The following is a 72,089-nucleotide window of genomic DNA, read 5'->3' on the forward strand; positions in this document are numbered from 1 at the left end:
TCAGGAGGGAAGCGAGAAAAAATGTTCGATACCTTGAAAATGAAGGGCGGGGTTTCAAGAGGGAGTTAAAACAAATGTTCTTGTATGTTATTGAAAAAAATTGTTTGCTGTTTATTACAGTTATACAAAAACATGATTTGTCCAACGAGGATGAATGGTCGGTACCTCAAGTATTTGTATAGTAAATCTCACAATAAAAATCGTATTATTGATTGGAGAAGTTTGAGAGTTCAAAGATGTCACGATTACGCAGACTATACAGTGTTACAATAGGCGAAAAAGGAAGAAGATCCAAGTGACCATATTTCTCTTCCCCAGTCACACATGGGGTGATTTTTGAAATGCACAGTCTGGACTGGTACTACATGTAAAATAAACCTTGTCCAAGACATGATGAAAATGAATATTTTGTCCTACAAAATGCGGGACTTTGCAAAAAGTAAAATCACAAAAATACTGAACTCCGTGGAAAATTCAAAAAGGAAAGTCCATAATCAAGTGGCAAAATCAAAAGCTCAAACACATCAAACGAATGGATAACAACTGTCATGTTCCTAACTTGGTACAGACTTTTTCTAATGTAGAAAATGGTGGATTGAACCTGGTTTTATAGCTAGCAAACAACAGTTGTGAACAAAAAGTGAAAATAATTTCGCGCTCAAATAAATGAGCCGTACTATCAACCGGTATATCGTCCAGAACACGCATGAAATATTTGCCACCGGACATTATGCAACCAACAATCAATCAATCAACAAGGTGTTCTATCAGAAAAAAATCCCCACCCATTGAAAATCAAATGGTCCACCAGGGCTTTTAACTTCAATCATGTTTTTACGGCGCAATTTTTTAGTTTCTGTCATGTAGATAGGTACATAACTTAATTCATAAAAACATTATTATCAATTTTATCCAGTATATGTATCATCCTTAAATATTTACAATACAATCCTCGTTCTTTATATCTAGTTTGATGAACACGTTTAATCCCGCTGCAAATGTTTGCACCTGTCCTTAGTCAGGAATCTGATTACAGTAGTTGTCGTCCGTTTATGTAGTTCATACGTGTTTCTCGTTTCTCGTTTCTCGTTTCTCGTTTATATAGATTAGACCGTTGGTTTTTCCGTTTGAATGGTTTTAAATTAGTGTTGTGTGGGGCCCTTTATAGCTTGGTGTTCGGTGTGAGCCAATGATCCGTGTTGAAGGCCGTACCTTGACCTATAATGGTTAACTTTTATAAATTGTAACTTGGATGGAGAGTTGTCTCATTGGCACTCAAACCACATCTTCCTATATCTATTTAACCAGGTTTTAAGCCACCATTTCCTACATAAGGAAATGCCTGTTAGGAATATGACAGTTGTTTTTCATCGTTTGATGTGTTTGGGACTTTCCAATTAGAAGGCTATCATGTAGTCAAAACCTGTTGTAAACTACATGTAAACATTAAATAATGTGTATCAATGGGAACGTAATACAGTTTGCATTAAGTGTAGAGTACACATACACCACCCTGAGTTCTGCTCAATGTGAACACGGCCTTTGACCCATGTCGGAACGGTCATCGTAAACATGGTAAAGGCAGAAGAATATAAGAAAAGTACGAGACTAATTTTATGACATACCTGTTTAATGTTTTGTCCAGTAAATATAAATGCATGTTCTCAAAGATCTGTTATTCGTATTTCTATTTCTGATTGCACTTATATCAATACACATATTGTCAAATGAGGCGGAGCTAAACCCTAATAAGTTGTTATGTTATAATCAACATCACGTATATGACTACACATATTGTCAAAAGAGGCCGAGCTAAATCCTAATAAATTGTTATAATCATCATCACTGATGAATGAATCACAAAAAAAAAACCAGCAATTCGCTTATTTTTAGTTTTTCAAGGATATTTCTCTGGTTTGTTTTAATAAGTTGATGATGTCAGTCCTATGTAAATCATTTTCAGACTTGAGCTCAGATAGTCATGTCATAACAACTCATTTAACGCTTCACCGTCATAATGTCCAGGAAAGCATCTGGACCCATCTTCAATAATGATACTATTTATAACCCCTATTTCTGAAACATGATGAAACAACACTCTTTTAATGTAATGCAATGTGTTTAGAGAACAAATAATTTCAATTACCTTCTTCTTTGAGGAGGGTTGAAAACTTGTTCATAACAGACGCTGATCGAAGATCAACAGTGATATATGTAGGTTTGTATGCCACGTTTTGCTACGTGAAATACCAGCTTCCTAAACATTGGGCATGCAGATTTTAAACAAGTACTTTCTATAACTTGTGTTAGCATCTCCACACATATTCATTCCTTCGGTTGGTTGATTTTGTTTCTGGTTGTAATTAAACGAGAAACTACGAGAACAATATTCTGACGTTTAAACTCTAGGAATCAAGATTCGAAGTAAGTAAAGATGCCAGTCTGAGATTTATAGCGTGTAAGCAGATACTTGAGACTGATCAGTGCCATTACAAAAATAATATTAATGTAGGTTCAAATCGAGTTAAAAGTGTCGCGAATATCAAACATATTTCAAGTGAGGAAATGCAAGGAATAAGTAATAACATAATAATAAACGCTAAAAAGGCATTGCCAGTAGCAATATTTCTGTCAACTTATATTGAAGTTACTTGTATATTCTTAAAATAAGAAGGAAATGCGATAGAATAGCTAACTATTAGCCAGACACTATAAGCGGTAGATTTGTTTTCTGTCCCAAAAGTATGTTTGAATCAAAGTGTTTGGGTGGAAATAGTGGACACTTTGTTTTACGATGACACACACAAAATAATAACGAGATAGATACACCATAGTTAGATTCCAATAACGCTATGTAACATTGGAATAAAAATGTATGAAAAGTATATACACTGAGGAAATAGGAAAGTAAATTACCGATGTTCGAATCTCGTAAATCGGATAAGAATAGACAAATCAAGGTAACAACCAAAAAATGAGGGAATAGATGAAATCCGAAAGCAGCAAGACCGGATGTGTCGACGGGGTCTGCGTCTCCAGCTCTGTCTAAATCACCCGCCATGCAATTTAGGTCTACGCACAAATTACAGATCACACGACTATACTGGTATCTAAAGATCTAAGTAAACTCATCACAGATACCAGGATTCAAATTGTATGACTATGACAATGATTAGACCACGACATTACGTCGTTAGTGTCACCAGCGATTTTAAACACAGTAACATGGTATCCTTCAACCAATGTGTGGTAGTGACCGCACTACTTCTGCAATGTCGAATTCTGTTGTTCTTCGTAATAACTCTGTTTGATAAATGTTTGTGTTAGAAGGACATCCCCTGTTAACGAAGTCTGCATAGTGTGAACATGCCTGAAATAAACGTATTAACTGTGATATGTATAACAAATAAGACCACGTTTATTTACAGATAAATGGTGAAAAGATCTGGATAAGGATTTGATTTTGATTTTTGGTGTTTTAACGCCACTTTTAAGCACCGCTTTTGGGCTATTTCGTGGCGGCCAGTTTATTTTGGTGGAGGAAGCCGGAGTTCCTGGAGAAAACCACCGACCTTCGATAGGAAAATCTGGATAAGAAAACTAGGTACAGGAATGCCATATGGTTGCAATGATAACATCAAAGGAGTTGGAAATTTGTCAAGTCCAGCCTGCAGTGATGTAAATGTAATGCGCTTATTTAATACTACTTTGAGATACCAGTGTAGTCATGGGCAAAAACATAAACATCGGCCCAATGTAAAGAAGTCCTCCAGATCTAGATCGCCCTCTCAGAGCTTTGGTGACCTTTTTTCATATCTTTTTCATCCGCTAGGGTTACCTTACATTACAACTATTCTTTATTCACTGACTGTTAATTTTCCACAATGTTTAAGAGATTATGTACATGACAACTGATGCATTTTCTCCAGTTTACAGACTGGACAGTATAATTTGTGATGTAGCTCATTTCCGTCTTTTTAAACCAGTAAGATCGGAACCTTTACATGATGAAAAGAGGACTTTTCTTCCAGTTAAATTTACGAATAAAGGAATTGATGCAATCAACATCAGCAACGTTTTTCATCACATCTAAAGTTTAACTTTATTTTCAAAATCAATCTGTTTTTATTATATCCTATAATTACAATAAAACCATTTCACCTAAAGTATTTAACTATAAGCAAGTATTGCAGGACTTTGATTTAAAACAGTACCTAAACAAACATCTGACATGTGACTATTCCCAGCCGCCTTATAGTTACAACCCCTCTGGCCACGTTATTAAAGGGATCTAAACATAATTCAACATAAACATCTCCGAAAAGTAATATCTCATGATTCTAAGTTCAAAGAACCTCAAAACATCAATTGGAACCATAACTTAAAAATAAGTATGGATTCCATTGAGGACTACGACAGAGCATGGGCTAAACGAGAAGAAGTTGAACTGGACTTTTTGTCAGAATGTGTAAAAACAATCAGGTCTTTGATAAAACATCGAATTTATAAGTTGAAAAACTGCGTGAATGATCGACCAAAGTCCGTTTTCAGAGACGAAGATGATGTGAAATGTCTATCAACTCTTCACGATCAATGTGTTATTGTTCCTGCGGACAAAGCTTCAAATACTATAATCTTTGTATGTAAATTGTACTTACTAACAGTGTTTTGTAAAGAAATAAGGAATAAATGAGCACTCAGGTAATCCCACATACAAAAACATATCATTAAACAAGGATGAGATTTTGGTAAATCATAAGTCCTTCATGGCTTCAGTGAACATTACAATGAACAGCAAATCTGAGGACTTACCTGCGGTGTTTGTATTGGATACCTTAGCTTCACTAAATTCCGTACACACAACGGTATATTGCCGGCTCATCTGCATGTTCTACAAAGGAAATGTCCATTAAATTGACAAAAAAATATGTCCGCAGTGAAAGAGGGTCTTCCAAAATACTGTGAAACTGTTCACCCCGTAATGTTATCAATCATATGTGGATTCTAAAAAACTTAAAGAACTTCCGGTTAGTTGTAAATTTCGATCTCTCTCTCTGAAATTAATTCAACCAAAACTTTTGATTTTCAACCATGTATACAACCACACCCTATGTGAAATTAAAAACATCTTCAAAAAGAAATAATCCACAATGCTTTTCAATATAGAAATGGTATCATACGCTACAAATTTATTACTTTTGGATACTAAACGACATATTTTGTTCATAGTGAACAAAAAGGTAAAACATGCTACAAACAGGATCAAGTGATCTGTATCTTGGAGTTTCTTATTGACAGCATATCTGCTGAATATGCAGGTATACTTTTCAAACATTTTTCGAAATTCCTATGGGAACGAACTGTTCGCCTCTCCTTGCCGACCTCTTCTTATTTTCACATGAGTGGGAGATCCTCAGACACTTGTCAAAAACAAGAAGATAAAAAAAGCCAGATCATTTAATTTCACATTCAGATATATTGATGATGTTCTATCCATTTACAATTCAAAATTTTCTGATTGGGTTCTATAAATATATCCTCTCGAACTAGACAAAACAACAGACACGGCTTCCTCCGCCTCATGTTTAGACTTATACCTTTAGCTAGACATAAGCGGTCATCTCAGTACCAGAATCTATAACAAACGAGACGAATGTAATTTTGAAAATATAATTTTCTCCAACTTAGTAGCAATATACCAACATCACCTGCATATTGGATATACATTTCCTAACTCATTCGGTATTCAAGAGCTTTCAGCTGCTACTCAGACATTATAAAACATCACCAGTGTCTAAGCAGAAAGTTGACAAACCAGGGTTATGTCAAATAATGTCTCGTCCTATTTCTACAAGAGTTCATCGGAAGATACCAATACCTTGTTGATAAATATTCCGTATAACTTCACAAATAAAACATGATGGTTTTGAAGTATAGATTATAAGTCCTGACGTTGTTTATCATCTTAATTACGTGGTATAGTGTTCTTTAATTTGTCTTTATAAATTATGAACATTTACTGTTTAGTCCATTTTTTGGTAATATCCTTTTGGCGTGGTTCGGTACTTATGCATCCCGCAAATGTCTTGTTTTGCAGTTGTCATTTTTTTTGTATTCTTGTCTTTCATTTTTGCTGGTGTTCTTTGTCTATATGCCACTTTGGTTTTTTTGTTGTTGACATATTTGTGTGTTGTTATAGTGATTAAGATTATAACACAATGTTGACTGCTGTACCCCTATTTTTGACATTTTTACCTACTATGTCGGTTTTTTGTTGTTGTTTTTTTGTTGGATTTTTTTTCACACATTGTTGTCAATATAATGTCATACATGTGAGAGGTTTAGCAAGCTATGAAGGCCGTACCTTGACCTATAATGGTTTACTTTTATAAATTGTAACTTGGATGGAGAGTTGTCTCATTGGCACTCATACCACATCTTCCTATATCTATGAAACCAGGTTTTAAGCCACCATTTCCTACATAAGGAAATGCCTGTTAGGAATATGACAGTTGTTTTTCATCGTTTGATGTGTTTGGGACTTTCCAATTAGAATGTTCCTTGGAGTACGGTATTTTTGTTATTTTTATCTTTATTAATATTAACTGGTATGTAAACTATTTGATTTTCAAGCAAGTGTGTTGTCTGCCATTTGGTTTAATACTATGTCAGTTCGCTAAAAAACTTAATTTAAAGTTTTAAAATGACTGATGATGTGTTAAGGGTATACAATACAGTTGAAGGGAGGTAATGACGTGCTGACAGACCTTCACATAAAAGTTGGTCATTCCTAACTGTAGAAAAAGTATGACATAGTTATGGTTCAGCACAGAGAGCAATATATGTAAAAATGACTCGTCTTGTTAAATGTTATTTAATTGAAACCTTATAATTGAAAATCCAAAGGTGAAAAATGCCATTGATATACAATACCGGAGGTATTTTTTTCTCTCTCGATTTTAGAATTTTTGCTTTCCAATGCTCTTCATATTTCTAATTTATTATGCCTTACAGCTGTTTAAAATCCAGCGGTACTGATGAGTCTTTTATTGATAAAATACGTGTCTGGGTATACACAATTATAAATCTGTTATATTTAATGCCCATGTACAACCACTGGGTTGATCCAGTGTTGGTGGACGTTTCGCACCCGTTGGTACCCCAGGCCAGTAGTCAGAACTCATGCACTGACATGAAAACGATTGACATGTCATTTTTAGTATATGCATTACTCATTCAAGCTTTTGAATTGTTCGATGCATGAACGATCTAAACCAGATTTAGAGCAACTTGTTTTAATTGTTCTTTCCATCAATGCTTTTAAAAATCTTCCTGGATTCACCATCAATTTGAATGCAATTGCATCTATTTCTTTTTTATATAATGTGATGTGTTTGGAATATCACAACCAATATTTATCTATGTATTTTTGTATGACGCTACGCTGTGTGCATACTTACGCCATCAGGACTTCATTCACACGGTATGCTTATAACACAATACTTGGCACTGAAGTTGGAGGAATAACGACTGATGTCGAAATTATATACGTTTTTGGTCATCCACACCAATGGAAATGACTTGTACGATGTATGGTCCTAAGGTACCAGAAACGTTTTCTGATTTGTTAACTGTTATTTACTATCGATACACTTTGACCTAGTCTGTATTTGCATGGGGGTGATGCATGAATAGCAAAACAGGTTTGGATCTTTTTAAATTTGACGCAATTCCATTCTTTGGATTGTATTTTCGATTTCGATTTAACTGATTTCAAAATGGGAAACCTCATATCACCTTTTATTTATCCAAGAATGTTATTTCATACAGTAACTGAAATAAGTATGGTTACATTTGTTTTTAAATGAGCGTGTATATTTCATTCAATAAACAAATCTGTATTTAAAACTATCTTCTATCTCAATTTGTGTTACATATTAGATATCGCCGATTTGTACTGCGGCGTCAAGCAAACACCATTTAATTAATATTAAATATGCATACGAACTGTGCTCGTTTTGTATGTTTCATTAACGTTTAAGCAATAGTGAAAACAATTTTTTGTCCCATTGATCGACAATTAGAAAATAGAAACAAAATGTTCGAATGAATAAAATGAGATGCAACACAGTATTTAAACGACAAAACACCACAAACATCAATATTGAGAGATGAAGTCTTCTTCTCCTCTACAGTTTTCTAATAAAGGTATAGATGGCCTACGCCGTATTTTGCACACAGTTTCGATATTTTTGGTTTTGAATGCTGTTCGACTTTGTATTTGACTTGACATGCAATCTAATTTGAATCGAGTGACTCTGATTAGTTTGAAGTATTAGTACACGTAACGCGCTTCTAAAATAACACTTTGAAAGTCTGGTATCTTGTGATATAATTGTTTGTATAATATGCCAAGCTTAACTATCACATGAATGAAACCGACCTTGCACCAAACACATTATTATTTATTTGTGGTATTTGCATTCATGACACATAGACCAGTAATTAATAGTTTATTGAAATCAGAGAAACCGATGGCAAGGATCAAGATTATCGAATACAACGGGTGCCCTAACATGCAAATTTCTAAATTAAGTCTACGCCTCTTAAGCTGTTTGTTTGATTTACACATTATGTGGTGAAGAAAATGCTTAGCACTCTTATTTATATCAGGTCATTTATTTAATACGTATCATTACGGAATGATCTGTTGAGAAAGATTATCTCTGTGGTAAAACTTATTTCTCAACCAACATGACCAACCTCAACGTCATTTGTTTTATGTTATTTAAGACTTGGGAGCTACGGTTCATTATCGTGTGTCTTCTTAAGTTGCAATAATATATGTTGTACTATAATGTTTGTGTCCACTAAAGAACAGTTTACAAATAACAAGACTAAGTAGAAGCCACACTTGTATTGCAAAATCTTATACAACATTTTAGGAGGGTTGAACCAAACTAGTCAAGTGGATATAACGTTCCTGATGAAGGTAAATCCAGAAAAGCGCTTCGGACGCATGAAATATTTAAACGTGTTGTTTTCAATTTTTTACATGTTCATTCAAAATAAGTTAATTTACTATGCAACTTTTCTTCAACAATTTTTTTTTTATCTAAATATATTGCAAAAGAATAAAAGAATATTCATTTAGTTATACTTTTCTTTCATTGTTTTCCCACCTACATTGTTGCGTCAATAGTTGTCAAAATCATGTATGACATTACGCTACTGTTTAATATGGGTGCAAAGTTTTACGATAAGATATGATACGGATATTGATAAATAAATTGAAATTCCATTCTGATCTATGCATGCTTCGCCATCATTCGAATCCAGAGTTCGAATAAGGAATAAAACCCATTTGGAGTATTGATTGTCGGCGGTTGAAACATCGTATTATTTATTCGTCATTGTGACGATTGAACTAGATTAGTTTTATTATTTCAATTGTGTTCATTTATCATGTTTATTGCTTAGATGATTAATTGAGCAGAAAACATTTAAGTCACAAAAATACTGAACTCCGAGGAAAATCCAAAACGGAAAGTCCCTAATCAAATGGCAAAATCAAAAGCTCAAACACATCAAACGAATTGACAACAACTATCATATTTCCTGACTTGGTACAGGCATTTACTTATGTAGAAACTGGTAGATTGAACCTGGTTTTATAGCGCTAAACCTCTCACTTGTACGACAGTCACATCAAATTCCATTATATTGACAAGGATGCGTGAATAAGACAAACAGACATAATAGGTAAAAATGTAAAATAGGGGTACAGCAGTCAACAAAGTGTCACAATCTTAATCACAACAAAAACGAACAAATATTTAACAAAGCAGCACAAAAAAGCATATATTACATTACATATAACACACACTACCTAATGAGGTCATAAAATGTTTTTAAAAACGTCCTTGCGAAATGATTCAATAAAACATGCAAACCCCAAGTACGAAAATGGCAAAATCTAATTTGTCACATTTGTCATATATTATAATTGAAAGTTATCAATCTGTGTCCTTTTCAACCAAATTATCATACTAATTTGCTCGATTTGATGGTATCAATCATGTAAAGATTAATTTGATATATATATAAAAAAAATATATATATATATGATATGCAAGCACTTATTGACATGTGAATTAGTATTTTCCTATTTTGTCCTGTTCTCTTTTGTGACAATTTAACACAGTGAAAATTTGCATGACTGATGAAAGATGCCTAGTAGGAAACGCTCGACCTGTCGTCGCATCCGGCCACGCTTCTTTTAATGAATGTGATTCTCTCAGTTTATAATCGTTACCTTGATTAATTTCTTTTCAATCGAATAACGAGAGTTGAACATTGGTTGACTGATTAGTGTATTAAGAAACAACACACAATCAATAGTGTGAACATTGATCCAAAGGACTTGCAAAATGCTTTTAGTTTTTGTTTTAGAAAACTTAGATGTTTTTTTTCAATTTTCAAAAACAGATAAATGTTTACTATTATTTTAAAAACGAAACAGGAAACCATGATGTCTGTATACTCCTTTTTTGTTAATATATCTTATATGCTAAAAATACATTAAACAATTTGTATGCTTTGATACTGATAGAGCTGTTACACTAAAATACATCTAAAGATCTTATACAATCTTGTTATGAACAAAAATGTGAAATTCACAAAAACAAGTCAATTTCTGTTAATAGTTAGATCTCATTTATGCAGACTATATCCGTGGTAGTTGTATGCAAATGTATACTAATCACTTGATAAGACTTATTTAAACATTGTTTGGTAAGACCTCGTAGACTCAAGCATATATTACAAATATTTACAACAATACAACTATAACTATAACTACAAAAACAGTACACTGGCTTTTATCTACACGAAGCATCATTCATGTTTGACAAAAAAAGGTCAGTTCATGACTTTACCTACTTTATTAATGATTTGATAATCTATTTGATAAAACAAACAAATTATTCTAGAACCGTGCAGTTCAATAAACGCCACCCGAATAAAGAATTATGCAAACATGAATTCACATCACTTAATTTAGTGTTAGTTAGTTTAATGAAAGATATTTTTCATTTGCTATTAAACGGTTGCACTTGTACCGCCAGAAGTCTCTCAGAAGTTTCATTAAACCTATTCGTAACTCATAGTTTCATCTTTTTTGTCTTAAACTTCATGTCAAATTCCAACGACAGTACCGAACAAGATGTATGGCTTTCATATATAATACTGATTACATTTTATCAATTTAATTCATACGAAGCGCTTTCTAGACTGACTTCGATAAATCCGCTCAAATAAAGCCAGCAACATGATTATGTAATAAAAAATGCATCCGTTCAAAGTATTAAGGTGGTTTTAATTAGCTAATTTATATATTTTGGCTCTTTTCAAATTATAAGTATTGTACAAATACGATTGTACTATACCAGATACGTATCTGGAGAAATGATATGATTTATGTGATGAGGCTAAAATATTGTCTATCAGAAACGGAAAACTCATACGACAGGTTATATGCTATAACCAAACAAGACTTATCAATTGGACAAGAAAAACAAAGCTATGCATATCATATACATTAAATCAAACACTTACACTTTCTTAGTGAAAGATGTTTTTTCTATCAAAAATTAAATGAGAATGTTAATACAAATATTTGTAATATAGTCTTTCAAAACCTGAATGACGGATGAACATAATATACCATCTTACATCATATTATTTATATTCAAAGTAAACAAACTATATACAAACAATTTAGACAGTTTCAACTTTCAGTGTTCATTCTGATCAGATTTTAAACCGAGCATGATTGGAACAAAAATATAAATGGACACCAGTTTGAATGTGACAAGAATGACATTAATTAATTTTACTTATGAACATAAAACAGATTCCTGCTTGTCCGGTTTTGGATTGTGCTTGGTACTTTAAGGTTAAATGAGCGATTCAACCATCATGTGTTGAGTCTCACTAAATATACATGGTTTCTTCCATTTATCATATGTTGCTGTACGAGTTGTACTTTTTGCATGTTATAATTATGTATTATATATTGTATACATATGACTTCAGTTATATTTATACACAACACAATTGTAGGTAAACAGAACAACAATCAAGGTACATGTTTCATTTGAACTTCGTACAACAGAGTATAGTAAAAGAATAAACGTTATCCCAAATAAAGAATTTGAAAACTTAACACAGACATACATACTGTTTCTCAATCTCTGATTGTACAAAGAATATATGTTCTGTTTTCCCATGTTCTTTATTTAACGAATACACTCGAATATACCCAGTAGTGTAAACAGCACTATATAATTATTTATTTTGTATTATAAATTTCTTAATTGTTTAATCTATACTGAATTTATTTTATGTTGAAATCTTACAAGAAGAAATACTATAGTAAATTATTTGACTTATATAGTATTGAAATATAGTAGAAACATAAAAATTAGAGGTTGGTTGATCATTTTCCTGGGTTTTTTTTCATCAAGGAGTTGTTATATTGCAATACCATATAGGCATAAACATAAAAAGTGTTTTCGCCTTCCACATTTTTATCAATTTTTATTATTTTTCAGTTATATTTTTCTGTAGAATTATTTGATAGATTTGACTTTTAATTTGATTGATATTAAAAACGGCATCTTGTGAAGTTAAGAGAGACATCTTATGATTAATATTCAGAATGTATTGAATATGAACACTAATTACTGTCCAATGTAGATACCCTTTAAATATTCCAACCCTCCAGTATGTACGCGTTCCAGAGCTAGCATTAACCTGTATATTGTAGGTTTTACTTCTCTTGAAGTTTTCCATTTTCTCAGGATGTCTTCTATCTGATTGTACATGTCCCTTGGATGCCGTGTCAATGTCTCCTCTATCGAACTTATACTAACTCCTAGCTCGATTCCGAGTTGTATGGCGCAGTTTCCAAGGTTTTTGGGCAGATCTTTCAAAACATTATCGTGTGGAACTTCTTGTAGTCGAATTTCTGCAATATCTGTCAAAATATATGCATACATTTTGATATGTTAAATTCATTGACGTTGTTATAGGAGGAATGTCGATGAACATATTTGTAGACAATACGAAACAACAAATCAGTTTCATATGATGCACTATCGCTACGATTTTTTTCATTGAATGTATTAATCAATATCAGAGGAGTAGTGACTAAAGAAGTTACTGGCAAAAACATTGACCAATGAATTAAAAGACAAAAGACAAAAATGCTAACGGACAAAGCCCCAGCTCAGGCACATACTCACTATATATATATATATATATATAATGGTATTTTCGAATTATCGTCACCATTTGAAGTTTTAGTGACAAATAAATGCCCACAAAAGTGTTTATACAGAGGTAAACCTGGAGTTGATATAATGGAATGGATTATTTATTCCATACAAATGCAAGTTACTGGCCACATGTGGAGCAGGATCTGCTTACCCTTCCGGAGCACCTGAGATCACCCCCAGTGTTTGGTGGGGTTCGTGTTGCTTAGTCTTTGGTTTTCTATGTTGTGTCATCTGTACTATTGTTTGTATGTTTGTCTTTTAATTTTTGACCATGGCGTTGTCAGCTTGTGTTCGATCTATGAGTTTGACTGTCCCTCTGGTATCTTTCTTCCCTCTTTTAAAAGCAGTGTTATTTCAAACTTCAAATACGACAAAGAAATAAAGTACACGCATGTTCAAATCTCACAGGTCGACTTATAAGAGACAAATCAAGGTAATAAATGCAAACTGAGGGAATCGCATGTACACCAAGTGTAGCAAACTGGGTACGACAATAGGGTAAACGTCTCCTGCTATGCATGCATCAGTCCTCATGCAAACCGGCAAGAAGTCATGATGGCGACGGTATAACTAATAAATGGATACTTTCAGTCACTCCTCCTGTAAACATTAGCACGTTCTATAACTATAAATTGATCCATCTTAATTTAATGCAAATCGTCTTGTCACTATTATGGTACATTGACAATACCACAAGTATTACGTTTACAGTTTATCAAAATGAATAATTTTATAGAGAGGTGTATTTCTGATATTGATATAAAAGAGAAAATATCAACGTTATTCGAAGAGAGAGAACTGAAACAGCTCGTATTATTAAAAAAAAAGAAAATAAACATTAAATTTAGTTTGATAGTCATCGCACTAACCATAAAAGCTGAAAATATAACATAGCTTGTTTTAATGGGAGACGAATCGCCTATATGCATTAATTCAGATTTGAAAAAAAACAATCATCAGCATATGTTCTGCTTTTTTAGTTTCAATTTGCATGGACACAGTTAGGCTGTGCACAAAAAAAATGTTGATTTCCTAAGATAAAATTCTCAACTTTATTGAGCAATTATGTTAAGAAACAATTATCTTTCCAGTTAAAATATACAATACCTTTTTATGTCAAATCTATGAATAGTTATGTCTAAATCAGTTCCGCGTTGTAAGATACATACGTTTTATGGTCACCATAAAACATTGGATGATCGATACGTTATGTATTCAGCTATTTGTCTCAAATCTATAGCTTAGATCTTTAGATACCAAAATGTTTGTTAGATCAATAACATGCAGAGTGCCTCCCGGTTTTGATACAATAAAAAGTATTACCCTTCAACTTATTGGATTTAGGATAAAATAATTGTGATGAAGAAAGAGAACTAGAGAAACACGTGTGTAGTGTAACTATTACTTTGCCGGGACTTAAACTGATACTCATGAGAAGCTGTTTTAATGCAGTGACTAAGAATTTTCCAACGAGGAATATTCATGCATTGTAAATATTTTGGGCTTGATTGTTCATGATGAAAGTCAATCCAGACATGCACTTGACATGCTCAAAATTTATGAAGTGCTATTTTCATTCGTTAGACTAATTAATAAGTCAGACCAGCAAACAAGTAGACAGCTGTGCTTTCAATAGGATCAGAGAAGCAACAATGTGTTAATATGGCAGGGTTTAACAAAGGGACAGTGGTATCAGTTTATTACCTCCTGACATACTTGTGTTATCATTAAAAGTGTCACTCTTCCACACATCAACATATATTTTAAATAAAATTTTATAAAACTAGTCTTTGATCTTACTGAAATAGTTTACTATATACATAGTGTGTTAAGCATTGGGAATATTGAACGTACTATCAGTAAACAAATACATGCACATTTATTACCCCTTTGTATTCAGGTAATCGTCATATTACTCATGTTGTTACGACCAGAAGAAAATTTGAATAAAAGATACAATCAATACACATTAAACTTAACTATCAGTATGTCATAACGAATCTAGCACATCCGTTTATTCAATATAAAGCTAATTTGGACTGTTGTGGAATATAAATTATATAAGCATTTCCTGATGTAGGAAATGGTGGATTATAATATGACGTGCTTCTTTCGCTTTGAAAACAACACCGTGATAAAATTCTCGATATACCTATACTGATCGCAGACTCAGAAATGTGCATATTGGTGGCAGTTATTATTTACCTCCCACGTAAATACACATGTTTCGAAACCTATGTGCAAACACTATGTTAATCTCGTTGTGTTCAATTTGAAATTGAAAAAAAAAACAACAACAACAGAACCGTTATTCCTTTTCTAATGCATAACACAAAGAATCAATGCACAAGAGCTTAAAAAATGTATAAAATCAAAATAAAATAAAATTCCGCGAAATTTCATGATTGATCTCGGCACATTTACGTCATGTCATAACATGACGTCATACGAATGAAAACTTTCAAGCTGAAGGTTTTCCGTTACGTATACGCCATAAGTTCGGATAATATTGCATTAAAATAGAGTTTCGAAGTAGGTGTTGTTTCACTTTCGGTTCTATTGCATTATTCGCACATTTGTGGATTTCAGCAAGCCAAAATGGCGGCTCACTCATTTGTTACGACATGTCAACTCTTGATTTGACAATAAATAGTAGCTATAGAAAACAAAATGTTTGGTTATGAATTATGAGAATTAAACACATTTTTGCTAGATGTTATTTGAGAAATAATTCATGTAAGACTTAGGTTTATTTGAAATTTGTATCTTTTTTAGCTCAGGATAAAATTCGAATATCACGGCTCTGGCCATTTGTAAATGTCCAACAAATCTATGGCTTCCATGAATTATTTCTTAATTAAAACTGGTTTTATAGCTAGCTAAACTTCTCATTTGTATGAAAACAACAATAACGTCACAAACCCGCAAATAAGCATGTAAATACTTTTGCATCCGTGTCCGTTATTGTCTTCACATATAAAGCTCCGGTAAAAGCTGCACCTGTGTCGTAAAATTTCCGGTCTCGTAATCCTCAGCTGTGTTCTGGTATGCCTTTGTAAACAATGTCTGTTATTTAACTTTTTTTTCAATAGTTAGTATTGCAATTGTTCATACATGCATTGATTCCTATTGAATAAAGTGTCAAGAACTATTCAATCTCTGTCTCCTTAAATTGATGTGTGGAAAAGTATTTCAAAAGAACTGTCAATGTTGAAGGCTGGGTGATAGTTCTACTGATTGGTCCTGATAACAAGTTCTCACCATTGAATGGACAGCGGTTTATCCTTACACATGCAAGTTTTGCTTACTTTATATTTACATGCTTTCACGTCAAATTCACCTCAAACGAGTCTATTCGTTAACCTTACAAGAATACTTTCACATGAATTTCACGTGATTTGAGTACTCTACAAAACAATGGAATTTCAGTTTTTTTAATCAAATTTGAAAATTGGATGTTATTTGAATAACGAATTTAACGTGAACAATTTGATGTGATTTCTAAATGAAATTCACGTGAGCTTCACATTAGAGTCACATCAGATTCATATTAGATTCACGTGAATTTCACATGATATTCACATGAATCTAAGTTCACATGAGTAGACTTTCTCTGTGTATCATTTAATAACTTGGTCCTTGGTAGTTTACAATAGTAGTTCGCGCCTATTAGTGAGTCAATTTCACAACTTTTGCTTTTTGCACAGAATGTGCAACTTGAAGTGCTTGTAATATGCGAAATTTTATCTGAATCGGGACTGCAACCTGTGTAACAATGGATGTGTTGATACGGGAATATTCTCATTGTCGGTCTGTAGTTGAAGTGTTTAAATGTTTAAGTTTGGAACATTGTGAGATAAATCCTCGAAAACAGACAGATATATGCAGAACCGTCGTTCATATTTCCAATAACCGCGTATTTCTGAAAAAAATCATTATACATCCTCGTCAAACAAGCTGTTAGATTCTACGTTATAATCGTTATACATAAATGGTGCAATATATATTTTAAGGAGCATTTTGTGACTTTGATTTGATGAATACATCAACACTTGCCTTGTCTGCGTTAATTGCACCTGTGTCGTACCTGTAATGCACTGAAATGGCATCTATTATTGTACACATGCGTGATGCATTCCGCTACACTTTGCATCGTATTATAAAATTACATACGGGCAATCGGTGTGACTCTTCATTAGTGCACTCTGCCGGAAAGTGTTAATCTAAAGAAAAAAATACACGTATGTGTATTTACTTTCTGTCATTCTTACGTGTTTCTGTATATTTGACCTTGTTGTATGATCTTTATTTTGGTTGCGTTTCAGTGAAAGATGTAGTGGCGTGCTATCTTGCCTGACTACTTGACGCATTGTCCTGCTTCGAGTAATTCAATCTCCAAACATCGCCAAAACCAATAAGATAAAAGGAGAACTCTTTCTATCAAATAAAAGATATCCTGGTATCTGAAAATCCAAGACTTCGAAATATTGTCTCTAGTGATTTGAGACACAGACATATGGGATTAACCAAGCAATTCCTGATGGTGACCGCAAAAAGTATATAGTACACATCATAGAACTAATTTAGATATGATTATTATAAATTCGATAACAACAAAATAGGATTTTTTTTATCACGCATAAATGGCTACCTGTTTCTTAACATAATGGCTCGATTCAGCTCTGACTTTTTTGTGGACAAAAAGTACCCTAGGTATTATATCACGTTTGTTTAAACAACCTATCTGTAATGCAAATTTAAATTAAAAGAGTGAAAGATATAATGATCAAACTTTTTGCTTTCATCTGTAAAATGTTAAATCCTAATTCATACATAAGTATAGACTCGTCTGCTATTACAGCTATATTCTCAACTTTTATATGAATGGTGTTTTAAACTAAGTATCAAACTTAATATAATGTTGCTTTTTTTGTATATGCATAGCAAAATGGTAGATTCGTCAAAGTGGTTCCACCGAAATAAAGGACGGAACTGTCACGTGAAAAAGACGAGATGGATAGGAGTAGATATATGGACTTGAAACAGGTCACTAACGAACACCTTACAAAGTTGTTGCAAGGCTTCTGTAGGCATAAAAAAAGGTATGTTTTACCCTCCAGTCAAGCATTGGGACTGAATGGAGAGACTGACAAGGGACTATGCGTATTGTATTATAAAACACATACAAAGAGATAATTGTGTTAACAATGCTTAATCTTACCTAATAAATGCGTGTCTTCTCTGAACACCTGAAAGGAAATGTATCGATACAGTTATTGGGTTAGTACAAAAACATGCGTGTATGATAATAAATCTGTTATGCACACTAAATATCATAATTACGACATGCAACCAAAACTATAAACTATATGTGTACCTGAACAAATATTGTGAGAACTAATTGCCTTTTTCCATACTTTAATTGCAGTTAAATATAGATCCTTAATAATACTTTTTTAACGTTTTTGATCTGAGCCTCACTGGTAAGTCTTTTGTAGAGGAAACGCGCATCTGGGGAACAACATTTTATCCTGCTATCTTTGATGAGTTTATTAGAAAAAATGCATTGCTGTTATAACCGATAATAGGTTCATTTAAGTTGTTGTTAAGTGCACCATCTTTGTTGTACATGCGTCAAGGAACCGTTCTTTCATAAATTGTATCTTACTCTGCAATCAGTTTTTGATTGAAGATGGTAAATTGATGAGATCATAGTTGTTATATAATTCCTGGTTTTATTGTTTTGATGACCTGTAGCAGACAGTCTGAATGACCGTTGCATTTAATGTATGATGCAGCTGTGTTTTTATTTTAATCATTTCTCATTCCAAGATGTATATTTCATTTCTTTGTTTGTTTATATCCTGTCCCTGTAGTTGTGTGGTCAAACATGAATGATCCTTTGATGTGTGTAAGAATGTGTTTAAAGGCTGATGTCGAAGAATGATAAAAAAATGAGAATGTTGACATCCAGATAGGAGGAATGAATAAGCGTAGAGAACAGACGTGTTTTTGTATAAATATGTTATAATAGTATTGTAAATATATATGGACTTGTATATAATAAATATACATACATTATGTTACATGATCATAGTTGTAAACATGTTTTTATTTCTCTCTTGATTATATTAACCACAAAACGAAAATATAATTATAATTAATTCTACAACAATCATCCACTAAGTTAATGATGATGGGTAATTTGTAACATGTCTTACATTTGTAAAATAAATATGCCTTATCAAAACGAAAATTGACTCAGAGGAACGAAACAAAATTTGTGTCCCAATCTCGCCAATGACCATCTGAAAGAGTGGTGCATATTAATTTGGGAAATCATTCTATATAGATCTGAAACGATTCAACGCCTAACAGAAATAAAAGGAATAGAAAAACATGGTAGTAAAAACTGTCAACACAGTATGATAAACATAGATGTACTTATTGAAAAAACTAGAAAACAAAATAAAAGCTGTCCAAACCTTGCAAAGCAAATGTCTTTCATCGCCCACTGCCTTAAGTGCATCCAGCAAGTCGTGGAATGACTTTGTGGGTTTACCCCTTATGCTTTTTGTTCTCCAGAAATTGAATGCCATGATTTTGATGACAAGAGGCATCCTTGTGTAACTGTAATCAATATCATTCCAATCATTCAGTTGTAACCCTAGATGAATCATCACCTCTCTACAACTATTAATATCTAGGTGATATGCAAGTCGTGAGAGATGTTGCTCGCTTGGTGACATTGTCAGGGCAGTGTTTCCAAGACCTGAATATTTTGAAAAGATGAAACAAGCTCATAAAAAAATAATCATCATGAGAATAAAATGAAAAATAATAATTCTGATTGCTATCGAACAATAAATAATAAGACCTCAATAAAAAAAAAAAACATGTTTTGCATAGCTAACAACAGTCATGAAACGATTTGAGATAAGACATATTATGTTCCTCCTAATGTTGTAAAGCCTCAATAGACTAAATAGCCACGCCCCCGTTAAAATAGCCGAACCCCTGTTAAATACTGTAATCTTCGTCTCCCCACGTCTTAGTAAGGAAAAACATCGTTAAGCAGATTAACTGATAACCATTGATTCAACTATATTTATATTAAGTCCAACAGAATTGATATTTATAACTAAAATTCGATACAATAAAATATTACACGGAGACAACATTACTCAAATTCAACATAAGTAAATTAAGACATTAAGGATTTTTTTCTTGTATGTACGATTTTTAAAATGGTTACTTGCTCTTAACATGAATAACATATCATGTGTAGGTCTTAACTATTCGTGTAAAACGTCGCTTAGACATCTTTGTGGCGTATCCTTATGGAAGCTAACAGGGCAGTGATTGAGCATGCAGGTCTTATTTGGATACATTGTGAATACCTTACAAAGTCCAACACCAAAACATTTCTATGACAACTGACATCCTCATGTGTTTACCCGTGCGTTTTCTTTTTCTTCTTCTTCCAAAACTACAGTTGACTTAGCACGTTTCAAATATCGCTATGGCTATATCGTTCATGACCAGTCCGTATAATTTCCCAAGAAAAACCTAAGGAAACCCCAAAATACCCTAAACAACTTTTATCTAATAGACTTACAAATTCAATGTATTGGAAAATATACTATACGGGTTTTAGTTTGAAATGTCAGGGTTGTCCAAGATATTCGTCCGTCTTTCTAAGTTTCGACTTATGTCCTGGTTCGTTAATACAATAAAACCAGATTTGTGGTTATTTGCCATGTCATTAATAAATAAATGATGTGATATCGCCAATGTACATACATGTACACGGAGCTAATTTACTGTGGATTTAAGCAAATTGGATCGATAACTTTTTGAAAATTACCCGGGCTTAAATAAGTTCAGTTGCAATTTGCCATACCTCACTGTTAAGCAATACAGAATGTTTTGGCGAATCTAAAAAACACCTTTTTGAAGAAAAAACAAAACTCATTTAAAACCAAGGATTGTGATAAAGTACTTCGTGTAACCTTTACATTGGCCAACATTTATGAAAAAAAAAATTCTGTAGACACTCCTTTCACCTAAAAAAAACCACGTTAAAACCTGTTCGTAGTATTGTAATTGCCTTCAATCTGGCATAAGTCTTTAAAATCTTTGCTGCTCACGCTAGGTTAGAGAATTACACGTACGCTGATATGAACGATTTCCAAAATTTTGGAGTGTTCCTATCCAACAGTTATTATATATATATAAGATTAACAGTTTGTTTTGCAATCACAGAACCGCTAGATATTTCTCAATGTTTTAATATTGATTTCAAAGTTTTTTCCATTATTTTGTTTTCCAATTTTTCGAAAAGACATTTTTTTAAAAGCGATGATTGCTTCTGAAAATGCATTTTACATTTTTATAGATTCAGAAAAAAAGTGGTTTCTGATAATGTGTGATTTGTATATCTGTGGTCACCAGAAATCGATTCGACATGTTCGATACTGCATGTGAATTTTTTTTGCAAATCAGAAAGAGAAAAACATGTCTATGCAATATACAAAATATTTGATATCCAAAATTTATTTGTCAATTTTCACAAAAATAATATACCTACTCTTCGTTTCATGCACAACGACTGTGTAAAATTGAATAAGTGTCATATCCATAATCTTGATTTGCTTTTAGAAGATAAAAAAAATAATCTAAAACTTGTTTCCACTCTTTTGCGGATATTGATTGAGTCAGATGACAAATCTAAGTGTCCGAAAAATCATTCATAAGACAACACTATTGGTTCAATGGTTCATTTATATATCCAACAGAACATCCTTGGAATAAGAACAAGAAGAAGGATGCCAATATTGGAGCATGATTTGCAGATATAACCGGAAAAGTTAAGTTATACAATGTACTCCACCAGTTTGTTTTAAATGTTTCTTGCTGCTACTTTTGTTTGTTTTCGGTTACTGTTGTTTGTAATTTGACTAGATGTCTATATACTTTGATTTATAATATTTGATTTACCCTCAGACTTTTAGGAGAATTTGCCATACATTCACCATAGCTGGGTATCATAAATTATACACCTTAAATGGATCCTAATTATGTATTATAAATGATGAACTGAAATAAATTTACCTGGACAATTGGATGGGCATTCTTCCTGTGTCTGAAAAACATTTATTAAATAATGAAACAGGGTTTCTCATGATCTATATTACAATATAATTCGATGTATCATTACCTAAGACAACATCACAATTTTTAATTGCCTTCGTTTCGTATCTTTTATCTTCTGTTTGTTTTTCCCTTTACATTTAAGATAAGTGACGAAGTTAAATAAAATGTTAGTTGGATACAGTCTTAATTTTACTGAACATAAAATATACTCTACAGAATCATATTATTGGTATGCCATACGGGCGTTTTTTCTTCTATATGCGGCTCATCAGTTGCACTCGAATCATCATAGTTGGAGATTCAGTACTAAGTTTAAGCGCACGGAACATAGATAATTTCAAATCATTGGTGCCAACTACGTCTAAAATAATACGTAAACAATGTTTGATACTTTGAGATAGAAAATATTTCATGCTATGAATAGTTCAATTGAAAACATCCTTCGTCGGTTTATATGGCTAACGTATATGGGATACCTTGTTAAAAAACCACAGTAAAGATCTTCTGGAGCAGTGTTTATTCCCACGCTCACACACCCAGTAGGAGGTTTGTTTCGCCTTTGAAATGGATATCACGCATGGAGATCTGCCACAAACCTCTCCTACTTCAATGCTAAAGAGATTTGTCAAATTCACTTTTTTCTGGTTCTTTCCAATGCTGATAAGATAAAATTTCAAAACAGCTTGTAAAGTCACGGTCAGGCATTCTTGAATGCTGGCAGCAATATCTGGGGAGATGTAAGATCTAGAAGATATGTTCGTAAGATAGACAACGACTCTCGTTTCTTCTACCATTATTCTAAACTCGGTGTTGCTGTCAACACATAGTACGGCTGATGAATGATATATTAATGGACGTCCGTTGACCTCCTTGATAGGCCAAATACCACTAACCGCACCAACCAGTTTAAAAGACAATGCTGATGGTATGGATGACTTCTGTATTTGATAGACCAACGCAATTGTCCTGTTTGCAAATGATTTGTCATCTAGAAAGGACATCGGCATCTTGTGTTTTACAGTGCATGGAACTAAGAAATAATCGACGAGCGTGACACTCTTGTCAACGTATTGTTTCGGTAGGACCAAAACATCGAGATGCACTAGAACCTGGATAATGAACTCTTTGGAGTCATCCTCTTGTATATGATGAACGAATGGTTCCTGTTGCCATAGTTGAAGGAGATCTCTTTTATGTAATTTTCCAGTTTCTCTCATTCTTCTTAGAATACCTTTAAGGGTCTCATTCTTGGGCCAAAATATTTCATCTGTGATGAATGATCGAAGGATGTTGACCAATGCAGGAGGATAAAGAATGACAAAATTGTTAAGTTCTGGTTGATTAAAGTACATTATTTTGCCTAAAGAATGTTGTGTTAAGAGAAAATCTTCCAGTTGTCTTTCTGACAGGGCTAGGTCTTTGTTCATTGTGTTTGCTTCAGCTAACTGTATTTTCGGTATTATATGGATGTTATCTTTGATCATATTATCAATCAGAAGCTCAAGGGGAACCCAAAGCATCGGTCGCCGTAGTCCCCAAGATGGCTGGTTCCGGGCAATAGTGACAAGTTGGTTTTTTAAATTCTGAATTCCATGATCGTCTTTGTCTGTACCATTTATAAAGAAAACTGGTTCGAAGACAATGTGTTTCTTCATTTCATGGGTACCAAACATTTCAGTGATTTTCTTTACAAATTTCATGTTCATCTTCTTCTGCATATCCTTGTGAGTAAATGATACAGAAAAAAAAACGATTAAAAAAACAACAACTGTATCCTATCGATACTTATATTTTGGCATTGCACAAGAAGCCTGTATACCACATACCTTTTATGTGTAACAATTGCTTATTTGGTTTTAGATACATGATATATTATACAATAAGCTGTTATTGGTTAACTACTCTGTTATTTGACTTGATAAGATGAAAACAGCCTGTGCTATATACAAATGTTAATTCGGCCAATATTGATTTTTTTTCCGTATTGGCCGAGTTCTGATCCGGGCAATTCAGGATTTCACAATGTGCCTGTTTTTTTTTTTTATAGAAAGTCATGATGAACACCAACGTAATGTAAAGTGTTATTTGGAAGAAGCTGTTTTATTTACACAATAAACATACCGAAACGTTTAGTGAGGCAACCATTTAAAGCTGAAGACGGTCACATTCATCTAAAAGGCTTTTTGTAAGCAAATAATTTACCTATTTCAGGTTTGGACAACAAGTCTGAGGATTATCACAGAACTCATATTCACTCGTCACCTCATTACTATTTAAACTATTTTATCAGTTTAACGGGTGCGAATTGGTTAACTGTTTACTTTTGCTTCTCATGTTTCTGTAAGGTGTCATTTATTTTTCAACCCGAACCCGGTAGTGAATTGTTAAAGAGTGACCTGTAATTGTTCTTTGGTCAGTTGGTCTATTGATTTTTGTCTCATTAGTAATCATATTCAACTCCTAGTTTTATTTAATCTTTTCGTTTCTGCATATCTCATGCAATGGCAGAACCTCTCCAATTACTATTTATGTGTTGCGTCAAAATATGATTTGTAACACTTGTAGTGAGAGCAAAGAGAGAACAAATCATTACAAAATGTAGAGAACACCTCGAAAAACCACCAGATTATTTGACATTGCAGCTTATAAAAGGAAACTCAGATTTGAATAGTTTCATTTCAAGATAAAATATGTTAAAGAAAAATAAATTATACAATAAACAGGGAAACACTGTAGTTAATAAATAAAGATATCATTACGTATAAAGATAAGAAGATGTATATTTGCTAATGAGAGACTAAATGACACAGAGATTAACTATAGGTCACTGTACAACATTCAACAATGAGTAAAACGTGACTATTTCTATATTGGCTTTCTTATTTGTCCTCGGCTAGCTACATTGGCCTTCGAAATCGTGAATTGCTTTGTTTCTCGTTTAATTCATTTTACATGTTGTCATTTAAGGGCATTTTATAAGATTTTAACTCCCTCAGGCAAAGTTGGCCTTAGACGGATTTGGCTAATTTTTAGTTCTTTTTTAGTTATATAGCTTTTCAACTGTTTCGGTTTTCTGCTTCCTTGACTTTCAAATATTCGGCTTTGAACGTTCTTGATGAAGGTAAATCGAGAAAAGCGCTTCAGACGCATGAAATTTATAATTTGTTGTTTTCATTTTGATAGCTTGCTATATGTTATGGGATTTACAGATTGTTGACTATGATCTTTACATGCTTCTTTCATTTGATCTGTGAAGGATAGTTGTCTTATAGGAAATCATACCACATCTTTTCTGCTTGTATTTTGTTATGTTTACTAAATTATACTGTGATCAACTGCAGAAGGAGATTTGCATTTGTCCCGTAATAAGTTTTATCCATCAATGTAAAATATAAAATGTAGTTAATATACTATATTTAGAGCCACATGATATGTTTGCAGCGGCAGATGTTAACTCTTCCACATTTAACGCGATATGTTGGCAACGTTGCCAACTATTTAAAAATATTTTGAACGTTATTCAGAGAAAAAAAAAGGCTAATTATGCCATGTGTACGAACTTATTTTACTTTTCTGTTTAAAAAATGCGTCTATGATATCAATTTAAGAATGCTATATGTAACTGATTAAATACTTACATCTGAGAGAAGGTCACTATGCGTTGCAGCAAACAATATTTTTGGCATGACATCATTATCATCCACACAGTAGGTAAGTATTGAATTCACCCAATGTTTCACAATAGCTTAAAGATAAATATGCATACTACAACAATGTCCTTCTTACCCTTTTTTATCTAAGAGATGATTACAAATGCAATTAGCATGTGTTCACCTAACATCTTTATATAAAATCTTACTATTAAGACACTTTAAAACTGTGTATGTAAAACTAATGAAAACATAACGTTTAGCCGCCTTTATTAAATTACAATTGCCAGTTGTAAATCTACCAAGGAAATTATAATAGGACACTTTGGAATATCGAATGAACTGGAAATATATAGGCACCGCTTTTGGGCTATTTGTTGGCGGCCAGTTTTTATTGTTGGAGGAAGCCGGAGTGCCCTGAGAAAGCCACCGGCCTTTGATAGGAAAACTGACAATCCTAGTCAATTAAGATTGGAGTCGAGTGCACCCGCACGAGCAGGGTTCAAACTCACAACCTCAGTGTTGACTGGTTGGTGATTACAGTAGTAACTACTTAGACCACTCGGCCACCGAGGCCCCCAGGGTAGATGGATGTCAAAAGAAAAACAGATGTAATTGTGTTTATGTTTTGCCAAAAATAAATTTAATGTCATGCTACTTAAAGAATGTATATAAAAAAGTCTGGGTATTTCGGATCTTTTTTATTGAGCTATAAGTTCTGTATCAGATTTTGTAAATATTATTCATAATAAAACATTTGTAAAAAGCTCTTTTATGTGATTTGAAAAAAAAACCTAAACGATATATTTTTTTAAAAATAAGATTAAAACACAAAATTAATTGAAACCCTTTGTTATTATAAGGAACTGTCCCAGAATATAACATGGAATGCTTATATGCTGTAACTAAACTATAATAGTATTTCTACTAACCTTGCAATTTTGTAAAATGTATATCGTCTACTAACATCTACTAACAATGATAATGCATTGTATCATACTAATGTAAATGAAACCTGGTGTAAGGTACCGGTATATTATGTGGGTATAAAAAATGTCAACTCTAAATAAAAAAAAAAAAGGATCGCATGAACTTCATTACCTGAGAGCTTATACCGTATACCTCAGTAATACAGCAAACTAACCACGCTTAATCATTTATAGTGACCTATAACTAAATAAGTTTCGTATTGCATATAGTTTGTTTATATAACACGTGGTAATTGTTTCTCAGGTAATGAAACCATTTCTGTCATTAAGGCTGGGGCAGTTTTTTTCGTAAATACAGGAATGACACTGACACTTTGAAATGTGTTGTATTCTAGAAGTATATGATTTCTTTATTAGTTGTTATTGGAGTTTAGTTAGCCTTTAAATAACTGCGATATTTCTTTAAGATCTGTAATTTGTGTCTGTTGTCTGTTAGTTAATTGCTGTTTGTGATTTGTGTCGATCTAAAGGGTGAATCCAATTCTAACTGATTTTTACTGTTTCGTCTGATATTGTGCTTCAACAGTTACTCTCACAGGTAAAAAGGATAGTTTTAGATAAAAAAAAAAACTGTTTAATCTGGCCACATTGTATATGTGACTGTCCCAAATCAGATGCCTGTAGTTCATTGGTTGTGTTTGGTCACTGTATGTCATATTTGGTTTTAGTCTATTGTTCCGATCATACTCCCACGTCATATGCTTTTTCTGAATGAGCAACCCGACGTCAATCGGTGTAAACATAAACGTTGTACGGGAAAATGCAAGGTACGCCAACAGATGTTAAATATGTGGTCAAATTACATAATGAAATGTATTTCTTGTACATATTTGTAAAATGAGATATTCTTCATTGTCATGCGGCTATACTTACAATCATTAGAAATATCCCCCGTAGGGTATTCTGTCAGCGGTTCTTGAAAATCCCTACTGCCATCAAACATCACCACAAATGTTCCGCCGTGCTGAACAAATAACTGATGGGTCATGTCATATGATCGTTGACCACCAAAGTCAACTAAATCTGAAGGTGCAATCTTAATTTTGTATTGACCACTCTTAACTTCTTTTAAAATGTCGTCATGTACTGCATATGCCTCAACTTTTTTTAACTGAGGCAGACTTATTGATGTATCCTTTTTCATTTCAGGTGTGGTTGTCTTTTCATTCTGTATGTGTTTAACTTGTCTAATGTAAGCCTCGGGTGACACAGAAGCTTTTGAACTAAAACTAGTACTTTTCTTTGTAACCTGTAGATTTAGTTTTGGATGATCCGTCAAATATGGCGCGATGCACCGCTCCTGTTTTGTATCAGCGCTTTGGCGTGTAAGTATCTCACGATTTGGCTTTCCGATGATTAACTTCGTCATTACATTATGACCTCTATCTTCTGCAAAATAGAATTATCATTATAAATTTCTCACTGAAAGGAAATTTAGTGATACAGAATAGGATTGTTCTAAAACAATTAAATATGTAATGCTTAAAAAACAAATAAAGAGAAACAACAACGGAATGTGTTCCTTAAGGTTATTAGGTAGACTAAATATAAGAACATTTCAGGTAGACAAAACATAAATTACTATTCAACATAGAGGTAGTAAACACTTTTCTTAATACAAAGTACAGGCTTTTAGTATAAGATGTGTCAAGTATGTAAGTGTTATCAAGCCAAATATATACAATGTTTGAGGAACAATGAGAGAGAAAAAGAGAACCAATCAAAAACTATATATCAAGAAAAAACAGACAACACTATTTAAAAAAACAAAGACGAACAGTCTACCAAACAGTGCATATAGAAAGCAAATACAAACATTAACTTGACGGTGACCACCACGATATCGAGTTTAATCGTGCTGCATATTTAATATTCTATATAAAAACAACACGTCAATGCAAACAGAAAAAGTATAGAAATATAATTATCAAAAATAAATTATGTTAATGCATTTACAACGTGAGTTGTCTTTTTTTGTAGTAAGATTTTAGAAAATAATGTTCTGGTTGTTAAGAGTTCACTTAGAGTGCCATCATTTGTGAGATCACCAACACCGAGAAGGCCGACGTAAAGATTCAATACTGTTTAAGCTCACCCTACATATGAGAGTTGTAACATTAGTGTAAGTACCGTAACATAATTGAGTAGGCTGATATTTGCAGAAACAATGTAATATTAACGTCCAATATTTTTCAAATAAGATATTTGCTTTGCCTAATAGCATCGTCATCAAATTATAGTGTAGCGAGTATACATGTCTCAATCGCAAGCTAATATGCTAACCAGTACTGCTTTAAATGTATGGAACTATGGAATGAGCGCCAGTGTGACGACTACCAATGAAAACGAAAGGAGCAGGAAGTTTACAATCAAATGTAACTGTATGTAATAACTAGCAATAATTGAGGTTACCGTAACATTAGTCTAAATAAAAGTACTGTACATGACATTATAATGTATTTCTTTTTTCTTTACATTAAGTTAAAATAAAAAAATACCGACTCAATTACAATCAATTAACGAGTAAAAAGCAACTATCTGTGTGCCTATAATTTGTATGTGAGGCGATTGTTTGTAATTCTTCCCGATCTATTAAGTAATTTTCAACTGATTTTTACAGCTTGTTCTTATACTGTGCTGCTAAATTACAGTCCCAGGTTAGGGTGAAGATTGAGCGGTCACAAGCATGTTTAACCCTGCCACATTGTAGATTGTTAAACATTTGAATGCTTTTATGCTGTTGTTTGTAGCCAAATACTTTGATTTTAGGTTTGTAGTAATTTTTTATTGTACCACCAAAGTCAACAAGACTGTGTTTTCAAGAATCCACATATGTATGTTCCTGTCCAAAGTCGAGACTGTAGTTCAGTGGTTGTGGTTGGTTAATGTCTGGTAATTTGTTCTTCAGAAATTGTATTGCTATAAATTAGGTTGTTAATTTTATTGTTTGATTTTTTTTTCAAACTTATCATGTAGGGGCATTATTTAGCTGACTAAACGGCATGGGTCTTTTCATTGCTGAAGGTCGTAGTGAGTCCTATGATTGTTTATATCGACGTCATTTGAACTTTGGTAGATAATGCTCTCATCGACAATCATACCGCATCTCATATTTTTTATTTAGATCCCATTCCGGACATTATAAGAAAAAATGGTGTCTACACTATACCGACATATATAGTATACAATGTCATTTGACATTTTTTGTTCTTTCTGCAGCAGGTTCTACAGCAGCAGCATGCTGGTGGCCACTATTCAATGTTTCCCTTGATCATCTAGAGCACCTGCGATAATGTCCGTTTTTTTGTTGGGGTTCGTATTGCTCAATCTATAGTTATCTATGTTGTGTTTTGTGTACTGTTGTTAAACTTATTGTCGTTTTTTGTTTTTTGCTATTCTTTCTATTTTATGAAAAACTGCACCGCAGGAAACTGCTACGACCGGGCAAACAAGTAAGATTTGGGTATTGGCTTTAAAAAAAATGTAGCCTGCAGTTATGCCGGTCCATTAATGTCGTTAAATAAGCACCCTTTTTCTTGATTGGTCAACCCACTATATCGCATTTACAGTGTGTTTTCGACGTATGGGTTTGAATATCCACAGTCTCTCTTTTATAGTACACTGATTGAACCATGGTTGCTATATAAAAACAACATTCAATGCCCACAACAACAGTTGTATCTTTAGTGACACTCGAGACAAAAAACTTTTCAATGGTTATCTTCAGTTAATATTGTCGAGGGAATTTAATGTTTAATATTTTTATAATATTAATCTCTGCATGTCTTGTTAGTCAACAGGTTGCTATGCATCGTTGAAATTCCTATTTAAATTGAAGTAATATGCTGAAATAAATTAAGATCCTAAAAACGAATGATGTGCATTCGATATCAAACTAAGGAGATGTGGTTTCATTGCCAATATGGCAACTCTCCTTCACAGACCAAAAGGACGATAAGGCTAGCAACTATGGGTCACCCTACGACATTTAACAATGAACAAAACTCATACCGCATATAGCAAGCTATACTGAATTGACTGCAAGCAAATTGTCCAAACAGTACCGAATTTACCGTAGTGGATAAGTTTACTGAAAGACTGAACATCTCTTAATAATGTATTGTTCAAACTTTTCACATGACGTTCAGATTAAAATTACCATCTATTTAAGACTAATATTCGTTTATGTGTGTGATCCTCTCCTTCATAAATCATACCATGAAAAACAGAATTAAGCTTTACATTAAAAGAACATGTGAAATGCATGATAAAAACACACATTCTATATAAATAAAGGCAACAGTAGTATACCGCTATTCGAAATTCATAAATCGATTGAGAAAAAGACAAATCCGGGTTACAAACTAACACTGAGGGAAACACATCAAATATAAGTGGAGAACAACGATACAACAGAAACACATTACCCACAGAAACGAACTATAATATAACAATGGCCATTTTCCCGACTTGGTACAGGACCTTTAAAAAAAAAAATGGTGGGTTGAACCTGGTTTTGTGGCTAGCCAAACCTCCCGCTTTTATGGCAATGTTAAATATAACATTAAAATGACATGATTACATGACAGGACTACAATAAAAATAAATGGGAGAACATACAGGACAAAGACACACACAAATATTAGCTATCAAAAGGTACCACGCTTATAATTTAATCCGCCAGACGCGCGTTTCGTCTACATAAGACCCATCACTGACGCTCAGATAAAAAAAGTTCGAAAGCCAAAACAAGTACACAATTCAATATGAAAATATACATATAACGTGAAAGAATGTTAGATATATGTATCAGCTATATAAAAAAGAAATGCGAAACATACCAAAGGGACGCTCAAACTCATTAGTCGAAAAAAAAAATTGACAACGCCATGACAAAACACGAAAAAGACAAAAAGACAAACAGACAAAAAAAACGGTATACAAAACATAGAAAACTACAGACTGAGCAATATATAAACTATGTATAACACGGTTGTATTGATTAACCATTTCAATACTGGCCATTAGGCTGGTGATATCAACGGTGACTTACAGTCCACCATCAGAGGTATCGACCCAGTGGTAGTAATAACATTAACGGTACGTAGTTTTCTGCACCAGATTATTTTCTCGACATAACGTGTCACTTCTGTAATGCTCGAGGTTAAAATATATGAAAGAACAATTCTTTTATTTCTGCAACTGTTAATTAAATTGCTATATAAATATACTATATGATTTAACAATATCGACGTCCTAAATGTGCAAGTTATGTTACCTTCTTTTAAGGGAACCATATCATAAGTTTCCAAGTTGATACCGTTCCTTCCAAAGTGTATGACTAACCCATCTGTTGATTTCCACGTAAGCGGTATTGGACTACCAATTAGAACACTTGCAAGGGTAGATTTTCCACATGCACAACTTCCACAAAGAAAAACTCTATTTTCATACGATTCATATGTTCCAGTGGACAGTAATATGTGGAAATCTTCGGACGTACCAGCAAAAGGAAGTAAATCCTGATTTACTAAAAGCATAAACTGAGAATCATCATCAGTTCATTGTTTTGTGTAATTAATATGTCAATTTACGAAGAATCGAGTGTGCTATATTCATGAATTAATGTAAATTTTATATATTATAACGAAAGGCTTCTTTTATATAATAGTAAGGTTCGAAAACGGAGCCAAAAAATTGCTTGCAGTTGACAATAAATACACTATTTTATTACAAAACATTTATCTCAACAATAATGTTTCACACATTAAAATAAATAAAACGTTTCAGTAATTTGCATATGATGTTCATTGTATAGATTATGTCAAAGCTATATGTTTAGATTTAATATGAAGCGATACTTGGTGATAAGTTTATTTAAAAAAGGGCCTGTTTCTAAAATAAATATTAGAAAACCCGTAAGTCAGAAACATTTGATTGCATAATTAGATGTTGGTAAAAACCCTTACACAAAACATGTTGATAGATTAATGCGGCCGTTATTGCCTCTGGAATCTCTCATAATTCAGTTGAACCAATGATGACAAATTATGATATAATATGTAATAACATCGACATGATATTGGTCAGGGGATTAGCAATATGTTGGTCTTTGCAGATAGATGTTGCAAAAATGTTCACACATTATGTTTGGTTTTTTAAATTCTGATTAATATATAAATATCAACGACTTTACAGCCATGATCTCATACTTCTACTTTTCTATTTTTAGTTAATTTTTTGGCATAATTCCCAACCAAATCATTTTGTTATAGTTATGTTTCAATATAATGCTCATGCTATTTTTATTCTCTGGATACCACATTTGATGTGGCGAAGATTTATGAGTATGAAAGTGTTTTATTCCAAAGAGGAATATTCGTCTCTTTCGGGATTTATCTGAAGACTAAAATGTAATTCTTATAAGTGACATTATTATTTGAAAATTAAATAACAGTAATCAATCGTCTTCAATGGTTCAATGCAACATTTGGGTAAAACAAAGTTCTGGCAACTTTTTAGTAGCAATAAATAATTGTATGTTTTTTTTTGCCAGTCCAACAATTGAAAGAAAACAAAAGATTACACGCATCTGTTTTTTTTTTAAATACCAGAAGGTCAATGATGTCTTTATTCGAGAATAACATAGTCATGTCAATCAGAGACCTTACTTTTCTAGATAAGGTGAAAATGATTGTGTTTTGAAAATACCTTGCGCGACCATCAACTTACAACGTTAAATAACATATGTTTTCATAGACGTACACAAAGTATAGCCAACATATAGTTTGTAGTATTAGTTACTGCATTCCGACAGGGCATTTGCAAGCAATACCCTTATGTCTTGGTATATATGCAAAGACAACAGTACTGAACGAATCGATTTATATGCTACTCACGAAATGCAAATGAGACACAAATCAATCATTAAAAGGTAGATGTTGTAATATATCTTACCTCCTTCGTGTTCAGACGTCTCTTGAGGTGAATCGTCTTGTTCCAGAACTGTAGTAGTGTTTTTAGGGACACTTCTTTCTTTGGTCATATAAGTCTACAATAAATTGATATTTAGCTTAAAATCAGACCACACTTAAATGAGTAAAATCAATTTTGTTAAAACTATATATTTGGTTGAAATAAGGAGATGATGGTAATTATAAAGCATATAACAGAATGTGACCTACCGAATTATACTGATCACTGGGTTAGTACTTACGTAAGCAACACGATGGGTGCCACATGTGGAGCAGGATGTGCTTACCCTTCCGGAGCAGATGAGATCATCCCCAGTTTTTGGTTGGGCTCGTGTTGCTCAGTTTATTTTTCTATGTTGTGTTGTTTGTCTTTTTCGTTTTTAGCCATAACGTTGTCAGTTTATTTTTGACTCGTGAGTTTGAATGTCCCTTTGGTATCTTTCGCCTCTCTTTTACTGGTACCTGTTTCCAATTTCTTTTCTATCGCAAATACTTATTTTGTGGTAATACTCAACATTGTTGAGGTACAATAATTTACTTATACAACGGTTGTCTCTATTTTAGAGTAGTAACACATTTTAATTTTGTTCGTATGAACTCAAAGAAGCGACTTTGATAAAAGCAGTGACATGCATAATTACAGAAAATAGGCTTTAATACTACATCAAACTAAATGTTTAATATGGGTTGCGGTCAAAGTTTTAAGTACAATACAAAGACTTTGACTCTAATCCTTTCCCATATATACTAGTTTATAGCATAGTATTTTCTTTTTTACTCGCAGCAACATTCAACCTCAAGTTGAGCTAATGAAATGTCTTTCATCTTATCTTCTTTAATGAAATACATATACGGGTTCGTATGTGTAACTTTCTGATATACTAATATTTTCAGCATGATATGAATATTTGTTAAATGATTTGTAAAGATATTTATATTTGGTAGATATGCAATTGACAATTTTATTTTTACTTTTACTCCGATATTTATCTGATCTATGAAATCTATTGCATTGGTGTTCTTTAGCTGGTGTTTCGTCCCTTTTGAAGTAATTCACGATAAATTGCCCAAACGTTTAATTCCTTTGGGGTTTCTTTTTGTTGTAGTTCTGCATCATTAAATATAAATATATGGACAATGACATTGCATACATAAGTCATATTATTCAAGGCTATCAAAATAGTGCTAATTTCATTTTTTTAAAGAAACAGACCAATATGAGCCAAGGGATACTTATAACAGCCAAAACAATACTTTAGCGACAAAAAAGAGGCCAAATACACCAAAGAGACATTTAAAATCTAAAATAAACTGACACTTATATATTAACCAATATCAATTATAAGTCATAGTGCGAACCCTGGTGTTTCATCTGTTACATACGATATTAAGTAATTTCTAGTAATTAATACAAAAACAAACCAATTAAAACCAAAAGTTGATTATTAGTTGTCCTAACTTAAGAAATCACGAAGTTTACAATCGATCGGTCATACTATTTATATTTAACTGGAACTTGAAAGTTAACAATGGAACAAACAGCTTGCAACGATTGGGGAAATAACTTATATCTTGAAAAAATGACATAACATACATCATAAAACTTAAGCGAAACCAATCCAAACTCTTTAATATCAAACACGCGTTGGATCTAAAAGAGATACACAATTCATGTTTCAAAGTGGCACTTTTCGTACTCATCATACAACGTTAAATGCAGACGATAAGTAAAATTTGTTCTTACCAAATTCTTGGAAAAAAAGTACTATATATGGGTTACGACAAGTGGGACATATTCGTGGTTATGATTGACCTAGGTATTCCACAGCAATTGTCATGTCGTGATTATGTCGGTCTTCAATGAGATCATTTGATCAGAAAATTTACCTTTCTTCAATTATCATTATTCACGAAATGAAACTTTTATTCTTTACAATACATTGCAAAACAAATTTTGCAAATAGCTTACTAGTATATTTTTTTCTTTCACTAAAACATACAGTTTTTAGATTGAAAAACTACCCATTTGTAATATCGATACAATAGTTTTAACAGTTGAACTTCAGACTATGATTATAACTTTAATTTATTTCCGGCCGACTAATAATATTAGAAGTGATGAGTTAACCACCATATAAATATTATAGCCATTTGTTATTATATTAGTCAAATAGTTTTATGTAATATAAAAACTTTCAACCATTTGAAGTTGCTGCTATACAATTTAGGAACATGATGGTGACATTGTCAGCCTTGATAATCTCCTGCAATTCTTCTCTCGGTAATTATATGTTAAACATGTAAATGTGTTTTTCTTATGTTAACAGGTTTTTTTAAGGTTCCAAAACTGACCATTTGTAAATAAAAAGAAATATTTCGAATAAAGCAGTTAAATTTCGGCATTTAAGATAACCTATTTTAAATTTAAACTGACTTTCTTACAAAAATGACATATGTATAGAGATTGAACCAATACTGTTTTTAGGCGATAAGACTATTCATAGTCCATGGATGTCAAGTATGTTTAATGAAACAATGGTCTGTCATAGATGTCATTTGATTGCGACACAATTTTGACAACTTGTATGTTAAAAAAATTATAATACTTTCTCGAACAGACTAATAAAACTACCAATTTTTTATGCCGGTCTAAATCGGCTAAATATTTTTAATCATATAATGACATATACAATGATATATATATATATATATAATGTATCTAAAAGAAAGTCCAAATAACTGTCCACTCCTGGGAAATAATGGAGCGGAGGCCTGTATTATAATATTTTCTGAAATAAAGTTTTCAGTGACAGTTTTTGTGGCTAGATATATATAAAAAATAGTATACATTTACTAAAGCTAGTCAATTTGCAATGACAAATCAATACTTTCAAATAAAACAGTTTAGAAAATTCTGCCTTTTTTATATGTTGAGCAAGCAATTGTCAAAATATCACCAAACTGTTTAAGGGCAATAACACGATTCATTTTAAATGCTAAGAAAAAAAAAAAAACAATCAACTTTGAGATGTGTCAGGTGATTGCCTGTCTTTATCAGTCTAACTATTCCAATAAGAAAAATTGTCAATCTTTATACTCTGCTGCGATACTCTTTTGGCTGATTTTATGCTAAACAAATTGTTTGTCTAAAGCCAATCATTTTAGGTATCAAAACTAAGTCCATCATTTTAAATGAAGCATTTACATTCCAGCCTTTATAATGCCTTGCTAGTTTTTCATACAAATGATTTCAATTTAACGAAAACAGACTTATCTAGGGAAGCTATTTTTTTTTTTTAGCAATGATTTATTGGTTGAAAAAAGAGAACAAGTAGAAACACAACAAATCTGGTTTATCTTCAAAAACTTTAATAAAATTAACTCAAATAAAAAGTTTTATAATTAGTTCATGAAGATTGAGAAAAAAATCCTGGGCCTTAAATATGATGACTCAGCATACATTCAAAGTAAACGGGATAATTTACCTAAAGCCGTATATGGAAAGAAATTCCATAATATATGCATATATGTAATTTAAATTGTTAAGCAGTTCTTATATTTACTCTTCCCAGTCATTAAAACTCATTTGCTAAACATTGGTGTTGGTTTTGTTTTTTGTCCTTTGGAAAACCCATAAGTAAGCCGTTACACCTGACTGTGTTTTCTTGTGATTTCGGCATAAACAGATACAAGCTAGAGATACAAAAAATGCCTCCATAAAAATGATAATGGTGTGTTTTATCCTTAAAATATACTAAATATCCCATATTCGCAGAAACAGCAGAATTATTTAACAAATTTGAGGCCCTAATGGCAAAAAAAAAACAACAAAAAAACAACAGAAAACAATCCCTAACTTCTGGGTCATAAAACAGATAATTTAACCTGTAAAGGGTATGATTGTATTAGTATAAAGGTCTTTTTTTTTAAGAAAACGATTAACTTGTTCTGAAATTATGTAAACAAACAAACAGATTTTAGCAGTCAGTACTATAAAAATCTCTAACGAATTTAGATATCAAACTGGTAGCTTCATACATACAAAGTTTGCAAATATGGCTTTGTTTAAACACTTTTAGTTTATATATTAGCCAAAATATGTTAGATATATGGTTAGAGATGATATTATTGTGATAAGATTTCTAAACTGACCCTCTGAGGCAGAAATTGTGAACGATAAATGTGTATTCAGTAAGAAGTAGACAGGAGACAGAGGTAGGATTGGATACCTTATATAATCTTGAATGTTTGAATGATTAACTATTACACTTTACATTTATAGTTGAAGTTTTTAAAATAAAATAATGCATTTTCATGTATGCAGTACATTCTGACACAATTTCACCAACTTGTTTGTTTATAACATTATAAAGTTGTTCTCAAACACACCATTCCGGTGTAATAAAAGTATTAATTTGCCATGCCAGACTATGTTAGTGGAATATATGCATTCAGATAATAAAACATTCAGCCTTAATAATTTGTTCAGGTACTTTTTTGGCTAATGTTATGTTAAAAATAGGAATACTTTCCTAAAGCAAACCATGTTTAGGTATCAAAACTTCCAGTTTGCAATATAAATCCATTATTTTAGATAAAACAGTTAAAGATTTGTAAATATAACTATAAAAAAACTGGATTGTTCTTAAGCTAAAAACTATTAATTTGCACTGCTGTAAAGTGCTTTTAAAATAAAGCACTGAACCTTAGATGTGTGAGTTGATTGCGACACAGTTTAAGAAACTATCATGTTTAAAAATGAAAATAATATGTTCGCAAACAGACCATTATACGTAAACTGCAAATTGTTTATGCCGGTAACATATTTTAGATAACAAAATCTTTAGCTTTTATAATCTGTTGCAATGCTTTTTGGCTAATTTGATGTGAGAAATAGTAAACATTTTGAAAAAAGCAAACAATTTTAAGGTATTAAAACTACTCATTTGCATTATTAGTCCATTATCTTAAAAAAAAACAGTGTAATTTCAACCTTTATGATGACTTTTTCTTTTATCTTGAGTTAGTATTTTTTATTAAAATCTTATCAGTGTTAACTAAATAGACTGTTCTAGGGCCATTCATTTCATATGCTGGCAATTTTTTTAAATATAGTTATAAAGATTAGACCGTTGGTTTTCCCGTTTGAACACTGTTTGGTTTTATACTAGTAACTTTTGGGGACCTTTATAGCATTCTGTTCGGTGTGAGCCAAGGTTCCGTGTTGTAGACTGTACTTTGACCTATAATGGTTTACTTTTATAAATTTTGACTTGGAATGAGGGTTGTCTCATTGGCACTCATACCACAACTTCTTATATCTATATAAGTCATTATGTTACCTGTATTACTTCTTTTGCATCTCTTTTTTCTTCCGAATCAATCCAGTAGTTTTCGACAACATCGTATGGTGTGTTGCCCCGCTAAAACAGCAATGTATAAGTACGCAGGGATATCTATGTATGACATGCATACTGCAAGTACTGTAAACTACTAATTTTCGCAAACGCTTATTTTTGCGATAATGTGGTTGCTAGACAATTCAGCGCTGAATCATTTACATATTAATCTAATTTTAATTTTTATTCAAGACGAGATATACATTTACATATCAGTGACGAATACTATTTGAGTTATTTTCCTATTTGCGGAAGTAAAATCGCTTGCTGAAATCAGTTGACAAGACCCTTTCAGACCAAATAGCTGGTAAGAAACATATTTCAATAGCAAACAAATATTAGTCTTAATGTCATGCTGGTCTGTGTCGGCTAAATATTTTTAATCAGATATTGATATATTCAGACTGTATGTTATAGAGAAAGTAAAAACAAATGTCCGTTCCTGGTAAACAATGGAGCAGAGGGCTATATCATAACATTTTCTCAAATAGGCCATTCAAAGATAAGAAAAGTTCAACTGTATTATTCCGGTCTACTTCAATCAAATATTTGTATTAACATATGACATTTTCAGTCTTAATAATCTGTTGTGACTTTTTTTGTACCTAAAAACGTCATGTTAGAGTCCAAAAAAATTCAAATATTTTCTTGTTGTAAAGCTGGTTTAGTTTAGACATTCGAATTATCAATCTACAAACGAAAACTCTTCATATGTTTATAAGACATTAGCCTGTGATATATAGATATTTTTTAATTTAATCTTACATATTTGCAAAAAGGCTTCAATCTTTTTGAACAATGTGCAAATTGTAAAAGTGCAAACATTGTCATAATATTACGATAGGATTCAAAACTCCAAACTAATTGCGTTTTTTTACAAATTTTATAATATTATTTCAGTTGTTTTTTGCCTAAAATCTATGTGTAACATGGCCATTTTATGTCAAATATGTCAGCTAAACATTTCAATGTTACGAAACACTCAAGAGAATATGTGCAAAGATGGATGAAATCAACATAATTTTGAATGGCTTGAGTAGTTGGGTAATTTTGCTATTTCCATGGATTAATTAATGTTTCTTATCATACCTCCTCCTTTTACGAACAGATGTAGGTATAATACAAGGGTTTTAGTATCTTAAGTATACATATTCACACCTGATTTTTTTCAGTTGGATCCATATTTGTTCTCTCTAACAACAGTTTGACTATTTCGAGATTTCCTCTACGAGCACCCGAGTGTAGTGCGGTGTCACCATACTAAATATAGAAAGGTTGCAGTGTTCAGAGTACTAACATAAAATTAACAATGCACGCATAGAAGTCACATTTTGAAATTAAACAACAAATTGTTGATTTTGCATACATTGTTGCTTCTGCAATTAAACACATTAGTTTCCTAAAAAAGACAATAACAATTTGTGATTTGAGATACGGCATTTTGAAAAAAAATCATGTTCGGAAAACATATCTTAAACTGTGAGCCAAATCAAATAGGAGAGGACAACAATTCACTATTTTAAACCGAATATGGATTTGATATATCAGTAGAAAAAATAAATATTGATAAACATAGATGTTTGGTTCCAAATAACAACACATGTATACTAGTATATATTATACTTGAATGAAATATCCAGGCTAATCCTGCTTTTTGACAGGGTATATGAACCAATATATCCTGTGAACAAAAACAAATATCAGAATAGTAAATAATATTAAAATCAGGACAACAGTATAATATAATTGTTATTTTGGATTCAGAGGGGATATGAGCTCATATTCCTTGTCATAAGCCTACAACCCCTTTTGCTCGACGGCTCAGAAGATATAAATCACATAAAGGGAATATGAGCCCATACCCCCTGTGAAGATACCGAATTACATGAAAAGACATCCTTCAGTTTTCATTTTTATGAAAGTCATAGTTTTGTGGGTACAATATGCCATTTTAATTATTCTTTGACTCATCTGGTCATTGTTTTCACGCTAGTTAAAGTAAAGTACAAACGATGGCAATGGCATAACTTAATTGTGTTTATTCATGTTAAAAAATGACAGAAATAGACCGGACAGCCTGATCTGTACATGTAAACATTCTTTTGATTTCCTACGAAAGTATAAGCAACAGTGGTTTACCGATTTTCAACTCTCATCTATCGATTAACATGACACGTCAAGGTAATACACTACAACCGTGAAAATCGAACGAACTCCAAAAGGAAGGAAACCGGGTGCGTCGGCAGGGTATCCTATCCTGCTATGAATACATCACCCGCCATGCAAATCAATTCATCAAAGATATCAGGCTCATATTTATATACGCCAAACACGCGTTTCGTATTCAAGATTCTTCAGTGAGGCTTAAATAAAAATAATGAAGTATGAATTTGAAGATCACTGAGCACCCAAAATGCCGAAAAGTTCTGCCAACAAAAGAGCTAAGGAAATATTTTCCTTGTGTATGAAATCCTTTGTATTTCGCACAATGCAAAGTTTTGTGAACAGCTATTTTATAAATGTAATAATTTTTTTGACAATTAACAAACACTCAGTCCATATGTTGCAATTTAGTAGAAGACATACTCTGTAGATTAAACTACTATTCTAGTATCTAAAGATATAAGACTGCGCAAACATGTCGCACATACTTCACTTCTTACCATATTTTTTTCAGTTGGATCTACAACTGTTCTATCTAATATCAATTTGACTACTTCGGGATTTTTTCCAAAAATAGCTGACTGTAAAATAGTGTCACCGTTCTGAAATACAAAGGGTAAATTATTCATAACATTTACATTAAGCTTAACAATGTATGCACACCTTATAAATTGTGATAAAGAACGGGAAATCAAACATACATTCGTGCTGCTTCATATGCTAAATAAAAAAGTTAAGCTTCGCAATTGTGTGGAGCATAACATAACAATAAGAAAGGTCTAACACATTAGAAGAGACAGATGACATAAGATGATAAACAACTTTATTGAGATTGCAATAAGAAATGTGTTTTTATTAACATACAGTGCCAATAATTGTAAAAAACATCCACACTAGGAACAGTAATTGGTTTCATTTGACAATTCCCATTAGCATTGAATTTGTGATTCCATGCAGAACTATACATTGATTTGTGTTCAATGCCTATGTGTTAGCCTAAATGTTGATTATGAGCTTACATAATTTATATATCTGAAATCACAGAATTGAATATATATTCATTCATATGGTATCCAAAATAAGTTTTAAGATATTTTTTTTAAATCATGCTACTGACTACTGATATATGTTATATGCCATCGATGGTTGACAGATTATTACAAGCTTGCATACCGTTTTATGTTCTATTACCTTGTGACAGGTTAATATAAATATGGGGATGCTACAATTACTGTTTAAGATATCAACTCTCCAAGTTTTTAATTTCGATCTGTTAATTAAAATCAAATTTAGAAGAGTCGATATTGATGAGTTTGTTTCAATGTTATCATACCCGTTTTAGAAGTCCTTTGTTTTATTTATAAATGCACATACCGCTAGTATTTGATTTTTAGTCATTTTGGACTACAATTCATCTAAAAAGTCTGAACAATAAATTATCAAGTCATATTTAGTCTTGTAGTCGTATCTAAAGTGGTAAATTCAACACTGTTAAGACAATTCGCTTGCAGTCAATTCAGTCAAGAGCGATTCAAACATATTACAAAATTAATTGTATTGGCCGTTTATGATTGGAACACTACAGCTATGTAAACATCAATCTTTATTTTTTTTCATATACATTGCCATGGCAACAGTCCAGACAACATGGTATTGCATTTATAGGTGGAAGAAGTAACATTTAAAAATTAGGGAAAGTAAAAGTACTATGTAAATAACATTAATCAAAAAACACAATAACAAGGTACTTTGTTGAAATACAACACACTAACTTATCAAATGAATGTAAATAAATGTAGTTTATAATTAGTTTCCATAGCAATCGTTTATGAATATGTAAATAAAGGCAATAGTAGTATACCGTTGTTCAATAGTCATCAATCGATTTAACTGAAACAAATCCGGGTCACAAACCAAATCTGAGGAAAACACATCAACTATAAGAGAAAACAAAACGGAACAACAGAAACACTGAACTGCTTCAAAAAACAAACGCCAACATACATAGAAACGGACTATGTGATAATAACTGCCATATTCCTGACTTGGTACAGGACATTTTAAGAACAAATGGTGGGTTGAACCTGGTTGTATGGCTAGCCAAACCTCCCGCTTATATGACATTGTTAAAAATATCGCTGAAATGACAACATTACGTGACAGGAATAAAATGTGTATATGAATAAAAATAGAAAATTTTACTTTGTGTTGGTGTTTATCTCCAAATAGTGACATCAAGTTCAAAAATTATAATACATTTTGAAATACGACTGATTAGATTTTGTTTTCAGTAATGTATTCAAAAAAGTGCTGATTGACAAAAATAGAGATTGCCATACATACGAACAGTCAAACATCTTTGACTCGATAAGCCAATGTCTTCTATTAAATTACTATTCCTGACATACCTCCATGACAAATGTTATGTTGTTGACGCAGATAAAACCCCTTACAACTGTAATTTACATAACATAAGCTGCATGATAAAGGAATCATGTATTGGCAATTGACTTAGAAACTCAACCTAGCTTCCAACGACATTTACAAAAAGATGACATCGAGAAGTCATAGATTTTTCTATGTTCTTTGGGAATGTTAACCAAAGAAAAAACCTGGACCGAATACCTACATACAAATGTCTCTTTTAAAACAACGTCAAGCGTCTCGTGTACAGAGTTAAAAGCCTTGTATATTTGTTTTATATTTCTAGGTGTGCCAAATACGTACAACAATAAACCTCGTTTCAAACTATTCACATCAATTTATTAGCAATTAAAGCCGGGATTACGCGTTACTGTGAAACTACCTAATATATTGGCGGTGTGAACCAGATGTTGACCCTAACAAATTCGGTACATACAATATTGGTCTCTTCCCTCTTGCAATAGAATAAAACATTTGTCATTATTTCTGGTAAAAAATCGGTACATAAGTTAAATGAACAAAGTTAACAAAGAATCAGAGTATATACAAGGACAATAGTTTTGGACTTTAACTGTACTTAACCCAAAATGGTCACTAATTTGTTAGACAAGATGAGAAAACGTAAGGTTGGTAGCTCTACAAGACAGGAAACAGAACTATATATTTTTATTTATCCGTCACCATACAAAATGGGTATGATATTAACTGTTTTTTTCGTTTAAATTCTAAATAGTTACAATTGTATTGAGAATGTATCGAGACAGGATTAAGGAATTGTAAATTCTTAACTTTCTTTATATTTTGTTTAGGAATGATGATATGAGGTATGATTGACAATGAGGAACTATCAACTAGAAACTAATTTAGGCTTTTACATAATGAACATAAACCATATCTGAAAATAATCTTTAAAAGGCCCATGAACTGACAAACGTTAAAGCAATTAACAAATGAAAAGCAATTGTATGATTTGATGTATGTATATGCAAATAATCAAATATTAAATATAATTGTATTTAACTTTTATAGAAGATTACACTGTAATTATTTAAAGTCATATGACACTTCACAAACAAAACAAAGTTAAATATGTTTTATATACTTAAATTGCTAAGTTTTACTATAAAACAAGTGCATGACGTGTACGTGAACTTTCTTCTAAATATAATCCTTTATATTATCAAAATCTATATAAATGTACTGCTATTGAATTATTGTCTTCTAGTACACTAATTCGCAAATATTTTCCCGTATGCAGTGACCTTAACTACGAGATCTCTCGTTAAAACTGCGGCCACCGCACAGCGCAAGTGTAAAGGGAAACACATATATGAAATAATGTAAACAAAAGTGCATTGGAAGGTAAAAGATAAGAATTTATTCTTACAGAACAAATTTAATACACCAAATCAATTAACAACTTTTAAGAACAAAAAATAGAAACGAATGGAAAATATATATAAAAAAAATCATGACTCTATCAATTTACTTATGTTTCATGTGCTTCACGTGCTCTGTGTTGATTGTTTTTTAATGTCACGATCCGGTAAATGTTGGCAAAACTAAAATGTTAGTTAGCTTGCGATCAACAATCACTTAATGAAATAATATTTGTCGATAATACGTTTTAGATTCGTAATGAATGTAAGAAACTTGCATACAGGACTTAGTTTAGTGTATATGTATGCATTGGTTTGATAATTTTGATAACATTATATTTACAAAAAAACTCGTTTCAAATGCCTTTAAATTACAAAAAAACCTGGAAACATTTAAATCATCATTGCTACCTTGACAACAATGCCAGGATAAATAATAAACTATACAAGGAACGTTAGTCCTTCCAATACAATAATTATTAATAAAAAAAAAAACAACAGAAGGGCTTGTTTTAAGATAAGAGGACAATTGTTTGAGATCATCCCTGCAGTCTATTCAAAAATTATTTGACACTTAAGTTGTCCCAATCACTCTTTATGGAAGTTCCGATCCCTTCGTACATCTATATTGACAATGTATAACAGACATTGCAGAATCACAGTAAAGAATAACAAAAGTATACAAACAGATCTCATCTGCACTTACAAATGCAACTGTCAGCTAAAGAATGTCCTAATCATTTAATTTTACTGATGCATTGGTTTATAAAATATATAAAAATGTAGGGTAAACCTGTGAACGGATCAACATTGTTAAAAACTGAGTAAACACATTCCGATTTGGCCATCTAAAATTGGATTCCAATAATATGAAATTTTATATTACTACTGTTCAACAAATGATCATTGATTAGGCTCAACAACAATTGTTCAATCTTATACGTGAAATGATGAATTTCTTTCATTATATTCATTAAGGTAGAAACCGGTTTTTGAGCTTTTGACTTTGCCATTTGCTTAGAGACTTTCCGTTTAAATTTTCCTTGGAGTTCGGAATTTTTTTATTTTAATTTTTAACACATTAACTGAAGCAAAGACCGTAAAAGAAAATCAATAATTGTCGTTGACGATTGAATCATCATTCCATCTTTAAAAAGCAACTTGATCACGTATACCTTTAAAATATTTAATCGTCCATACCTTATTCTTTTGATTTGGATCTATTTTATATGATTCCAATAACAATTTCACCATTTCGAGCTCTCCTCTTCCAGCAGCTTTGTGTAAAACAGTATTCCCATCCTGACATATAAAGGTTGGAATTTTCACATTACTTATATGCAACATGTAAAAATGCACTAACCGTACATATATCTTGTTAACTGTAATAATCAATTAACAGGTAGGGAACAGATCCATAAAAAATATTCGCACATGGTAGGAAGTTATACAATGTATTTGTACAAGCGTGGAAGCAGAGATATGGTCGCCGAGCTATTCTCCTGTTTCGTAGCCAGTACAAATACATTTTATTCTTTTCAATAATGCACACATGTTGTTTTTATCCTGCAAAAAAGCACTCACGATCAACTGTATAGTTGTATTCCCTTTTCAGCCGTTGGATATGTTTCTAAATGAAATCAGCATGACTTAAAGCGTACCGCGATGAGGACCCCGAATTTTAACTGTATTTGTTTATAGGAAGGTTAGTTTCAGGATAAATTGATAACGTATAATGTTATACAAACGTTTGTATTATGTCAGTAAGGTATGCACGTTATGTTGGCATTATTTTTTGGAAATTAAATTTGATGATTGTCTGAACCATATACGATTACTAAACCTGCTTCGAATTCTTAATTTTTTTTTTTTTATTTTTCATTTTTAAGACCACCTTTGTCCACCTTAAGCAACTGAGTTTAAAAGGTCCAGACATTGTGGACGCCTTTGCATTCTGCTTGTTTACATTGCGTCTTTTTTCGAGTGCAGTTTAAGGTTTACTTGAATGGTGGGAACACATGTTGATACGTGGACATTGATTTTGATATTTGTCTTGTTCAATTAAGCAATGGTTGAAAATCCTATCAAGTAACGTATAGCGGGTAATTTTTGCAAAGTGATAATTTTTCGATTATTTTGGCGGATAAATAGAAATGGCGAAAATAAATTCCACGCAAATGTATGCATATGTTGGGTACTTTCTAATAGGTAATTCTACACCCTTTTTAATTAGTGTCAAATAATATAAGAGTGATAGGTACTCTTTATAATTTAAGAACTTAATCAGTACATCAAAGGTCTGGTCAATTATGTAAATAATCATCCGTAACATTTACAAGAAGTTTGTACACCTGTGACAACTATCTTAGTTACGGTATTCTATTAATTAACTCCATTTTTTTTCTAAAGTTCAAAACAACTGTTTACCTCAAATATTGTTTTTCATTAACGATATGTAATTCTTTTTACTATTCAAATTATTTTTCTTCTAATTACTTTCTTGTATATACAAAAATACCCAAGTTTAACTGTTTTTATCCTGTCAGTTTTGACAACTTTGTAACTGCACTAATTTCAGTTTCGGCCAAAATATTTAATAGGGTATTAAGAATCCGCCAAAATAAAAAGCACCAAAATTTTTCGTATACTCTGTTGCTCCTAAATCGCGAAATTTCACACCCAGGAAAAAAAAACCGCATTACGGTAATATATTTCATACCTTATATACTCTTGATGGATCTATAGTTGTTTTTTCTAGTAACAATTTACATAGTTTGAATCGCTCTTCTTCAGCAGCTAGGTCAAATGCAGTGTTACCGTCCTTAAATAGAAATGTTACAATGTTCAGAGAACTAATAGAAAAGCACAAATTGTACGAATCGTAATCAAATGATATTGTAGACCACACATTATTGTTATATAATTTTTTAAAAGAAAAGCAAATAAAACAATAATTTAATTAAGAATAGTTGATACAATTTAAAAAAAAAACAGCAGTTTAATTAAATCATGAAGTCTTGTTAAGTCAATAATGGATGATCTATCAAGTCTACCAAATTAAACAAGAAGAGAAACCGTTGGGAATGTTTTGTAAAAAGGACTAGTAATTCAAGAGTGGGTTATATCAATGCATGGCACACAATCATTACACTCGCTTGATAACCAAAGTTAAGATTGGTGATATCATATATTGTTTAAGGGAAAAACACTATGTTATGATACTTTATATGTTGGATCAATTAGAAGAACTAATGTATAGCAATATTAAAGATAACTAGGTTTAAACGGACCATTATAGAACTTGACGTCTACCTTGTTAATAAAAGTGAGATATAAAGAGGTTAATTGTCAGTCATGACATTATGTTCTTGTAGCTAGCAATCCCCTTCACCACTCAGAATATGTAGAGTTGGAATAAAATATATATAAGAAGATGTGGTATGAGTACCTATGAGACAACTCTCCATCCAAGTCAAAATTTATAAAAGTAAACCATTATAGGTCAAAATACGGTCTTCAACACGGAGCCTTGGCTCACACCGAACAGCAAGCTATAAAGGGCCCCAAAAATTACTAGTGTAAAACCATTCAAACGGGAAAACCAACAGTCTAATCTATATAAAAAACGAGAAACGAGAAAAACTGTTGAACCAAATCAACAAACGACAACTACTGAACATCAGATTCCTGACTTAGGATAGGTGCAAACAATTGCAGCGTGTTTAAACGTTTTAATGGTACCAAACCTTTACCCTTATCTGCAACAATAGTGTAACATCACAACATAGAAAGACACACTATAAAATATCAACTGAAATGGTTTAACTCAATTAAACGACATATGAACACCAGTGAACATACACTGAACAAATAAATTTGATCTATGATACAATGTAAATACAAAATAAATAAGCAAAGGGAATAATAATAAAAGTAACATGTTATACCGCTGTGAAATGTTAAATAATTTAAGAAAAACAATATGTCCGAACAAAAATATCAGCCATTTACAATTTAAGAAAAACAATATGCTCGAACAAAAATATCAGCCATTTGCAATTACTTTAAACACAGGTAAATGAAAATAATTTTGTTGTTAGGTATACGTGTATAGTTCAACTAGAGAAAGGAAATATTTTTACAAAGTAAATAATTTTGATGTTCATAGTACGAAGTGAAAATATATAGTAATACCAAATACTTATCAAAGCTGATAAAACCATACATAAGGAACATGACAGTATGATCCAACGTTTTTTTGCGATACTTGCTTCCAATGAATTCAAAATATACCGTGTAATTAAATATATTGTCACGACCAATTGTTGAATGTATAAATTGGTAGATTTCAAGCCGATAAGGATATAAAAAGACTGCAACCAATTGATTATATACTTGCATTATATTAGATTCAAAAATGACAAATAGTAAGTAATTAGGTTATCATTGAAAGATTGCAAACAGAGAGTCTGTATTCCTATGTCAATGCATCTCTTCTCTTACAGAGTTGGTTCTGTACTTGTTCTGTACTTGTTCGAGGTAAATCACATACAAACATTTTATTCTAAATTATTACATAACATATTACTAGTAACTAACGACTGTGCAAAACTTACCGCTTAAATGACCGACGGTAATCACAGGTGCTCCAGAAAGTACATGAATAAGTTCATTTTCTTTCTTTTTTTTTTTATTGTGTTATATAACTTCGTTTAACCTTTGACATCCGATTAACGTAAGAAAGATTGATCAAGTTGTTATTGAAAGTTTTTCTTGATGTTAATGGTTGTCGTTGACAATTTAATCATCATACCATCTTAAACAAACCAAGTTGATCCAGTTTACCCTTGAAAAACCTAAATACCTTATTCTTTTGATTTGGATCTTTTTTTGATGATTCCAATAACAATTTCACCACTTCGAGTTCTCCTCTTCCAACAGCTTTGTGCAAAACAGTATTCCCATTCTGACATATAAAGTTTGGAATTTTCACACTACTTATGCAATCGTGTAAAAATGCACTAACCGTACATATATTCTGTTAACTATTATAATCAATTTACAGGTAGGGAACAGATCCCTAAACAATATTTGCACATGGTAGGAAGTTATACAATGCATGTGTGCAAGTCAAAGAAACAGATAAGTGGTCGCCAACTTTTCTCCTGTTTCGTAGCCAGTACAAATACATTTTACATTTTTCCGCAATGTACACATAATGTTTTTATCCTACAATTTAATATTCATGTTTAAACGTATAGTGTTCTTGTTCTTTTTAACCGTTGGATATGTTTCTTAATGACTTAATGCGGACCGCGATGAGGAAATGGTAATTTCTATATATCGGAAGCAGAATACCAGTAGACTATACAATTCTACTATACGCTTAACGCTTCGTGTTATCTGTCAACTGTATGTGTATATTATAAAGGTCGGTTACAGGATAAATTGATAAAGTACAATCGTATACAAACGTTTGCATTATTTTAGATGTTCACGTTATGTTAGCCTTATTTTGTGGACATTACATTTGATGGTTGTTTGAACCGATTTACGATGACTATACCTGCTTCGAATTTGTAGTTTTGTTTTATTCAAAAGACCTCCTCCTTTGCCCATCTTAAGCAACCGAGATTAAAAGGCATTTTGCTTGGTCACTGTGCGTCTTTTTTCGAGTGAGGTTCAATGTTTAATTTTTAACCTGTGGGAACAATTGGAAAAGGACAAGTTTTTAAAAAGTAGGTTGTATCAATGCAAGGCACAACCAACACTTAATAATAGATAAAATAAATTATATGCGATTAAATACAATTATTTGTATCATATACATTACATGTATACGTTATGCCGTCAACATTTTATTTGTGAATATCAAATTTTGATTCCACCTGACTCGAATTTTCAATTGAAACTTAACTTTTCTTCATAACGCCACTATTTGTCAACAACTCTTGAGTTTGAAAGGATCAAATAATGTGGATGACTGTACATACTTTGTCTGTTTCCCTTTAAAGTATATTTGTAAGGTTGGTACATATATGAAGAATAAGGTTGACGGTTGTTAAAGCCGACTAAGCAACGGTTGAAAATCCACTAAAGTAGTACATTCCATACCTTATATACTCTTTTTGGATCTATAGTTGTTCTTTCTAATAACAATTTGACTATTTTGAATCGTTCATGTTTTGCAGCTATGTCAAATGGAGTGTATCCATCCTAAAAAAAAAATGCAATACGATGTTCAGAGAACTAACAGAAAACGCAAGAACATGCACGAATCTTATTCAAATAATATTGTAGGTCATAATTTATTTCAATATTTCAATGAGTATAATAAATGAAATTCAAATTAGAATCACTTTTATATATGAAGTCTTGTTCAATCAGTAATGCTTAATGCATCCAAAACTATTGAAAAATAAGAAGATAGGCCGAAGGGATTTTGAAATGGAGTTGAAAAAAATAGGGTGTAGCAAAGCAGAGCACACAATCTCTACACACGCGTGATAACCAAAACCAAATAATTCTAGAATTATATTTTTGCCAAAAACATATGTGTTTCGATACGTCATATGAAATGCATAAGAATAACCAATGATTTTAAGAATAAAGAAATGCAAGACATAAACAAACCAGATGTAAAGTTGACATCTACCCTTTTAAAAAATTGAGAAATACAGAGGTTACTTGGCTAATCCAAAGTTTTTGCAAGATTGACGTTTAAGTGAAACTCAAGATGTCATTTAATAAAATGTCGTCTTACTATAGCTGGTCGGATGTAAATAGATATAAAGGCGTCTAGCCGCAAAGAGTCTCAAAATATTGTAGCCCAATATTTCTGTAATGATATTATATTAATTTGAATGAAATTGACAAACGTCGAATAAAGTGTGTCTAAATCCTTATCATGCATTGGATAAAATGCATCTGTGCAAATGAACAACTCGAAAAAAAAAACATGAAAAGGACTATTAACTAAATAACGCTTTTTAGTTACTTAAAAATTACCCTTTCACAGAGTGTAAATGGGATGAAGATATTTGTGTTGGAGCATTCTATTGAAATTATTTAGTACACCTTTTCCCTTTGAGTATTTAGGTATGTTGCCGATTAAACAAACGTTATGAATCCTGGTGAGAACAACATTCCGTACCTTATTCACTTTATTTGGATCTATATCTGTTATTCCTAATAACAACTGTACTATAGCGAGGTGTCCATCTTTAACAGCACAGTGTAAGGGAGTGTTACCGTACTGAAATAGAAAAGTTGACATTGTCATAGTATTTATACAAAAGTATAGAAATGAACGATTTTGAAGAAATAATTTGATAATGAAAAAATATTCACTCTTAGCTAACACTGTGTACAGCATACTGAGTTTCTCTTTGGATTTGGATTTTTCGCACTGGATAAGTAAGTATATAGTATGTGCACGTATGCACGTTGCGGTTGTTTTCAATATTTTCCGGATTGCATTCTACCAGATTTTTACAAACTCAATTTCCTTTATTGAAAAAATACATCCTTATAGTTTTTAATCAACAAAATCAGGTTCGCAAAAATGTATTGATAAAATGCGTAGGACTAGAAAGGTGTTTCAGTATCTTGCGAAATAAATTTATTGGCAACATTGTGTTGACATTGATTTGAATGGTTGTCAGAGATGATTTAACAAAGTTTGACAGTCCTGTTAAAAACTGCGTTCTTTACCCGATTGCTTTCCTTACCGCTAAGTAAGTTTATCGGTTTAAAGTTTATATATATTGTCTCTTGAAACTGTAAATTTTCATTAAGTTGATAACGTGTGTAAATAAAACATGCTCATGGTGAGGTGTTTTTGACTCTCGTCTAAATCGACAAAGAGTGTCAGTTTCCCAGCCGAAGGTCGATGGTTATTCTCTTACGCCGTTCCTCAATGTATATAGTTCGTTTGATTATATTCTTAATCTGGTTATGTGTTCTAGTTTAGGAGGATTATTCATTTCTAACCTTATAAGAGATTGTTAGAACTTTAAACATCGTATCATCGTTACCTTTCCCTTTCTTACACGTATCTCGAACTGAATTGCAAGGTCATCCCAGTATTGGAGAACATTCTAAGGACAAACAACATCTTGGATACAATTCGTGGCTAACCACAGAATGAGTTAATTTTATGACATTGTATCTGAAGCCTTTAAATTGCTCTTCATATAATTGAACCTTTTCACCGTGAAATACTGGAAATTTAACCGTTTTTGAAAGAACAACATGTTCTCGCATTCAACGGACTGTGCTATCAATTATATTTGACGTTTCGTTCATCTTAACATTTATTCTACACATTGTAAATTCGTATTTAATTTTGTATTTCAGCTTTTAACCATATGTCAGATGAGTTCATTATTAAAGTATCAACACCTGATAGTCTTTTCTGCTTGAGCCCAATCGTCGGTTATACTAGATGGTCAGGCCATTACAGTGGTTTTTACTCCAGCCCCATCCGCCTAATGAAATTGGTCGCAATGATAAAGCCAATGTCACTGAACGTGGCGTTAAAAACCAACAAACAAAAATATCAAGTCAGGGACCTGTAATTCAGTGGTTATCGTTGGTTTATGTTTGTCATATGTTTTTCGTAAATTGTTTTGTGATAAATTAGGCCGTTAGTTTTTCTCAATGGAATCGTTTCACCGTTATGGAATAACCGTTTCACAGATGATATCGGATATGTTCCTTGTGTCGTAACTACAATACCCTCCCTTTTCACGAATGTGACTTACCGAATTAGACTATTTACCGGATTTGTAATAACATAAGCAACACGACGGGTGCCACATGTGGAGCAGGATCTGCTTACCCTTTCGGAGCACCTTAGATCACCCCCAGTTTTTGGTGGGGTTCGTGTTGCATAGTCTTTGGTTTTCTATGTTGTGTCATCTGTACTATTCTTAGTCTGTTTGTCTTTTTTTTTTTGGTCATGGCGTTGTCAGTTTGTTTTCTATGAGTTTGACTGTCCCCCTGGTATCTTTCGTCCCTCTTTTTCAATTATTTCATGTCGGGGCCTTGTATAGCCGACTACAGGGTATGTGTTTTTCTCATTGTTGATGGCCGTACGGTTGCCTATAATTGTTAGCATCCACTTCATTTGAACGTTGGTGGATAGTTGTCCCGTTTCCAATCATACCACATCTCATTATGTTAACAATACCTTGTTTATACTAATATTATAATTGATGATATCACTACGGGCAGACGTCAAGACAGAGGTATCAGTGAAGCCAATACAAATAGTAGATACATGAATTATCAATCGGATTTAGATGGTTACATTCATGTTACTATAAGTGAAACAACCATTATTTAAAATGAGTAATGATACAATATATGAGTCAGATGGTTTGTCAACAGACCTTTTATTTTTCTATTAAATGTTTTGGAAAGATTTTAAATCTTTCGGGTTTTTTTTTTAAATATTAAACAGACGAAGCAAATTAAGTAACGGTGGAGACCTTAACTGTATACAAAAATGGTTTAGAGGTAATTGCTTACACAATCAAAAATAACACATTGATTTATTTTGACCAGATTTGTTTAAATACTAGAAAACAGTAGATTAATATTACAGTACGTAGAACATAACGAGCATTTGCTCTTATTTGATTTGACAATATCTGGAATCCTAAAATTTCTCCGGAACAAAGGTAGAGCAATAGCAACACTCGCTTATCATGTTAATACAACTGCTTCCTATTTGGATAAAATATTAACATTGAGACCGTTAATGACTGCAGCTACCCAAAATATTGTAAACAAAAACATTAACGCAGCTCATTAAATTCGAAACTAAAACAAACAATTATAAAAAAGTGATCAACTAAGTTCCTTGATATAGAATAACATGAACTGAATCAGAATAGTACAGATAGAAATGTGATACCGATATGATGTAAGTTATCACATTTTGCTGATGATATAATTTTGATTTTGAATGAAGGTCCAAAATCCTTAACTGAAGCTTCAGTTGACCATTGGCACTGCTATTTTTGGCAGGTCCCTTTTTGTCATATAACTCTTAAACTGTGTTGGGTCTTAAACATCTTTAGCTTTCAAATATTCGGCTTTGAATGTTCCTGATGAAGGTAAATCCGGAAAAGCGCTTCAGACGCATGCAGTTTATGGTCTGTGGTTTCCTTTTTTACAGCGCTGGGTCGAAACCTCTGCTGAAGAGATATCAGTCTCGATGGTGTCATAAACTAGGTAGCCAGTTATTCTGTACTGCCATGATTTATACCAAACCTTTCTGAATTGTCCGTTTATAAATTTTAAAATTGTAAAGAAACTAAAGTGTCAAATCCCTCAAGCAAAGTTGACCTGAAATGGATTTGGTAATTTTGCAGTTTTTTTTTGTTATATTGTTCTTCCACTGTTTCGGGTCTTATACATCATTTGCTTTCAAATGATGTGGTATTTTCATTTTTTAGCTGATTTAAGATTGTATGCTTGATATTAATTCAAAAATTGGATTTTAATTAGAAATGTAGTAGAGATTTTCTTATTCCAAAGTTGATAATCAGCGTGGGCCACAATAACTCTCTAGATAATGGGTATTATCGGGTAAGTTGATCTGGATAACATTATTAAGTTTTACTGATTAAAGATCTAATTTAGATATAGCCAAAAAGAAATCATTCATTAATAAGTAAACAGATGTAAAAAAATTACCCTTTACACTTACAGATGGACGCAGTCCTAACCTGTACAACAAGTTAACTTGCTAACCAGTCACTTTGACTAGTCAAAGTAATCTAAGGCAGGATTTAAGACTGCTCCGTCCGGTCCTAGGACTACATTCAAATTGACTTGAAAAGCGGACTTGGTCCTAGGACTGTTCTCTGACTGCCAACAAAAGTTAACTTTAGGCAGGTTTGCAACTAAAGCTAACGTCGATACCAGTCCTGCAATAAGTTAACTTCGATTTTGACAACTCCGATTGAACCAGGCTTGAACAATATTGGTGTGCAGATACTAAAATTTATGGTCGGCTTAAATTCGGAGTACCAACAATTCTACTTTTTCTTTTTTTGCATTAATTTAGAGTGCCAGCATGTCCTATTTTTATTCAAAACAATGAATCGTAACCAAATATTAGAAGTTTTAATATCTCAGGCTGTGTCTTATAACAAAAATATTTGACCGCTTCCACCAAAACTGACCATATTTGTACTTTATTATGAAAATTAAATAGCCATATATTAAATCAGCGAATTTGTTAAGTCAGGATGGATAATATAATTCAAATTGACAGCAATATTCGAACACAATGACTACAAAACTGTGTCCGCATAAATTAAGAGTGCCAGCATGTTCTCTACTTTTTTTATAAAATATCAACCGTCACACAAAATCAGTAGTTTTAATAGCTCAAGCTAGCTCATATAACAAAAATATTTATCGTATCAACTAATACTGACCATATTTGCACTATATTAAGAAAATGTATATAGCCGCACAATTAATCAGTATTTTTTTATAACTAAGGATCTATTGTATGATACAAATGACAGCACTATTATAAAACAATGACTACAACATTTTGTTTGCATCAATTTAGAGTGTCAGAATGTCCTCTTTTTACTCAAAATACTGACTTGTCACTTAAAATCAGAAGTTTTGATATCACAGGCTGGCACGTATAACAAAATATTTGACCGCATGAACTAAAACTAGCCATCTTTGCACTCTATTATGAAAATGTATATAGCCGCATAATAAATCAGTACATTTGTTCACTCAGGATGGATTGCATAATTCAAATGACAGCAATATAGGAACACAATGACGACAACATTAGTCTGCGTCTATTTAGAGTGCCAGCATGTCCGTTTTATAAGTAATATTGACTCTTCATAAACAATCAGTAGTTTTGATATCTGAGGCTGGCTCGTAGAGCAAAAATATTTGAGCGCATCAACCAAAACTGACCATGTTTGCACTTTATTATGACAAGATATGTAGCCGCATAATACATCAGTAAAATTTGTTAACTCAGGATGGATTGTATAATACAAACGACAGCAATATTGGAACACAATGACTACAAAATTAGTCTGCATCAATTTAGAGTCACAGTATGTCCTCTTTTAATTCAAAATAATGAATCGTTAGCAAAAATCAGTAGTTTTTATATCTCAGGCTGGTTTGTATATCAAAGCCATTTGACCACATCAACAAAAACTGACCATATGCACTTTATTATGAAAATATATATATAACCGCATAATAAATCAGTAAATTTGTTAACTCAGGATGGACTGATTAATACAAATAACAGCAATATTGGAACACAATGACTACACAATTTTGTTCGCTTCAATTTAGAGAGCCAGTATTTCCTCTTAGCATATAACATATTGAACGTTCACTAAAGTCAGCAGTTTTAATATTTCAGGATGGTTTTTATAACAAAACTATTTGACCGCATCATCCAACACTGACCATATTTGTACTTCATAAAACAAAGTATTAGAAGGTATCATCTGGGAATAGTAAACTGACTGATTGTTAGTATATTGTGTCGGTTGATCGATTGGTTGTTGGTTACTAAACGTCCAGGGGCAATTTTCATTTATGTTCAAGATGAGTTTATTACTTCGGACGTCCTAGTAATCATTTATAATCGGTAATGATGAATCGGCGGAAATTGACGAGATGGTTCAAATATAATGGTAAATCAATGGCAAACAAAGAGAATTACATTTATAAATCCATGTAGTGCATAGAATTATGTTTAGGAAGAGACTGTACAAATAAGGGAACGAAGCAACGTATACAATGTATACAATAGAATTTCAAATGTGACGTCATTTTGTGCGTTGAGGCTTTGGCTGTGTATTTTTATATGTTGGATTAAGTTGCTCAGTCTGTTTCAGACAAAAACATATACTTGTATCAGTAAATATGAAACACAAATGTTAGCATAGTGGTTTACGTCTTTGTTAGTAATTGTCCAACAAAGCGTCGATTGTATGTCATATGAGACAGAAGTAATTAATATTTTTAAATGGTCCTGCTGCTACTAATTACGGATTATTGATTAAAGTCTAGTTGCAAATAGTACAAGCATATCAATATAACATGTGAATCAGGTTTGAATTTGAACACTATTTTGTTCAAAGCCGCCACACGGAGCCCGGTGTTAAACGTGCTAATATAAATTTGTAAAAGAGGATGGGACAATTTGTACTGACAATTATGTAAAGGGAAGGGGCGACTGTTTTAGTTTATGTGGATTGCAACATGATTTTCGAAAAGTAGGATCTATGAAACAAATATATAGAAACAAGGCACTGCTGTTTTGTTCACATAGTCTCCATATGTAGTAACTATATGGAATAGTTTTTTTTTGTTATCATAAATTCGAGAATTTTTCTTTTGTTTTTAAAGTGTATTTGCCAAACATTTTGAAAGGAAAAGTGCAGGACTGAGAGGATTGACCCAGAAATGTTTAAATACACAAACCTCTTGTAAATTGCATGGCATTTCTTATGAAAACCCCAGTAAAGATATTAATCTTATAATTTGGCACGCCATCCCGCATTTCGTCTACATAAGATTCAATTGTGGCCCTCAAATAAAAATAGTCAGAAGGCCAAATAAAAACAGATGTTGACGAGCATTGTTGAAAAACCACCAATTCTAAAAAGTTGTGCTTACACGCCTATGTTCATCAAAATAAAATCAGGAAAAATGAGGCATGATGACCCTGTATAGTTACACAAAATACAAGACAGCAGGGATGTTAGGTGTAATACCACCAATTCATTGTACGTCACATCCAGTTTTATACAAATAGGGTCGAACAAAAATGTTCTCTTGAATTTGACAAATGTAGAAAATTTACCTTGCAATTCACTCATGCAAAATATTTATTTATTTGAAAGAAAGATAAATTCTGGACAATTTTTTGAAAAGTGCAAATTTGACAAAAACTAAAAGGGGAACACATAATGGTAGTATTACTCCTAAAGTCTAGAATAAATCGGCATATAGTGTGTTAAAATACAATAAAAATAGCCTTTCCAATTTATACTTTTTGTACTTGTAAGCCAAGAAACTACAAAAAAAAAAAAATCAAAATTAAAGAAATAAATATTACAGGATATAGAATAAAGACCGTTGAATTTGACCTATAACAAGTTTAATTCATATACCTATTTAAATATGTAAAAGGTGTATGTACAAACAAAAATGTATTTGACACAGATCATACTAGTACATACATGTACATGTACACATACAGAACATTTAAACTCCTTTTTTAGAAGGCGATGTTCCTTTGGTACCGTCTTACGGTGTTTATATATCCCAACTCGTTCGCTATGCCCGTGTCTGTAGTGACGTTTTGGATTTCAATGAGCGATTACCATGTTTACTATATTCTCACATAGATCCAAAGATTTTGTTGGTAAGTTTGGCTGTACTGTAAAAAACTTATTTCTAACGGAATAGCACATCCTAAATTTTACGGTGATGTTGTTAACCGACCCCGGAAATTAATATACGATCCGGGTAAACGTAACATTCCTTTAAATAAAAGAATTCTAAAAGATTACTAATTCAACACTGTAATTGAATCTTTGAATATTGTTTTATTGGTATAAATGTAGATTTTGTTATCAGTAAATTAAAACCATACTAAATATTACACATATGTACGTTCACGGTACCTATAGTTTGTCATTGCACAAGATCATGTTTTTCTCCGACTGTTAATGACGTATTTACACTAAATCCATTGGATGTTGGATGTGAACTGATTAATATTTTAGTCTTAGATACATGATTTTATTTTATTAGTTGTTATTGGCTTTGAACTAGCTGTCAGTAACTGCTAGTACTCTCAGATCTGTACTTAGTTTCTGCTTTGTTTTTAGGGATGATGGATAGATATTTACCCTGTCACGCCCTATCTATGTTTTTGTTTGATGTTTTTTTTTTGTATTGATCTGATGAGTTAAGCATTTTTTCAACTGCTTATCATAGTTTGTTTTTATGCTGTGCTGTTACACCACTGTCCCAGGTTAGGGGAGGGTTGAGCGCGTACAGATATGTTTAACTCCGCCACATTCTGTATGTGCCTGTCCCAAGTCATGAGCCTGTAGTTCCGTGGTTGCTGTTGGTTCATGTCTGTCATATTTGTTTTTCGTTAATTGTTTTGTCATAAATTAGGGCGTTAGCTTTCTCAATTTTTCATGTCGGGTCCTTTTATAGCCGACTATACGGTATGGACTGTTCTCATTGTTGAGGTATTTGCATTTAAAATAGATTATGTGTTTGGTGACGAAAAATACAAATTACCCAAATAATGCCCCTTGCCTTTGTTAGTTTAGTATGTTTTTTTTTAAATTCTAGTTCATTTATATGTTTTGGAGTTTAGTGTGACAGCCCTTTTCACTGAACTAGCACACAATTTTATTTAGGGGCCAGCTGAGGACAGCCTCCGGGTGCGAGATTTTCTCGCTGCATTAAAGACCCATGGGTGGCCTTCGGCTGTTGTCTGCTCTTTGGTCGGGATGTTGTCTCTTTGACATATTCCCGATTTCCATTCTCAATTTTATGTAATTGGCCAATGGAATTTGATTTTTGAGACACATTTTATACAAGGACATACAAAAACAGGGAAAGACACAATTATTCAGTAAACATGAATAAATATTATAAAAGAAAAATAATAAATATGTAGGATCCTAAAGTGCGATTGGGACGCTACAACGCGGTGGTCACGCTTAAGTGCGATGGCCTACTCTTAAGTGCGACGGTTTGATACACTAAAGTGCGATGGTCTGTGCTATTTAATGGAACACGCTTAATTCCGATGCCGTGATACGCTTAAGTGCGTTTTTCCGCGAAAGTGCGTTTGTTTGCGAAATGATGGACGTTTGCAATGTTAGATAGTACTGCAACGCTACATACCGTTTGTGCAATCAAAAATGGACATGCCGGTAAACGAGAATGTATTTGCAGATGAAGGTTTTTTACTAGACAAGAAAATAGAAACAAATGATCCGAATCCGGAACATTTTTGGTCGGTGCTAAAAGAGTTTGTATGCGGAGGAGTTATTTCCCAAAAAATCATACACAGTAACAGAAATGCAAACGTTTGATCACGCTGTGTCGGCGGGGACAAACGTGTTTCTGTCAGGATACTGAAAAGAAATACTTCTCATAAACACAGAAACTGAAGATAGAAAGGGGAAGGTATATACCGTAAAAGAGAGCGAAAACGGCAGAATACACCAAGTGTCAAAGTATTTAATTCGTCCAAATTTAATTTAGAAATTCCTTCTATGCTTTTAATCCCATGTTATTTACTTGCATGACATAAAAGCTACTTTTGAATTTTCTAATTGAATTATTAAAAAAAAATATTTTACAATATGGTTTCGTCATGTCTGTTAAAGAGATGTATACTCGTCAACAAGACAGTAACATAACGACCAGAGGTGTAGTATTTTAATATGATTACGGATACTAATGCATTTTATGTAGATCATGTAATTGTTCAATAAAATATGCTTTATATATATATACATTTTACATGGTCACAATTTGTAAAAGAAACCATTGTAGGTCAAACTACGGCCGTCAACACGGAACCTTGGCTCGCACCGAACAGCAAGCTATAAAGAGCCCCAAACTGACTAGTGTAAAACAATTCAAACAGAAAAACCAACGGTCTAATCTATATAAAAACTGAGAAACGAGAAACATTTATGAACCACATCAACAAACCACAACCACTGAACAACAGGTTCCTGACTTAGGACATGTGCAAACAAATGCAGCGGGTTAAAATATACATTTTATGTACACCATATACTATTCAAAAGAATATAACTTTAAGCTATAACTATACATTTTATGTAGACTCTGTATTTGTTCAATAAATAATATCTATAAACATGTATTTGGTCAATAAATGTTGGTATTATACCATGCATGTATTTGGATATTACATGTTGGTAAGAAACCATGTATTTGATCAGTAGATGTTTTTATACCATCTTTTTGGTTATTACATGTTATTTACCGACCATGTATTTGGTTAATAACATTTGATATGTAATTAAACATTACAAGATCATGTTTTGGTCCATATCTGTTATACCAGATAACTTGTCAATAGATGTTATTTACAAACCATGTTTTTGGTCATTAGATGTTTTTTAGACCATGCTTTTGGTCAATAAATGTTGGTAACAGACCATGTATTCGGTCATTACATGTTACATATATACAATGTATTTGATCAATAGATGTTGGTAACAGACCATGTATTTTATCATTACATGTTACTTATAGACCATGTAGTTGGTCAATAGATGTTGGTAACAGACTACGAATTTGTTCAAAAGAGATGTTACTTATAGATCATGTAATTGGTACATATAATTTGATATTTAGTTATACATTGCAATGTACATGTATACAAACAATGTTTGTTGGTCAATATCTGTTATACCAGATAATTTTCAATAGATTTTATTTACAGACCATGTATTTGGTCAATAGATAGTACTGATATACCATGTGTTTGGTCAATTATGTTTGTAATAGACCATGTGTATTATCAATAGAGTATACTTTTTAGATAGATACATTGTATGTAGATCCGGTATTTGTTCAATAGAATATGATTTTTGGATTTACACATTTTAAGTGGACCATATACTTAAGATAGTTATGTTATGTAGACCATGTAAATTGTCAATAGGATATGGTTTTTTAGACATATACATTTTATGTAAACCATGTCCTTGTTCAATATAATATGATGTGTAGATATATTCATTGTATGTAGACCTTGATAAATTATCTAATCTGTAGTATATAATTTTTTCATGTAACATTTTATGTAGACCATGTATTTGTTCAATAGAACATTTAAGATTTGTAGAGATATACATTTCCGTTTAACCATTTATTTGTTAAAAAAGATATGATTATTTGTATATACGTTTAATGTAGACCATGCACATGCATTTTTTCAATAGATTTTTATTATAAATATGTATTTGTTCAATAGATTTTAATTATAAATATGTGTTTGTTCAATATATTTTAATTATAAATATGTATATGTTTAATAGATTTTAATTATAAATATGTATTTATTCAATAGATTTTAATTATGAATATGTATTTGTTCAATAGATTTTAATTATAAATATGTATTTGGTCAATACGTTGGTAACAGACCATGTATTTGGCCAATAAATATTGGTAACAGTCCATGTATTATTTATTTCTATTCCGTTATATTTGGATTTTCCCCTTTCTATTTCTATCGTTAGTAACTGTGGAACAAGTTGGTAGATCTAGTTTGTAGAACTAATTTGATTAGTATCTAATTATAAGTCTTTGATTAGTATTACACGGGGATTCTACCATTTAGAAATACAAGTGCTATTTTAAGAAGTTTGAAAAGTGGTGCAATTCATGTTTGCTTCAGTGTTCACCTGCGACGATCACAACAGTTTCGCTCTATTTAGGTGGACTAATTCAACAGGGATTCAGTGTCGCAATTTTAGATTCCAGCTTTTTCTCAATTAAATGGTTTCATGATTTGCATTTCAAATATAATCCTTGTTGAGATAAATTTCTAGGTCTTATTTATGAAGGAGGCAGGAGATTGTTAAGCAAATCTAAATTTAAAAAAGAGCCTATTACGCCTTATGTATTAAAGAGAATTGTTTGGAAATTTGGAGATTCCAATAATCTTACAAAATTGAGAGTAATAGTTTTATTTTTGTTAGGTTTTTCTAGTTTTTTTTGAGATATAGCGAATTAGCTAATATCAAGATAAACAATATTGAATTCAATGACAGTCATATACAAAATTGTATTGAGAAAACAGAAGGGGTAAGTCTGTTGTTATAATTATAACTTCTACGGGTACAGATTTATGTCCTGTTATATGGTTAAAAAGGTATATCGGATTAGCTAAGTTGGATTTGAATTCAGATAATTATATTTTCAGCGCGCTTTCTTTCTTTTAATCTTAAGCTTATACATTATGCAGTATTAATAATCCATTATCGTATACTAGAGCTAGGGACATTTTGTTAGAGAGTTTTGCAGACATTGGTCTAGGTAAGTCTAAGTTTGGGCTTCATAGTTTAAGAAGAGGTGGCGCCTCTACTTTTGCAAATCAAGGTGTTTCTGATAGGCTACTTAAAGCGCATGATATATGGACTTCTGATACAGCCAAAGATAGGTATATTAAAGACACTTTAAGAAAGCAGATGGCTGTATCTTTGAATATTGGCATATTATTCAAATAAAACATTTCTTTCCTTCGTTAAATCGAAGTTACTGCGAGCAAACCAAGCCTACATTTTGACTTGGCTCTTATTTAGCCATTTATATAGATTAGAAATGTTTTGAATTCGGACGAATTTATGAGGAAGATTTTAATGGTCATTACATGTTACGTATAGACCATGTATTTGGTCAATAGATTTTGGTAACAGACCAAGTTCTTGGTCAATAAATGTTACTTATAAACCATGTTTTTGGTCTACACATTTTGGTTATAAACTAGGTTTTTGTTCTGTGAATGTTACTAATAGACTGTGCATTTGGTCAATAGATGTAGGTAATGGACCATGTAACTGGTCAGTAAATGTTGGTAATAGACCATATATTTGATCATTTGATGTTACATATACACCAATGATGTATCTGGTCAATAGATGTTGGTAATAGACCAATAATTTACTTTTTTATGCACAAAAAATAAATCGGTCGTAGCAGAAGGCTATCATGCTAATATAATCAAACTAAACTACTTGGGCCGTTAATAGATATAGGAAGTTACAATTTATAGAAATAAACCATTATAGGTCAAGGTACGGCCTTCAACACGGAGCATTGGCTCACACCGAACAGCAAGCTATAAAGGGCCCCAAAAAATTACTAGTGTAAAACCATTCAAACGGGAAAACCAACGGTCTAGTTTATATAAAAAACGAGAAATGAGGAAAACGTATGAACTAAATCAAGAAACGACAACTACTGTAATCAGATTTCTGACTTAGGACAGGTACAAACATTTGCAGCGGGATTAAACGTGTTAATGGTACCAAACTTTCTCCCTTTTCTGAAACAATAGTATAACATCACAACATAGAAAAACCCACTATAAAATATCAATTGGAAGGCTTAACTCAATCAAAAAAACGTAAATTAACACACAATGAACGAATAAATTTGACCTGTGACACCTGAATGCAAATACACAGTTAATAAACAAATACAAGGGATAAATAATTAAAGTCTTTTTTACAAAATGCATGCTTAATTTAATCTCTTACCCATGCATTTGCTAATATTTATTGCTAGCCCAGTTCTTTTTAATTATGCGAAAGCAGCTTTATATTGAGGTTAATCAAATATCAAATATTATTCATTACATTCGGTATTTTCACTGTCTGTTTGTTTTATTTTGTTAAAAGCAGTTCATCATTAAAGGTGAATATTGTAATGTAGTTGCTGTAAATATGGCTGACATGGACATTGTCTCAACGTTTATTTTGCAGTATTTGCTTGGGCTGGTATTGTATCCCTACTTAAAACTGTTCAAATATTATCCATCACATCCAGTATTTTCACTGTTTGTTCGTTTTATTTATTCAAAAACAGTTTATTATTGAAAGTTAATATTGTGATATAGTTGTTGTAAAAATTGTTAAGAAGGACATTGCCTTAATGTGTATTTTGCAGTACTTGCTTGGGCTGGTATTTTACCACTACTTAAAACTATTCAAATATTATTTGTCACGTTCAGTTTTTTAACTGTTAGTTTAGACATAGATTGAGCTTGAACTAATTTAGCTAATATGACAAATTGATCAATTTGTTTTTGAATAAATCACTTTTGAACAGCAGTTATGACTGTCGTTTACCATATGGGTATGCATTAAGCTTTTTGCCAAGTGCTTGGCATGTGTGGGGTAGGACAGATTTATTGCATTATGTCTTTCCTGGTGGCTTAGTTGACCCCTTTCTAGGCAAAGCTATTGTATTCTGTATTATTGTATCATAATTTCGTTTTTTTTCATTCATTATTATCTTCTTGTACAAATGTAAATGAACACTGAATATATTGTTTATTTTTATATGAGAACAATTTTTACTCTGAATAAGTAAACATATCGCAATTCACAATCTTGACAGAGAGAATTAAATCTCATTTCCTTAAAAAATTAAGTAGAATGGAATAAAATTTGCCCAAAAGTATAATTTAAAGTATCAACTTTAAAGATTACATCACAGAAATTGCAGTTTTTTGTCTCTCAACTTGAACACGTAAACAACTGGGAACAAGTCAACGAAAAATGTAACGACCAAATAAGATCTTCAAACACATGTCATAACGGACATTGTTTGTTGACTCCTGAAGGAGTTATTGGGCTTGATTGACACTTTTTGTCTTTGCATATTGTTGATCAATGTCCTGAATACTGTTTTAGAAAGAGACAATTGTAATCAACAATAATGATCACTAAACCAAAATGTGTTTTGCAAATATAGAAACATTATCTTATGAATTATTGCCCTTAAAAGCCTATTTTGACAGAGAAACAGTAAGTAGCAATAATCATGACGTTGAACATCAGAACAAAGTTTTTAATTAAGTAAATGTGAAGAACAGACTTAATTCAAACTCTCCTACAAAAGTTAAATCTAATAACAGCTTGAGTTTCCTACGTTTTGTCTGATTAATAATGCTTTATTAGTTAAACATTTCTCAAGGATTCAGTTAACAACTTGTATACACAAAACATACTCTATCCATACGGTCTGATTTTGTTCAAGTATACAAATATCTCATATTTGTAAAAGAAAAAAGTAATTGAAATAAAAGTCTTTACTTATATAAACTCATATTTTATTATTTTTATTAACTTTGTAGGATAACATTTATTTCAAAATTTTATTTCTGCACTGCGACAAAGGCCATTATAATTTTAGTTGTAACGTAACTCTATTGTAACTTTTATTAGACATGTATACCAAATTACATTTTGAGTCTTTCAAGTTAGGACGTCATCATTCAATCGAATTGTAAACTACCATGTTACTGCTTTGTAGAAATAACGTATTCAATTCTTTCTAGATGATTTAACTTTGACAAATCAACCTTTGAGTAGTAGTGTCATTTGTAAGTACAACGTTGTATTAAAAGCAAACATACACTTTGAATTGCGATCAGTTGTGGTCCATCAAAATAAAAATCACAATAGCGGACTATAGAATTTGATATAATCATGTAGTAATTGTTTTCGTCATTGCTTAGTTATGTACCTCGTATATTGCAAAAAAAAAAAAATTTTGTTTTATGGTATTTTGACTTGATTAATGTTATGTGATAGAAAGTGATGACTAACATATACGTTTTCCGCTAGTCGTTGTGTATATTCTTATATATAACAGCTACGGCGTATCTATTCCTCATATACATTGTCACCACCTGCTTTTGGTGTGGTCCGTGTTGTTTTGTATTTTAAAGTTTTTTAAGTAGTGTTTATAAACCATTTTTTTAGGGAAAAGGGGGGTGGGGTGGGGGTAGAGGAGGGTTGATTTTTGGACGTACTCAGTGAGAGAAGATTTTTCATTTTTCCTTCGGATATATTGTTTTCAGTGTTCTTCCACTCAATGTGACATGATTCTAAGTTTTGTTTATGATACGTCCGAATTTATGAATCGAATTTGACAGCCTTTAAGAAAAATTTACCTGAACTAGATTTTTGTGCAATATGTTTATGTTTAATATATTTTTTTAGCATGATGAATGTACAAACATTTATTTTGGAACTGTTAACATATACAAACATGTATTTTGGAACTGTTAACATATACAAATATTTATTTTTTCAACTGTTAACATATGCAAACATTTATTTTGGAACTGTTAACATATGCAAACATTTATTTTGGAACTGTTAACATATACAAAAATTTATTTTGGAACTGTTAACATATACAAACATTTATTTTGGAACTGTTAACATATGCAAACATTTATTTAGGAACTGTTAAAATGTACAAGCATTTATTTAGGAACTGTTAGAATGTACAAACATTTATTTCGGAATTAGAATGTAAAACATTTATTTAGGAACTGTTAGAATGTGCAGACATTCCTTGATCAGATTGATTGGTTTCTTTTGTCAAATTGTATAAGTATTCAATTTACAATTAAAAGTTGCATGTTTGGTGATATTATAAAATCGTAAAGGACAGGCGATAATGTTGAATCGATTGTTTACTTAAAGGAATAATATAGTTTCAATTGTAAACCTTAAAAGAAGACAACCAATTGCTGTTAAAAATAAAACTGTAGAAGTAGTTTAACAAAAAGTTGGCTTACATTTGCCACAATTTCCAATGATTGATACGTTATTTTCATAATTAGGTATGTGCATCTAACATAGAAGTATATACGTTGGTCTATGTATTTGTTCAGGTATGAGAACTTATCATGAACATTAATCTAAACAATTAAAATTTCAAAAAATAGAAATAAAACAAACTTTTAAATAAACATTGTCCCACTTAACAACCTCTTTTTTTCAAGTCTGTAATAATATATGCATATTACTAACAAGAGAATATACTTTATTTTTACAAATATGTACAGATATCTAACTTGGTAATAGACACAAACTAATCACACATTGGTTCTCGAACGAGAATGTATTATACATTCATATGGGCAACTAAAAAAAAGACAAACACAATAAAGAAAAGGACTTAACAGATTAATATAATTTAGTACTTATACAAATTCTTATTCACAACTGAGTATTAATGAGCAGACGAAATAATATATAAGCTTGCGAAGGTGTGTACAAATGTTAGCGACATTATATTTATTTTGAATTAACTGATAGTCTGGGACAACATGGCTGGTTAACCGATACCATGTGTGGGTGTCTCAACTCGTTAGGGACAAGTTGTGTGGTTTTAGATCTTAAGGTAACACTAAATTCCATAAATGATTTATTGTGTTTGGATGTATGTCTGGTATTTATGGTGATAATTGGGCTATGTCGAAATGTCAACCTATAGCAGCATTGTGCGGGGTAGTGTTTCCAAACCTAAATAGAAAGGTTGTAATTTTCCAGCTATTTATAAACTAGTATAAACAATGAACAACTGTATCTAGTTAATTTGATTATGAATCTCATAAATAACCCAATGCTATATTAACATATGAAAAAAGCATCACAAAAATACCGAACTCCAAGGTAAATTAAAAAGAAGGGGAATTCCATAAGACTAGACAAAATCAAACGCTCGACTACATGTATATCAATCAATGGAACGGATTCAAAACAAGAATAGTTGGTTGAACCTTGTTTAATAACTAATTCAACATTTCTATGTCCTGACAGTTGTTTATAGTTAATTTATTTTTACAGTTCAGGTCTTGTTATCAAACTAAAAAGAAAATAACAAGAAGTTTGGATTTGTAATAAGAAATATAGGAGATAAAATTTAAGTCAACACAGAAATTTACCCTCGGCCAGAATAATTTTTAAAATATTGGGTATTATGTTTCTGTTGATTTGGATAAAATCATTACATATAATGAAATAGTTTCACAAATTAAATTGTTATTAAGAAACAGTCAAACAAAAATCTTACAATAAAAAGTAGATTTAAAAAAGAAGGTCTCTCCACATCAATTTTCTAAATAATTCATAAGAAGCTACTGCTTGTTTACTCAAAGTTACTATTGGCGTCCAATCATATGTTTATTCAAACTGATTCAATAAATATATGGTTCTATATACTTTTGCCTGAAATGAGGGAGATAAGTGCCAACTTCCGGTTTAGAAAATGTCACTTCCAGTCTCATATAATAGCTTTATATACACTGGTTCCAAAAATATGGTTTATATATACTTTTGCCTGTAAAAAGGGAGGTTATTTGCTACTTCCCGTTTAGAAAATGTCACTTCCGGTCTCATATGATAGCTTTTTTACACTGAATCCAAACATATATAGTTTGTATATACTTATGCCTGTAATAAGGAAGATAATATGCTACTTCCGGTTTATAAAATGTCACTTCCAGTCTCAAAAGATAGGTTTATGTAATCCCATTTGAAAAATATTTTCAATTGCCTCTACCAAGTCAGGAATATGACAGTTGTTGTCCATAAGCTTGATGTATTTGTGCTTTTGATTTTGCCATTTGATTAGGGACTTTCCGTTTTGAATTTTCCTCTGAGTTCAGTATTTTTGTGATTTAATTTTTTTCAGACCAAATGTATCATATCTTCATCACAATAAAACAAACATTTTGCACTAGTTCTTTTATATATGCCGTTAAAAATATCTGAGAAAATGCAAAAACAAGCAAAAGACAAAATTCAGAACATGACCTTGACCTTTGACCTTTACCTCATTTTCTAAGTCAGGCCCCAAGAACCTCAGATAAAAGGATTATAGGTTTATAGGGTTTACGGTTTATGAGTTACAAAAAAATAACGACAAATTTATTTTATAAAGGTAGATAACTCCTATAAAATTTTGTCGGATCGCTTCGATCCAAATCAGCTAAAAATTACTGAGGATGTAAAGAACAAATATAAAAAAGAATTTTGTCGTTATCTTTTTTGGTTACGGAGGAGATACACTCACATGAAAAAACAGTGTTTGAGGAGATAACTCTTACAATAAAAAAAAGTCTTCGCCGTAAAGAGATAAGTTTAAAAAGCGCAATAACTGTTCGATATAATATTCAAAACATCTAAGCGACATCCTGTGAAACAACTTTATACCGCAATAAAAGGGTTTGGCGGAAGAAGAAAAAAAAACATTGGCAATCATACCACATCTTCTTTTTTATATTAACATATTTTATTTTCTCAAAGGAATTGAATTATTTTGTTTTTAAGCATTTACACTAAGGGTCAAACTTTGGATAAGTAGAACACTTAACAATAGTTGTATATATACATATAATTGGTGCATGGTTAATTGCACTTCTTTTTATTATTTAAAGAAAAATGTAGGCAAAGTGATTGATTTTAATCAAACTCAAAAACTGTAAATTAATGTATGCTGTTTTACAGAATACAGAACAAACCGACTATACAGTTTTATTTCAAGTTGAAAAAAAACCCAGATACTTATAGATAATTGGAATTTGTTCTTATCAGTATTATATGTTCAGTTTAGTGAATTTATATGGTTCCGTTAATGTTTTCTGCAACAGTATCATATCTAAACTATCTGTAGACTGTATGCCAATAAAAATTGGCGGTATATACATGACTTAATGAATGACGTATGCTTTGATATCGTCTATTTTTGTTTTGGTTACATAGCGTTTTTTCGCCTCCAATATTAAGTATTTTGCTGTGATGTGAATTGACTGTATAAGCAACATTATGTTGACATTTATTTTGATTGAAGATTGGAAAAAGTTGGACAATTCTGTAAATAACGTCATCCCGTACCTTATTTTCTTTATTTATATCTATATCTTCTCTTTTTAATAACAATTGAACTATGTCGAGGTGTCCATCTCTAACAGCTAAGTTTAATGGAGT

At 32.0% G+C, this 72,089-nt stretch overlaps 1 protein-coding gene across 1 annotated transcript; it reads right to left on the reverse strand.

Moving 5' to 3' along the window:
- Nucleotides 1-9,904: 9,904 nt before the first annotated feature.
- LOC127711894 (uncharacterized) lies at nucleotides 9,905-26,235 on the reverse strand. The gene is made up of 6 exons (XM_052218054.1): nucleotides 26,135-26,235; nucleotides 22,973-24,217; nucleotides 22,455-22,485; nucleotides 19,826-20,112; nucleotides 18,562-18,589; nucleotides 9,905-13,039 (listed from the first exon to the last, which is right to left on the reverse strand). Exons 1-6 carry the CDS (start codon nucleotides 26,180-26,182, stop codon nucleotides 12,744-12,746), a joined length of 1,935 nt encoding a protein of 644 aa, XP_052074014.1. The 5' UTR covers nucleotides 26,183-26,235; the 3' UTR covers nucleotides 9,905-12,743.
- Between the last annotated feature and the right edge of the window lie 45,854 nt (nucleotides 26,236-72,089).

Source organism: Mytilus californianus, unplaced genomic scaffold (genome assembly GCF_021869535.1).
Source record: "Mytilus californianus isolate M0D057914Y unplaced genomic scaffold, xbMytCali1.0.p SCAF_8, whole genome shotgun sequence".
Lineage (NCBI taxonomy): Eukaryota > Metazoa > Mollusca > Bivalvia > Mytilida > Mytilidae > Mytilus > Mytilus californianus.

Coding starts and splice junctions, on each gene's coding strand:
- LOC127711894 (XM_052218054.1), bottom strand. CDS start 26,182: ATGCCAAAAATATTGTTTGCTGCAACGCATAGTGACCTTCTCTCAGAT. Junction 18,590..19,825: donor AAAGACATTTGCTTTGCAAG/GTTTGGACAGCT, acceptor ATTTCCTTTCAG/GTGTTCAGAGAAGACACGCA. Junction 13,040..18,561: donor AGAAGACACGCATTTATTAG/GTAAGATTAAGC, acceptor ATATTTTGACAG/ATATTGCAGAAATTCGACTA.